Genomic DNA, 68,436 nt, shown 5'->3' on the forward strand with positions numbered 1-68,436 from the left:
ACCCCCCATCGCTGCCTGGGGCGGGCGTGCCCGGCAGCTGCGGTGCCCAGCCACCCTGAGGTGCGTGGGGACACAGCATGACGCTGTGGTCAGGGCCTGGGGAGGAGGGGTGCCCAGCACTGTGGGCCATGGGTGCCTCCCCCCCCCCCCCCCCCCCCCCCCCCCCCCCCCGTCTCCTCCGAGTGGCCTCTGCATCCACCCCTCCCTCTGCCTGAGACAAGGCCTCTGTCCTGTGTGTGGCCCGACCCCTGGGGGCAAAGAGCCCCGGAGCTCTCAGAAGGCGTTTGGGTTTAACCGCATGGCCCCAAACACAGCAGGGACCGCATGGCTGGCAGTGCTGGGTCCCCAGCCTCGCCAAGGCCATCCCTAACGCTCTGTGCTCAGTCCTCCGCAGTCCAGGGCTGTAGGGCAGGGGATGCAGCGTCCAGGCGGGATGGGAAGGCATGTGCCAGGGGGGCCTGGGCAGGGCACCACCTCTGTCCCTCGGCCACTCCAGCAGGGCCTTGACGGGCAGCCGATGGGGCCGCCAGCCGGTGGGCCATGTGGAGAGATGGCGGGCTGCGGGACAGAGAGCCAGTCCCTACAGGGAGGCCACAGGCCAGCTGCTGCCAGCTGCTGCCAGGAGGGGGAAGGCCTAGGGTTCCAGAGCTCGGGCTCCAGAAGGGGGTCCGGATTTGTGCCAGATGTTCCCAAACCGGAAGCCCCGCAGCCACCCAGGAGACACATCCTGGGGTTGAACCCAGCCCGTGGCCCCATTACACCCCCTGTACACAGGTCAGTGTGGAAAGAGAGGCAGGTTTCAGGGTGACCCTGCTCGAGCTCTGAGAAGGTCCCGTGGGGTGGGGGGCACAGGGAGCTGGCAGAGCTTACACCTCTGCTCCCACACGGGGGCGGGGGGGGGGGGAGTGTTCGCTTCCGCACGCTCCGTCCTCAGGTGGCTGAAGCTGGCCTGCCTCTTCAGACCAGATCCGCGTAATGAAGCTGATTTGAAGCTAGACTCTCCCTAAAGTGAGGTATCCGATTGCTCCGTCTGCAAATCCTCTGGGAAGCCCACATGCGGAAAGTGGACCTGAACTGGAACTTTCCTCACCTCCCAGGAAGTGGAGCTGCTGCTAGTTGTGAATTGTTGCACCGAAGGCCGCTCTGCAGGGAGCCGGACCTGTGCCCAAACCCTCTCACGGCCTCCTGCCAGCTGGGGGCCCGGGGTGAGCGCCCTCACCTGCCTCACTCATCAAATGGACTTAATAATAGTTCTGACTCAGTCAAATGATGTGAGACCTGTGTGAACCCTTCGTGTGGCACTAGCACCCAGTAGGCACTCAGTGTGGCGCTAGCACCCAGTAGGCACTCAGTTAGTGTGGCGCTAGCACCCAGTAGGCACTCAGTTAGTGTGGTGCCAGCACGCAGTAGGCACTCAGTGTGACGCTAGCACCCAGTAGGCACTCAGTGTGGCGCCAGCACCCAGTAGGCACTCAGTGTGACGCCAGCACCCAGTAGGCACTCAGTGTGATGCCAGCAACCAGTAGGCACTCAGTTAGTGTGATGCCAGCACCCAGTAGGCACTCAGTGTGGTGCTAGCACCCAGTAGGCACTCAGTGTGACTCCAGCACCCAGTAGGCACTCAGTTAGTGTGACGCCAGCACCCAGTAGGCACTCAGTGTGGTGCCAGCAACCAGTAGGCACTCAGTGTGACGCCAGCACCCAGTAGGCACTCAGTGTGACGCTAGCACCCAGTAGGCACTCAGTGTGACGCTAGCACCCAGTAGGCACTCAGTGTGACGCCAGCACCCAGTAGGCACTCAGTTAGTGTGACGCCAGCACCCAGTAGGCACCCAGTGTGACGCCAGCACCCAGTAGGCACTCAATGAATGCTGGCTGCTGCTGGTTTCCCGTAATCTAGGTGGGCTGAGGCTCCTCTAACACGTCACCTGCTTCTGGGGCAGCTCAGGACTTTCTCCCTCTCATCTCAGGTCATTTCAGTTGCTGGCCTCTCCCCACTTTTGTGTTTCTTTTCTTCTCCTAAAAGAAACTGTCACTGCCCCTCCCCGCCCCAGGTTCTCCGAAGTCCCTTTCCGCTCAGAGACGGTGGCTTCTGCACAGTGCTCCCGGGGGGCCCTGCCGTCTCTGCTGAGTGTCCCCAGAGACGAGGAGCTCACCCCCTCTCTGGCGGCACGGCTGCAGAAGCTGAAGGAGGAAGCCCCCGGGTGTGCCCAGGTCTCGCTGGTGGGAGCAGATCTGGGGCACACAGGTCCCCTCTGAGGCTGCAGCATCTAGTTTACTGAGGACGCCACCCGCCTGGTAAGAAGGTCCCAAGCGCTGGGTGAGGCGCTGATTTCAGGCTCCAGGGAAAGTGCTGTGGGTGGCCGAGGCGTGCTTTTCCAGAGCAGGCCCCTGTCCCGTGCTCGCCGGCAGCCCACGTAGCCAGGAGGAGAGAGGGACTCGGAGTGGGAGATCAGACACCTACTACCACCAGCTGCGCTGCGTTTGGGACACTGGGGAGCAAGGCCGCGGCCTATGGAGCCTGGGCCTCTGGGCTGGACCCGCTACGGATGTGCAGGGCCCCCTGCGAAGTAGGAATTCGGAACCTTTTTGGTTCTTAATCAAAAATGATCAAGAATTTCAGGAGGGCCGAAATCGGTTTGGCTCAGTGGATAGAGCGTCGGCCTGCGGACTGAAGCGTCCCAGGTTCGATTCCGGTCAAGGGCATGTACCTGGGTTGCGGGCACATCCCCAGTGGGAGATGTGCAGGAGGCGGCTGATCGATGTTCCTCTCTCATCGATGTTTCTAACTCTCTATCTCTCTCCCTTCCTGTCTGTAAAAAATCAATAAAATATATATAAAAAAAAAAAGAAAGAAAGAATTTCAGGAGGGTCCCAGCAAAGCGCTGAACCCCGCTGGGCGCTCTGAGTGCAGGGACGTTCTGCGCGCAGGCCCGCGTGGCTGCAGGTCACGGAGGCCCCCCCCCCCGCCCCCCCGCAGGCCCTGCCCTCGCACGTGTTCCCGCCGCGTGCGGCCCGGAGCACCACAGGCAGCTGCTCTGAGGACGCGTGACTCTGCTTCCCAAGGATTCTCCCCATCGCTGATGTCACCTGCTAATTTTAGAACATTTTCAATCCTCATAAAAGAAGGAAGAAAGTTTTCAGTCACCTGTGTCACCTCCCTCAGAAATCGCCGGTGCCAACATTTCCCTCTGCTTCTAGGAAGAGCACGATTTGAAACAAAATGAGCATCTTAGCATCTTATTATATGCATCATTCTATCTTCTGCTGGTCCCACTAAATGCTGTATTACGGCTCATTCCCTAAGTCCGAAGAGCCTGTCCTGTGAGTCGATTTGTAATGACTATTTAGTATTCCACTGGATGGACTTCCGTAACTATCTCCCTACGATGGGACGTGGCTCCTTCCAGCGACTTCCGGTCCTCCCTGTTATAAGCAGCACTGGCAAGAACGTGTGTGTGCACGTTTCTGCTGATTTCCTCCGGGAGGGAAGGCTGATAGGGAGACCTATGGTTCCGGAGGCTTCCGGGTTGGTTCCGAATTCCACCTGGGCCAGGAGCTCAGCCCCGCCTGGCATCCTTTCAGTTTTGGAGAAAAAACCAACCCTCCCCCGAGCTGACAGAACTGGGAAGTAGCGAGTGCGAACCACGTAGGCACCTCCCGCTAGCCACGCTCACAGCCACCCCGTGTGGGGTGCTCCCCAGGCCCTTTACCCACCAGGAGCAGAGGCCCTGGCCCGAGGACCTCCGGCCGGTCCTGCTGGGGGCGGACGCTAGCCCCGCGTCCCACCAAACGATGGCAGGATTTGGGGACCTGGCTGCCTCGGCCTGTCAGGCTGCGGATGGAATGAGGTCAGCTTAGCTCAGTGCCACTCATGGGGACGCGCAGTAGTGGTGGCGAGGAGAAGGGGGAGGAGGGGAGGGAGGAAGAGGAGGGGCAGCTGGGGGGTGAGGTCAGGATTGGTCCCCTTGGGAGAGGTGGGCGTGGCAGGGCATCTGGCCACCTGACCGCAGGCTCCCGAGGGCAGGGATGAGGGCTGCTGACCCCAGCTCAGTGCCACCCACTGCGGGCGAGCAGCACAGCCCCCCTTGGAGGCCTCCACAGGCTGGGGCTGGGGCTGAGGCTGGGCAGGGCAGGCGGGGTGCTGGTTTGCAGCTGTTACCTTAAAGTCCACCGATTTCGTGCCTCAAAGGTGTGAGCTGAGGAGCATGCGTTCACCGAGGTTGGGCGTCTGCAGTGTCTTGTGGCTAAAATCAAGGTGTTGGCCAATTGCTTCTGGAGGCTCTGGGGTGGAACCCGCTTCCTGGCCTTTTCCAGTGTCTGGAGGCGCCTGTATTCCTTGGCTCATGGCCCCTTCCTCCATCCTCAGACAGGTGTCTCCTCCTCTGACCACAGCTGGGAAAGGTTCTCCACTTTTAAAGACGCGTGTGATTCGATTGGATCCACCTGCATCACCCCGGCTGCTCTCGCAGCTCCAGGCCCTTAACTTCATCCCCCGGCAAAACCAAGGACTGTTTCTGAGGAACTTCCTGCCAGAGGCCCCCAGGGCCCACCCTCCGCTCATCTTAAGGGCAGGGGTTCTGGGAACTCAGGCAGGTTCTCTGCTCAACCAGGAGCTGCTCTTCCTCACCTCAACCCCACGGAGTAGGCACGGTGGGCGCCGTTATCCCCATTTCACAGGTGGGCAAATGGAGGCCCAGAAAGGCCGGGTAATTTGCTCAAGGCCACGCGGCTGGCAGGGGGCAGGGCTGAGCCTTGGTGACAGCTGGACCCTAAATCTAGGGCTCCATGGTGCCACTGCCTGCCTCTAGCAGTACCAGAGTCCCTGGCTCTCCCTGGGCCCCAGCCCTTGGTTCTTTCCAGAAGGGTGGCAGGCCTTCCCGCCCTGTTCCCAGAGCAGGCCGCGATCTCAGGGCAGAGGGCGTGGGCAGCCCTGGGTGGGGGCTGGCTTAATGGGGAGGGTCTGGGAGCCTCCCCGGGGCAGGGCCTCCCTGCAGCTGCACACGGGGGGTGAGGGTGAGGGTGCAAGGCCAGTCTGTGCCCGCGCGGGAGCGGCCGTGGGTCTCCTCGGTCCAGCCCCCCAGCAGGAACTTTGGGGCGTCTCTCCCAGCCCCGGCCCAGCCCCGGTGCAGCACCCTCGAGCCTCTGAATGAGAAACAAGGATGCTAGTGTACGTGGGGCAGCATTTGAAGCTGGGGTGGCACTCGATACACGAAGGCGGGTGAAGGTGTGCACCCCGAGGCTGGGGGCAGGGTTAGTGCTCCCCCCAGCGGCCCCCTGCAGCCCCACTCCCGCCCGGCAGGGGAGGAGTTAAGCTGCGCGGGCACCTTGGCACAGCCCGCTGCCCAGAACGCCCGGCTCCCACCCCCACCGCGTCTCTTCCTTTTTGCCTTTTTCCTCCTTAATTAATCCTACGCTGCTGCCCCATTTACATATGGAAATGCGCGGCCGGAGACACGCTGGCCCTGCGCGGCGGCTGTCCGGCTCCGGGGTGGGGGCACCGTGGCATCGCCGCCTCCCTTCTGTGTGTGTGAAATTACGTGCACAAAGGCGGCCGCTGATCTGAGTGTGTGAACTAAATAAATAAATAAATAAGGGCTTTTGTTGGGGCTCCGGCTCGGGCACATGACTGTTTTCGCTAAACCGCCCATGCTGTCTGTGTCTTTATGGGACTCAGGAGACGGAGGAGGCCCCGTGGGCCGGCCGGGCATCTGGGCCTCTCCCTCCCCTGGCACCGCCGCACCCCTCCCTCCTGCCCGGGCTGGGCTCCCAGGCAGCCTGGCATGGTGCCAGGCTCGCCGCGCGGGCAGCAGGGTGGGGCAAGCGGCGGCAGCGGAGGACGTGGCCGGGCGCCCTGGGCTCAAGCAGCACCCCAGCCGGGAGGCCGGGGCCCAGAAGGTGAGGGCACCCGGGTGGGCACAGGGTGGGAGCCGGGCGGGCAGCAGGCAGTGAGGCGGGCTGGGCCGGCCTGCAGGGGGAGAGCGCTGGGAGGGCTGGGCACAAAGCAGGTCAGTGCCAGGCCGGGCTGCTCTCTCCCGGCCGTCCTCCCTCCCTCCCGCCCTCCCTCTGGGCCCCCCGGGGCCAAGGGGAGGCCAGCGAGCTCACATGGGGCCCAGGCAGGAGGGCGCGGAGCTGTGGCCGCGGGCAGGCCCTGCGAGGCGGGGCCCAGGGCTGTCAAGGAGAAAAACATCCCAAGGCCTGCAAATTGCTGCTCTCAGCTTTTTTTTTTTTTTTTTTTTTTTTTTTAAACTCCTCCTGCTTGGGAGGAAAAAAAAAAGCAGCGCTTCCTCTGGAGGCGGATGCAAAAAGGATGCAGAATTTTAACCATCTCCTGCACCGGGCTTCCCCAGCGGCCGGCCCGGGCCTGGCCTGGTGGCACAGGGAGGCACTGGCCTGAGGCCTCTCTCTGGGACATGCTGCAAAGCCAGGCCCACCCACGGCCCGTCCAGAGGCAGGGCCGCTGCAGGGGCGTGAGGACCAGGGTCGGGTGCCCAGGCCTGCACAGAGCTGCCACGCGGTGGGCCCCCAGGCGTTGTCACGGTCACCTCTGGCGTCACCTTCAGGCGTGCTGGACCGTGTGGTCTTTTGGTGTTGACCGCGGTGCCTGGGCATCTGGTTGGGGACCCCAGCGCTGTGCTTGGGGGGTCCTGGTGCCTGCTGACTTGGAGCCTCGGCCACGCTGGGATCCTGGGCCTTTCTCGTGACCGGTTCTGGTGTTTCAAAAATCATGTGGAAAGTGTTTTGGTGGCCGGTGGAGGCTCCACACACTGTGTATTCAGGGCAGAGCTTACGGGATAAGTTCCAGGGAGAGGGAGGCCATCAGGTCACCGGAGAAAAGATGGATGAGCCCCAAGTACAGAAGTGGGGGCGGGCCTCCCTGGGTTAGGGTGCAGAGCAGCGGGCGTGTGGGCACTGGCAGGTCGGTCCAGGGAGGCTCAGTGCCCCGGGCTCACAAATATGTTTTCATTTTAATGTCTCTTCAAGTCAGAAGAAAAAACTGACTGTGATCATAATGAACACATAATGGTGAATTCTGCCTGGATTACACCCATCTGTCCACCAGTGCAGCCGTAGGTGTTGTTAGTCTAGTGGAGGCAGGGCCCGGAATGTGTAAATGCTGAGTCTACAAAAGTCGTGATGGGGTCTCGGGCTGGTCCGGTCTGTCCCGGGACCAGGGGTCAGATCTGGGGGCCATCTGGGGGCCCTGTGCATGTGGCTTCTCCGAAGGCCAGCCAGGACAGGCGGACACAGGGCCCTCTCCCGTGCGTGTTTCTGTGCACACACGTTTTCCAAAGCTCCCCAGACACGTGTGTGCGAGACCCAATTCCCGAGAGAGGGCTGTGGGCTGCGTGGCCGCCAGGGCCCAGGACGCCTGGCCCTGGGTGAGGGTTGTCACTGAGTGCGGAGACAGGGTGACACCGTCCAGCTCCTGTCCCCTGGGAGAGAGCAGGCTGCAAGGCCCGTCCCCACCCCCGCACCCACATCCAGCACAGCTCCCAGAGAAGCAACGTGAGCCGCAAACACAGCCGCGGCCGAATTTCACATGTGCCAGATGCTGCGTTTTTTCAACAGTAGAAATAGGTGAAATTCACGACCCAAATACCATGTATTTAATCTAATTCACATCCAAAATAGCATATTTCCGGATGTAATTAATACCAAATTATTGAGGAGACAGTTTACATTTTTTTTTTTCATGTCACGTCTTTGAGACCCGGGGTGTGTTTTACACACGCATCACGGTTCCCCGCGGACTCCGCATGCGAAGGCCCCGCGGCCTGGTGCTGTGGGCGAGGCTGCGCGCTGGGCAGTGCAGGTCCAGCCGGTGCCCACGGCCCCCGAGTTGGGAGACTGCTTTCTCTGTTTTTTTTTTTTTTTTTTTTTTGTGCTGGTGGCCTTTCGGGGCCAGGATAGAGGATGCCCTCCCTGGCGTGTGCGCCTGGCCCCCCTCAGCCGAACGGGTGGGTGTTGAGGCTGCAAGTCTCCAGGGCGAGGGGGGCTGCTGCAGAGGGTTCTTTGCGGGGCTCCCAGACGCCAGGGGGACGGGCACAAAGGGCTGGCTTCAGGGCACAATGGTGGGGCGGTTAGTCACAGTGCGGCGGCGGCCAGGCACACAGAGCTCCCTGTGTCTGCGCCCGGCCCGCCGGGCCCTGCGCCGCTGCCCCAGCGGCCGCTCCTCCCGGGCTGCGGCCTTTTGTCTGCACCCTCCCCGCTGGCCCATTAACCCCCTGCTGCCCACGGCCTACCTGGCCCGCGGGCTGGGGCACCCTTCCGGGGCTCGGTTCCCCTTGGCCACGCCGGCCGGCGGCGGGCGAGAGAGAGGCAGGCTCCCGGGCGGGAGAAGCCGGGCTCGGGCCTGCAGGCTGTCCCTGGCCTCGGGGGAAGGAGGCTCTGGGGCCGGGTCGCCCCTCGCTATCTGTGCGGCTCCGGGAAGGGTTTTCGGATGAGCGCCAGCCGAGCGCCGGGCTCCGCGCACCATCTCCCGGGCGCCTGCGAGCGATCGCCATGCGCGGGCCCAGCGCGTCTGGAAACAATGAAAAGCCCAAACTGTGAAGGCGAAGGAGGGGCCTGAAGAGGTGCCCGCGCTCGTGTTTTAAAGTGAACAGACTGATATAAATATTTGAATCCTGTGCCTGGATAGACGGAGGAGAGAAAATGAATTAGTCATGTCCCAGGCCCGTCTGGGGACACTGGGAAAGCAGCTTCTGCCCCCTTTGCTAGTGAGCAGCCACAATTAAAACCTCCGCGTCCGGGCTGCCGGCCTGGAGTCTCAGAGACGGAATTAGCTGTTTGTTGTGATTTGACAGTTAAATTATTAACACGTGGAGACGGTAACTGCCCCCGCCCCCCCCCGCAAAAGGTAGAAAACACACGAACAGTCTCCTTAATTTAAAAATGATCTGTGCCGAGATTCCGCACTTGGGCCAGCCTCTGCTAAATGAAAGTGACATGTGTTTTTATTTTAGGAGGCAGGCATGGTTTGCTGTGCCCTGTGTGAGGGGGCAAGTAACACAGAGGGTTGTTTTTTTTTTTTTTTAAATGTGACCATCTACTTAACGGCTTAAAAATTCCAAATGCCAGACATTTTTTCTTGGAGGAAATTAATGTCTCCTATTTATCCGTCTTACCTGCTGATTACATTCTATCATTCTTTAGTTTATAATTTAATCCTTGTTTAAAACCGAGGATGTCTTTGGAATCTAAAAAGCGTAGGTCTGTTTGCTCCGGGGACCTCGGTGCCTCCCTGCTCAGAATCCCAGCCCCGAGCCCGGGGCCTGTCCCCTCGCCCGCCCGAGGCAGGCGGAGCGGAGCGGGTCTGTCGGCAGCAGCCACCGCTGTCTGCAGACGGCGCGTGATGGGAGGCATATGCTCAGCTCACGCCGTTTTGCTCTGATTTATTTTAAACCAGTTACGATGATTTTAGCACAAAGAGGGGTGTATCTGACTTGCATTCTGCGAGGCCTGGGATTTTCAGTCTGAAGACAATTCTTTTTTTTCTTCCCCCAAACCCAAATTTAGAAATTGCCTTTTAGAGTCGAAAACAGCGCCCTGGCTCGCCTGGTAACTCACTTTAAAAGAAAGAGGCTTGGGATCAAATGCATTTGATTTGTTGATTTCTTCCCATCTGTTGTTCTCCTGGGGCTGTAAATGGCCCACTTAAAAAAATAAGATAAGGCAAGCATGTTCGCTCCAGGCCACCCGGTCCTGCTGGGGACGTGGGCCCCAGAGGCCCGCATGAGTCACCGTCCTCTGCACGCCTGGCATTCGGCTCTCCTGTCTGCGTGGAAAAAAGACAGACCCTGCCTGGCTGAGGTACCCTCACACCTCTGCCCGGCCACTTTCCCGGGCTGCCAAACTTGGGGCATACGTCCCGTATGTGAAACCTGGGCCCTGTGTAAACAGCATTATTTTAAAGCAAACCCTACAAAATCTTCACTAATTGTAATTCCACCCTGGCTGCAGGCACCACCTCCAGGAATGGGGGAAAAACCCCTGGAATGCAGGAAACACACTTGCTCCCCCGGGGAAATTGTCTGCCCTGCAGGAAGGTGCCTGGACTGGAGGTCTAGAAGCTGCCCCGGGGACCGAAGACGCCAAGCCTTCGGTTAGGTCCTGGGCTCGTGAGACCCCCAGATCTCAAACGAGGAGGAAAGGGTCTGCCCCGGCCCCACATCGGGGCTGCAGCAGGAATACCGCAGCGGCAGGCGGCCAATGTTTGCACAGCAGAGCTGCCCAGTTTCGTTTTCTGTCTGAAAGTGTTTCTCTAAAGAGGGGAAAGCGCTAGAGACACGCAAACTCCTGTAATCATCTTTATAACTTTCCTGGCAACACAGGATTGTAATTATTTATGTAAACTCATTAGCAGCAATTCACTTTATTCGCAGAATGGATTCTATCTATTTGACGTCTAAGAAATACAGTTGTATCAGCAATACGATCGTTTTCTAATTATAAAAGCAATGTGGGCTCCTTGTAGGAAATTTGGACAAGGCAGAAAAAGGCATGGAAGGGGGAATTGTTCCTCCTCCTCCTCCCAGGAAAGTTCTGGTCACATTTGCGCGAATCGCCTCCCCTCTGCCCTGGATTCCCTCGGCCTCTGGTTTCGGATGCCTCCACGGTGCACTGGGCTGGGCCCGCTACCCTCCTGGTGCTTCCGTTCTTTCCTGCCAACTGCTCCTCTCCGGCCCTCAACCGCCTTCCTCGGTCCGGGGTTGGTGGGGGGGGGGGGACCAGGCACACTGCAGCATGGCCCTGAGGCAGGACCCAGCCCTCGGGCCGATCAGGGCGTGGACGGGAAGGGCGCGCTGCACATGGCAGACTCCAAGCATGGAGATGGAGGGTACGGCGAGGCCTTCTCCACGCAGGACAGAGCGGAAGGGGTTGGGGGGGACGACAGAGTGACAGTCGGGCCTGAGGTTTTAAGTCTCAGCAAAGAAAGAGGCTTGGGCCAAATCCCAAGTACCGCTTCTCAGGCGAGCAAAGTCTCACCCGCACCGCACCGCGGAGATAATGTTTCCCAGGTGCTGGGCCTGGGCCTGACCTCCACCCACCCAGCGCTGCCGGGGTTGGTGCCAAGCGGCTCGGAGGCAGGGAGGCAGGGAGGCAGGGAGGCAGAGACGGGCCAGCACTGATTCCCAAATGCGCACTGCAATCAGGCCTGTGCCTGGGCTGGTCCCACAAATCTGTCAGGCGAAAGTTCCCGGCCTCTGGGAGGGGGGTGGGGGGGGTTGGGAGGGAAGCAAGCTGATTTCCATACGGCTTCCTGGACTAAGTGTGATCCGAAGGGAATTCTAGAATTTCCAAGTTCATTCTTGGTCGGATTAGTGGAGCCTACAGGGATCTGCCTTATCCCCCTTGGAATAACGCAATGGCTCCAGCATCCTAGCAACAGATAGCACTGCAGACAAAGTTTACGGGCAAAACTGTGGTTGTCATGTTAGTTATAGCGGGAAAAATACTTCCGCGAAATGAAAGCTGGAAGAACAGGGAAAGCCTGGCTAAATTTCATGTAACAAAAGAATGGAATAATATTGTGCCACTGTTAAAATGCTATTGACAAAGCATTTGTAACAACATGGGGACACAAAACTTTGCAAACTGTAAATGCAGGTGTGAATTATGTAATTGAATGCCCAGGTCAACTGTGGGGAAGGAATTACAATAGAATATTATTTCTGGATAATGGCACGTAGGTGGATTTTTCTTTTTCCATGTATTTTATACTTGAATTATTTATATTTTACACTTACTACTTAAATGGTCTCTATCTTAAATAGCTATCTTTATATTTTACTCCGAAATTACTTATACTTTAGATTTAGCTATGCCTTCTCTAAACACATGGTGTTTTTATAAGTGGGGGGAAAATCCTCTTTCAAGGCTTGTGAGTGGAAATATAGACAAATGGCATATTTTCCTTCAGAAGTTGCAGATAGATGGCACTGAGCAGAAATATTCATTAGGCCCACAAATAGGTAGAGTAAGTAAATATCATACGTTCCCTTAAAAAAGATTTGCATATAGGTGGCTTATTCATCAAACAGGACATGGATTCCCTAACCAAACATACGTGTTTGCACAACCATAGCATAAAAATTCTCAAGACGTTTTGTGAACTTAAGGAGAAATATGTTTGTCCCCCAAACAATAGCATTGAGAAAGGAAAAAAAAAGAAAGAAAGAAAACGGCACTCCGCTTCTTGGCTCCGTGGTTAGACTTTGCTTGAATGCGAGTTTGTACTTTCCGTGTGACTGCTTGTTTTTTAGGGGCCATTTAAAAGTTCCTGTCGGAGAAGTATATAGAATGTGAATTCATGAAGCCAGATGAAAAACTGTAGTCTTTAGGCGGAAATTGTAGTGGTTTATTTATATATTCATCATTTGTTTTCTTGAAAGAAAGAAAGAAAGAAAGAAAGAAAGAAAGAAAGAAAGAAAGAAAGAAAGAAAGAAAAGAAAATAATTTTTCCCCAGCAGCACTTCTCAGGACTTTTGTATCACAAAATATTATTCCGCACCCTGAAGTCACTCGCTGACTCACAGGGTGCCTGGCCGTGTCAAGACAAAAGGTGGACATTAAAAAAAACAACAACCAAAAAGCAACAACCCATAACGCTACAGGATTCTGTGAAATGGAAAAATCTGTTTCCGTGTAAAATATCCGCCTTCAAGCAAATGGCCTTTGCTTCCCTGGAAAACGAACGCCCAGGACCGGCGGTGCTGGGAAAGTGCAACCTTTAAAAAATGAGGAGTCAGCAGATACCATACTGTCCCGCGGCTGCAAAGGCCCGGCAGCGGGGATGCTCTGAGCTGCCCGCTCGGCCGCCGGGCGGCGCAGGTGAGCGGTGCCGGGGCCCCGGGCGGCCCCCCAGTTTCCCCGCGGCCCCGGGGCACGGGGTCTGCACCGGCAGGCCAGCCCGCCTGGGCGGCGCCAGGCTGGGAGGTCCCTCGGCCTCCGGGGCGCGACCCTCTAATCCGCTTTAGTCACTATATTGTGCGCTTCGTTCGGCAAAGTAAACAACACGGCGAACAAAGCGGCGGGCGCGGGCCCCCGACTCCCTGACCCTGGGTCGTGCCCTTTGTTCGCCCTCAATGCGGCCGCCCGCCCGCAGCTAATTGGGGCGCGTGCTGCCTCCGAGGACTGGGACCTGGACACGGACTGGGGTCCGACACGGGCTCGGACTCGGACTCGAAGGCGGAGCGCGGCTCGGACCGCGGCGCTGCCTCGGACACGGACACGGACACGGACACGGACACGGACACGGACCCCAACCCCAACCACGGACACGGATTCGGGCTCAGACCCCAAGCTCGGTCGGCGGGTAATTGCGGCGCGTGCCGCGGACGCGGAGGCGGACTCGGAGGCGGACCCGGAGGCGGAGGCGGACCCGGAGACGGGGACGGGGACGGACAGCGGCCTCCACCGAGGCGCTACCTGGGAAGCGGACCTGGACTCGGACACAGACCGCAGCCCCGGGCTCGGAGGTGGACACGGTGTCAGACACTGGTCCGAGCTCTGACCCCAAGCGTAGTCGGCGGCTAATGCGGCGCAGACACGGACTTGGACGCGGATACAGACCGCGGCTCCGACCGAGGCTCGCCCCGGGACAAGCACGTGAACTCGGATACTGGCGGACGCGGATGTGGACGCGGACTCGGGCCCGGACCCAACCACGGGCTCGGACGCGGAGGCGGACCCCAACCACGGACGCGGACCCCAACTCCGGGCTCGAGCAGGGACTCTGAGCCTAGAATGCGGCTCATCGCGGCGCGCGCCCTGCCGCTGCCGACGCGGACTCGGAGACAGACAGCGGCTCCGACCGCGGGTCTGCCTGGACACAGACGCGGACTTGGAGACAGACGGACTCGGACCTCACTCCCGGACTCGAACGCGGACCCCAACCCCGGACTTGGGCACGGACCTCAACTCCGGACTCAGACGCGGACCCCAACCCCGGGCTCAGACGCGGACCCCAACCCCCGGCTCTGACGCGGACCCAACCCCGGACTCGGACGCGGACCCCAACCCCGGACTCGGGCACGGACCTCAACTCCGGGCTCAGACGCGGACCCCAACCCCGGGCTCAGACGCGGACCCCAACCCCGGACTTGGGCACGGACCTCAACTCCGGACTCAGACGCGGACCCCAACCCCGGGCTCAGACGCGGACCCCAACCCCCGGCTCTGACGCGGACCCAACCCCGGACTCGGATCTCAACTCCGGGCTCAGACGCGGACCTCAACCCCGGACTCGGACTCAGACGTGGACCCTAACCCCCGGCTTTGACGCGGACCCCAACCCCGGACTCGGATATGGACCCCCAACCCCAGGCTGAGACGCAAACCCCGGCCTCGGGCACGGACCCGAAAGCTCGGATTGCGACTAATTGCAGCATGCGCGCCCGCCGCTGCAGACGCGGACTCGGACTGGGACTGAAGCTCTACCCGGGACACGGACACGGACTCAGACACAGAACCCAGATCTGGACTCGGACGCGGACCCAGGGTCGGACAAGGACCGAACCACAGACACGGATCCGAGCTCGGACTGTGGCTGTGGTGCGCATGCGCGCGCGCCCCCGCCTCTGCAGACGCGGTCTCGGGCTCGGATACGGAGAGCCGCTCCGACCGAGGCTCTACCCCGGACACGGATGTGGACTCGTATACAGACCCCAAATCCGGCCTCGGACGTGGACCCCAACCACGGACACGCCCACGGACACGCCCACAGGCACGGACTTAAAACTCGACCTGCGGGTAATCGCAGCGCGCGCGCCCGCCGCCGCTGCAGACGCGGACTCGGATACGGGCTCGGGCAGCGGCTCCGACCGAGGCTCCACCCGGGACAGAGACGCGGACTCGGATACAGACCCCAAACCCGGACTCGGACGCGGACACAATCTCTGACAGGGACAGGGACACGGATCCCAACCACGTTCACGGACTCGGCACGGACCCCAAGCCGGGACTGCGCTCCTGGCGGTGTGTTCCGCTGCCGCCGCCGGCGGACTCGGGCGCGGATACTAACAGCGGCTCAGACCGCAACTCTGCCCGGAACGCGGACATGGACTTGGACGCGGCACGGCGTCGGGTCCCGGACCTCGGGTCTGCCCCGGACACGGAATCAAACTTGGACTCCGACACGGACCATAACCTCGGACCGCGATCTCAGCTTTAGTTCCGGGATACGTCAGACCCCAAGACCACGGCTCCGACCGCGGCTAATCGGAGCGCATGCCGCGGCCGCCGCCACTGCTGCCGCAGACTCCGACGCGGACTTGGCCTCGGACCTGGACTTGCACGCGAACCCCAACCGCTGCCTCGGACACGACTCGGGCACGGACCGCAAGCCCAGGCTGCGGCCAATTGGGGGCGCGCGCTGCTGCCGTTTTGATTTCGGATGCCGGCTCTACCCCGGACACCTTGTCGAACCCCGTGACCACGTCAGACCGTGGCTAATTGGGGCGCGTGCCGCTGCCGCCGCTGCCTCCACAGACTCGGACTCCAACGCGGACCGCGGCTTGGGCTGGGTTCTGCTCTGCCCGGAACACGGACTCGGACACTGATCCAGACGCGGACTCGCTCCGAGCCTGGCCCCGGGCTCGGCTCAGGATTCGGACTCGGGTCCCGGCTGGGAACCGCGATCGCTGACTGACGCGCCCCAGCCTCAGACTCTCCACCTCTGTTTGCACTCGGGCCCCTCCCGGCTGCGCGGCAGACCCGACTCCCGACGCGTCGGACTTGGACCCGGGCCGCCTCTTACCCCAGAGCCCGGCTCTGCCCTGGGCTCGGACTCGGACTCGGACTCGGACTCGGATCCCCAACCCGGACCCCGGCTCTACCTCGGATTCGGACAGGGATGTGGACTCGGACGCGGAGCGGAACCTCAACCCCGTCCCGCTGCGCAGAGCCTGACGCGGGTGCGGACGCATGCGGACCCTGCCCCGGGCTCGCCTCGGGATCGGATTCGGACTCGGCCCCCGCCTGGCCCCCGCGCCGGACACGACACCGACACGGTTACACGGGGGGTCGAGCCACACGCTCGCGCGGCAGGCCACGCCCCCCGCAAGCCCCGGACTCCAGGCCTGACGGCCACCCGGACCGCCCTGGTCTCCGCGTCCGCCGGCCCCGCGGGCTCAGCCCGCCGGCCTGCACGCGAGCCCGGGGCTGCCTGGAGGAGGCGCGCGGAGGCCGCTCGCCTGCAGAGCTGGAGCGAACCCGTCCCGTCTGCAGCCCCGGCGGAGGCGCAGAGAGAACAGGTTTGCTGTGCCTCGTGTCTCTCTCTCTGGGAAGTCAAGGTCTTTATTTCTGCCGGAAACCCTGCAAACGACGAAGGAGAGCCGATGCAGCCCCGCAGACGCCACGGACCCTGTGCGGAAACCAGGGCCCCCAGACCCTCTGCAGCGGCTGTCTCCCCGCGACGCTTCTCTTCCCGAAGCACCGTCTTCCCGGGACCCGCGTGCTGGGCGCCCCCACGCCCAGGTGTGTGAGGCCGTGGGCCCCGAGTTCCGGCCGGGACCAATCTGTGCCCTGTGTGCTTCGCTTTTGCCTCAGACGCTGGACAAAGTTATGCGTTTTATCCCCAGAAGCTTTTGAGACTTAGCTTGTGTAACTTTTAATTTACTTGAAAGGTTTTGTCTGTTTTTTAGAAAGCTTTTGAGACTTAGCTTTTGTAACTTTTTTTTAATTTTAAAGGTTTTTGTCTTTTTTAGAAAGCTTTTGAGACTTAGCTTTTGTAACTTTAAAAAAAAAATTTTAAAGGTTTTTGTCTGTTTTTTTTTTTTTTCGAAAGCACTTTCTCATATAATTAGGCTCAAAAAAGAAGCCAGAGAAAAGAGCCTGGGAGGCCGCGGCCTTGGACGGCGGAACAGAGCGGCGCCCGCGTCCTTGGCCACGCCAGCCGGGCCCCTGCTCCGCGGCCCGCGTCTTTCATAGTTTTGTCCGCCTCCTTTTCCAGGGAGACTTTTTAAAATGTTAAGTTTGTTTCTGAGCTCGTCCTTTGTGGAGCGGACTATTCTGACGCGGGGTCCGGCCTGGGGAAGACGCGGTGTTCTGTGGGGCCAGGCCCTGCAGTAATGAGGCTGGAGCTGGAGTGGGGGCCCGCGCAGAGGGGGCTGGGCGCGGGGGGCGCAGACCTTTGCTGCGAGGGGCAGCTGTGGAGCTCTGCTCTGAACTGTTTCCCAAGTGACCGAGTTCCCTCTCTCCTCACGTCCTTCCTCCCGTCCTTCCTCCAGCGGCTGCAAGCACCCACCTCCCCCCTTTCTTGAGGTGATCAGCACACGGTTGCCCCTGCAGAATGCTGGTGCCCAGGCCCCCTCCAGGAGAGAACCCGCTTAGCGAGCCTCTCCCGGGGAGGCGGGCACGTCCTGGCTGATGGGAGACTGAGGTTTTTCAGGCCATTTTGGTAACCCGCTGGCCGTCTGTATGGAGACCACAGACAGGGGCCACCAGGTTCCCGGGACCTCAAGCAGCAGGGCGGCTCTGAGCGCCTGCCCGCTTGGCCGGGCAGCCCTGGTGCAGGGTGCTGGCTGGGCGGGAAGGGCGGTGGCCCCGGGCACTGGTGACCCCTCCGCTCAGGTGAGGCGGCTTTGTGGGGAGGCCCCGGCAGGCCCCGTGGGAGCTGTGTCTGCGATTTCACACCGGAGGTCCATTCTTCCCGGCAGCGGGAGGGGGTGATCAGGATGCACCTGGCAGGGAAGGGTGGACGCCTCGGATGACCGAAGCCGGCTGTGGGGGAGGGAGGTCACAGGAGCTGGCCGGCGCTCCGCGTTCTGGGGCCCAGATTTCAATGAGGCTCTGTTTTTCTTGGGAACTGCTCTTACCTATAAAATACGCCTATGTGTGAGGGAGCACGAAGAGGGGGGTGGTGATGTTTTTCTTTAAAAAAAAAGCAAATATAAAAAATAACAGTGCTGTGTGCGCCTGCGGCGGCTGGAGGCCCCAGGTCTGTGCAATCTTGGCCAAGTCACTACTCCATCCCCGCGCCTCCTCTCCCTGGTCTTTAGGAAGGAATGCACTTACGGTGACAGGCTGTTCCATCTTCGTCTCAGGCTGTGGGATCCGGGGAGGGGCGGGGCGGGGCGGGGGAGAAGCCCTCAATGCACGCACAAGGTGTCTGCTGACAACCTGGGACCCCCCCTGCCCCCGCGGCTGTTTTCTGACTCAGACTCAGCAACTCCTGGGGTACCTGGCACCTCTTGGACACGTGGGGTGTTTTTGCTGAGCTGCACTGTGTCGAAACCCCTGCAGGGGCTGTGAGGAGGGCGTGGGCCACGCCTGGTGAGAAACTGGGCAAGAGAGAGGGCCCCAGGCCTTTGAACAAGACAAGATGGCCTCTCGGGTGGGATCTTGGATTTGAGGGTTTGGAGGCCCTCGCCGGAGCGCCCAGGGTCCCAGGCCCGACTCTGTGCAGCGGGCCCAGCTGGCTGGGGTCAGGATCTGTGGGACCCGAACCCCAGCCCAGGGCACCCGATTGGCTGTCCCTCCCGAGGGAGCGGAGCTGCGGGGTGGAGAGGCCTCAGCCCCTGGCCTCACTCCCCTCTGGCCTGGCTGCTTTTGTCCTAATGATGGGGCATGAGGTCAGCGTTGGCCACGCAGAAAACACCATTTTTTTTTGTCCTGCGGGGAATGGTTTGCTCTATCTGAGAACGGATCTTGTTATCTCCAGCAGGTCCCCTGTTTGCTGGCTTGGGACCTTTGCCTGTGTGGGATGGAAAAGGGGGTGACCCCAAGAGCACAGGTAGGGCCTGCCCTGCCCCTGGCTTGGGGCTCCCCAGCGCCTCAAGTCGGTCCCACACCAGAAGGGCAGCAAAAACTTTTATTTCTACACACACACAGGCGCGTGTGTACATACACAGCACACATGCCTGCATGCACATACATGTGCACACACATATTTTCAAGTGCACACACACCCACACACACACCCCGGGATGTTTCCCGTGCTGCTAACATTTAATGCTCTAATATTAAAGTTGGAGGCACCGAGGGGCTGTCTTGAAAGGCTCATTCAGCCTGTCTGCCCCAAGCGGTTTTATTTATGTCTTCTTGTCACGCACGTCAAAGAGCCCTGTGTTCCGCGCAGACTGTTCGGGTGGCTGAGTGTTTTGCTTTTTGGCTACAGCTGGTTAATTTTTCCGAGTTTGTAGATCCAGGTGTGCGCTGCGAAGTTTTTTCCCAGCATGAGGAGCTCCCCAGTGAGGCTCAGAGGCCTCCTAGAAATTTCCGGCGTCCTACGTGCGAGAGACGGCTGATTTCAGAGAAGTTATGAGTGTGGGGGACAGAGGCGCCGGTTTCTGGTCCACAGCCTCCCCCTGGACGAGGGGGCTGGGAAGGGCCGCCCTGGAGCCGGATATTTAGAAGGCAGAGTTGAAAAACTGGTTACCAGATAAGATATCAGCAAAAGCACAAACGCTTGATGATAGTTTAAAAAATTCCTGCCTGTGAGCATCCTCCCAGCGAGCCCAGGAGGGAAAGTGCCGGCCAAGTTGCTCGGGGTTTTGAAAAACATTTAAAAAATACATGTTCATCCTGTTTTTATTTTCTGCTCATTAGGTTACGTCTTATTTTCAAAGTTCACGGCACCCCTCATCAGAGTCAGATTGTTTAGATTATCATCGTCTTTTGGTTGGAAAAAAAAACCCCCACAAAACTTCAAGTTTTTTCACAATTAGGAATTACACCAAAAGTTGCTCTATGCACACAGCAAGGAGCAAGACAGAACAAAAGCACTGCTTTCTTTTTTAGTATTTTTTTTTTTGCAGCCATTAATAGGATCTTGTCTCGCAGCCATAAATTTAGTTAAGACATTCTTCACTTTTTGTGGAAAGGGAATGTATGAAAAATCTGGCCTTAACCTTGCCTTTTTGTTAGCGACCTAAAAGCCGCGCTGTTTAGACCGAGTCTGGAAAATGAAACTCATTATGTAGAAAGCAAAGTACTTACCTGTGCTGTCTGGAAATTGTATTAGATTAAAAAAAAATAAAATGGGAGTATTTAAATAAATAAGACCAGTGTGGTCAAATTTCAAACAAGTGATCCTCGGCGCCCCCATCCCTCATTCCGCATGTGTCCGTCCCGCAGGCAGCGAGGCTGCTGCAATCATTCTAAAGAAGTGATCTGTGAAGCCTGGTTTTTTTTTTTTAAGTTCTTGCTGTCCCTTGCAATTTAACAATGCACCGTTTGAGTTTCAACTCTGGGTTTATTTTCTTTCCTGGCCCCCCCCCTTTTTTTCTCCTAAAGAGCTCATACTTTACCTAGATCTCCGAAGAGCCGAGCGGCTAAGAAAGGATCCTAAAATTCTCATTCCATTTGTGGGGAAGGGGGAAAAAAAATGTAACTGACTTTCACAAGCCTTTCAGCATTGTTTAAAAATTTTTAAGTAAACATTTGACAGTTTTTAAAGTTTAAAATTGCTTTAAGTTTTTAATAGCTAAATTCTCCTTAGATGTGATTTAAAAAGCATATGTGGTCATTAAAATAACGACTCTTTCAGACCCCTATAAAGGATTAATAAGATCTAAAAATACTTCAAATAAATCAAGGCTTTCGGCTGCGAGAGGAAGGCATTCCTTAGACATTTGGGGAGTGAAATTCCTTTCACATTTTCTGATGTCCTTTCACTTTTGTGGAAATCCGTACCTTCTCCCAGAAACAAACTCCGCGCTCTAACTTATCTTTAATTGCTCATAAAAATTGGCTGTAAGTGGCACAATGAATTCTTTAGAAGAATGTTAATTTCCCAATTTGTGATGACTCCATTTTAGAAATTGCAGGACTGGGAGACTAACATACACCCAGCGCCCACTTCTCTTTGAAAGGTAACTTTGAGTTTTCAAACATGCTTTTTGCTCTCTCCGGTACAAATCCGAGGCGCTGGCGCGGCCTTGGAGATGCAGGCGCATGTGTACCTGAGGCCGGCCCGGCACCCCCAATTCCTGTTTTCTGGTCTGCGCTGTTGCCGCGTTGGAATGCAGATATTAATTGCAGCTCCTCATCTGCCAGGGAGGACTTTCACACTGGCATCTGTGTTTCATCTACGGCCTGTTCCCACATTTATACATGTGTATGATTGAACACACATTTATGGAGACTCCTAGTTGTTTTATGTTCTTTTATTTGAAAAATAATAATTAACTTCTTAGGAATGCTTCCAGGGTTGTTAGACTTTTTTTTATATACACACGTAGGTAACACATCGTGGAAAGCGAGTGCGTGGACTTTCCAAGGTGTGTGGACGACGATAAAACAGCTGCTCGCGGAAGGTTTCTGAACAAACACGGGCTGCGCGGGGTGTGGAGTGGCCGCTGTCAGTCGCGGGAGCGGAGGACGTGCGGCTGATCGCTGTCAGCTGCGGGCCGCAAAGTCTGTTCTTCAGATATGTTTTTTTTAAATGAAAGGACACCCAGAAACGGCCTGGGGCGCGGGGGGTGGGGGTGGGGGGCTGCCGAAGCAGAGCCCCGCTCTGCGCTGTGTCCCCCAAACATGCTCGCTCCACAGCCGGGGCCTCATTTCTGTTGCTGGTTGTCACGCCAAGTTTGACATAACACTGAGTGAGCGAAAGCAAAAGGTTTTGAAAATTGCTTCATTATGCTCAGACGGACAGACCCTTCCGACGGCGCGCGCTCACCTCTCCTTCCTCGGAGACCGGAGACCGCGCGCAGGGCCGGCTCGCTCGGGTTTTGCTTCTAGCTAAACTAGCAGGCGCCGCCCGCCGCCTCCCTCCGCGGAGAACGCCCGCCCCGGGCCACCGCCATCGGTGCTCATCGGCGAGTGTGTAAATCACCGGGAGTCCACATGAAGCTTCCACCACGCGGGGCAAGTTATTACAAAACCGGCCGGTGGGAAGGGAACCCCCGGCCTGCAAAGGACTCCGACAAAGACGGGAGAGCAGCATCCCGCGGCCGGGGGTGCTCTCTCCGCAGCCCCCCCGGCTCCTCCCGAGGACACGGGGGTCACGGAGGAAGCGGCGTCTTACCCAGAGGCCGCGGCCCGCTCCCAGCCTGGAGTGGACGGGGCCGGCCGGAAAGTCCGCATTTTTCTGGGGTGTGCGGGCTGCATGTTCCAAACCCCAGTGACAAATGTAAGTTTCCACTGACACTCGCCCCGCCGCCTGAATTAGATTAAAGGCATCTGTTCGCTGACTCCGAGGACGCCTCGGACACAGAAAACATTCAACTGGTGAGCATCCCGGCCCGGCGTGGGGCGAAGGGAAACTAAACCGAAGCGCGGGACCTGCCCGGGCCGAGCCGGGACCCTGGGGCCGAGAGCGCGGGCGGGCGGACGGACGGGCGGGCGAGCAGGAAGTCGCCGCTGCATTCCCAACAGACAGATCTTGGGAGAAATCAGGAAAAAATAACCGTATGAGGCCGATCCTATAAACATCCTGGTCTGGCGAGAGCTCCGTGTGACTGAGTTTTCACATAGCTGACCTCGGGTCCGCGTGGGCCACGGCCCGGCCGGCTCCGCGGGAAACCCGGCCGTCATAACACAGAACACTTGTCGGCAAAGCAAATATTCGCCTTCTCCTCTCAGACCATTTACCTCGAATCATGTGGGGTGATAGTGAGTTAGGAAAAGACTTTAAAAAGCAACCCAAACCGCCCCCAACGGCATCACCCAAGTGCTGGTGTTTGATTTCCCAGTTTGCAGCCACGTTCTCTCTCAGTCCACGCCAGGTAAGAGGGGATTTTTAAAAAGAGTGTGTGTTCACGACTATTGCTCTGACTCACCCAGTTCCTTGTTTTACCAAATAATAATTGGGAGGAGAGAAACAGCATTAAGTTAACTTACGACTGTGTAAGCGTGAGAAAAAAAATGAGCTAATAAAAAGGTTAGCTGGCGGCCTGATTATACCATGATTTCAGGTGAAAATTACCAAGCTAATATCCTGGCATCTAGTCGCTGCCTTCTGTAATGACACAGTTGTCAGATGTGTATTTGTACCCACGGAGCAAAAGTTGGAAGTGGCATAATGGAAGATAATCTCTTTTTCTTTGTGGCTTTTTTAATTCAATGTTTTAATCCACCCATTTAATCACAAAACATATATCACATTAGTTATAATATTTCGAGTGCTTAGCAAAGTGATTATAAATAGATTACAGTGTGGTTGTTGGGTGTGGAGTGTGTGTGCGCGCACGCACGTGCTAAGCAGCATTTCTCGGCTCTGCGTTTGGGGATGGTTTTACGTGAGAATAGGAACCATATATTTATTTCCAAAATCCCCATTCAGTTGTTACCCAGCTTGCTCATTATTTCAGAAAAACAAGATTTGGTATTAAAAGGGCCTGCACCTACGATGTTTTCACTTCTGCGTTCAGTCTAGTCCCGTGGTGGGCAAACTGCGGCTCGGGAGCCACATGCGGCTCTTTGGCCCCTTGAGGGTGGCTCTTCCTAAGCCTTAGGAGCACCCTAATTAAGTTAATAACAATGTGCCTACCTATAGAGTTTAAGTTTAAAAAATTTGGCTCTCAAAAGAAATTTCAATCGTTGTCCTGTTGATGTTTGGCTCTGGTGACGAATGAGTTTGCTGACCACTGGAAACTTTTTTTTTTTTTTTTTGGTGGCTCTGCAGCCCCCAAAGTTGCTGAACCACAAATGTCTTTAATCTGTTTTTTTAAAGTAGTTGAACCATCCAGGAGAACGATGGGGCGGAGGGGGTTTATAAGGGTGTCAGGGTGAGGCTCTTCTTGGCGTGGCTGGCACAGGAGGGGACACACAGGGACTTGTGGCTGTGGAACTGCCCGACACGCTGGTCTCACGGGGACGTGTTTCCTTACGGCACACACCGTGTCCAGCGGGGGCTTAGGGCAGCGAAGACGATGATAAAGGCCTGGGCCGGACAAGAGGTCGTGTGTCCCCGCGGTGCTGCTAGGACGGGGGCAGCATTCCGAGTCTGGGCTGCCGAGAGCCAGCCTTCTCGGAGGAAGGGGCGCAGGATGCCTGCACTTCCAGCTCCCGACCCTGGCCCTTGACTGGGCGCCAGAGACCCCCCTCCGTCCTCCGCAGGGGGAGGGGCGCACACCCCTCGGTGAAGTCACCCGCTCTGCTGGTTGTCAGCAGCATGGAAAGTGAAAGTCGGTCAGGATTTCGATGAAAAGATGAACTGGGAAACGTGTCTGTTCCATTTTCTAAGGCTGCATGTCCTCTCAGGAAAAAGAAAAAATCCATCCCTGGAAAGAAGAGGCTACAGTGCCATTCTCACCCGGGAAGCACCCTCAGGAGGCTTCTGCATGTGGCCTGGTGTCCTCTCCGCCCTCCCTCCCCCAGCACGTGTGTGTCACAGAGTGGGGGCAGCACAACTCAAGGCCAAGGCCATGGGGGTCTAGGGAGCCTCCAAGGTGGTCAGTGGGCAGCAGAGGTCCTTGGGGAGCTGCTCCAGCGGCCCCCGCCCAGCCTTGGCCAGGGCGGCCTGTTCCCCCTTTCCTGGGCAGTCCAACCCAACCTGGATGGAGTTTCCTGGGAGGAGGGCACGCAAGGAACTTTTGAATTTACCAATAGCATAAAAAGTATATATATATTTATGACAGCAGGCAAGTTTCCATTGGTTCACAGAAATGGCGAGATGTGACGTCAAGGGACACTGTAGTGAGAATGCCAAGGCCGGTGGGGGGGGGGGGCAGAGCCATTGGGATGGGGCCCAGGGGCCCCCCTTCTTCGGGGCAGTCTTCATGGGTGCTTGAGGACAGCCAGGCCCATCTGGCTCTGAGCGGGGCAGGGCCTGGCAGGAAGATGGGGTTATGAGCACAGTGAACCCTGTCAGGGTCTTCTAGTGCCATAAGCTCAAGCTGACCCCTCTGGGGGTGGGGGGACACTCAGGCGCCCCCGCAGAGCCGGCAACAAAAGCTGCTGTGGCCTCGCAGGATTCTGACCCTGCCTGGACCCTGGAGCCTGGCCAGGAGCGACCCCCTGCAGGGGCGGGAAGGAGCCGGGGCAGCAGTGCAGTCCTCAGGCTCGGAGAGCAAGGCTGCGGCCTGTAACTTCTCCCGCAGCTTCTGCGCCCTGGGCCCGGGGAGCAGGAAGTTGTTTCTTTGAGGAAGGAAGAGAGCAAGCTCGGAGCTGGGCAGCGGCTCGGGCACGGTGCCCACGCCCATCCCACGCCTCCCCGGGGCACTGTGAAGATTCTCTCACCTCTGCCAGGCACGTTTGACACCCCCTCCATCTCTGGGCACAGGGCGCTTCTCCCCTCCACTTCACCAGACCCCGAGCGCCCCACCCCCTACCCCGCTGCGCAAGGCGCCCCTCGCTCCGCCAGCCCGCGGCGGTGTCTGGGAAGACCCCATGGAGTCCCACTGGCACCGCCTTGCCCTGGAGAAAGCCGTTCACCACCGATGACCCTGAACTCTGTGCTGGAGCCTAGTCTAGAGCTCCATGGGGCTCACTGGCCCCCGCAAGGACCAGCCCGGCGACCCCGGCTGCGGCCCCCCGCTGCGGCCCCCGGCGCGCACAGGGCCGTGGTCAGACCGGGGGCTGTCGGTCCGCCGGGGGTCCCCAAGCTGGGCCCGAGCGTGCGCGCGCGCCTCACTGCCCGCAATCATGGCAGCCGGGACCTCGAGCGCAGCCGCCGAGCGCGCTCCAGCAGCCGCCTTAGTGCCAGGGCGGCGGGGCGGGCTGGGCTATTGCTTGCTGCCCACCCCCCACCCCCCCGCCCCTTGGGTGCGCGGGCTCCAGGGCTCAAAGCAAAAAGCGGCTGGGTTCCCGCAGCGCGGTACCCCCTGCCTGGCGCGCGCAGGCGGGCGAGGCTGCGGGCGGGGGCGCGCGGGCGGGGAGCGCCCAGGGCGGCGAGCCCGCGGGGGCGCGCACGCGGGGCTGCGGGGCGAGGCGCGGGGCCCGGGCGGCGAATCCGCTGCTCGCGCCGCCGGCCCCGCCCGCGCGCTCGGGCCCTGGGAGGAGGGTGCATGGCGGAGGGGGGAGGCGGGAGGGGCCGCGCCCTGTCCTCGCCTGCAGTGGGCATGGCGGGGGCCCCGGGAGGCCTCGTTGGTATTCTGGGCACAGCCGAAGCTCTGACCTCTCTGCGGAACGGGGGCGTCGGGCTCGCGGGCACGGCCGTCGCCCCCAGGCGTTCTCTCGGGGCTGCGGGGCCCTGGGCGCCTGGCTTCCCCCCACCCTCCTTCCCCTCCTCCCCGGTCCCCCCCTCCCCCCTCCCCCGCCCCGATCCGGCGGCGAAGGGGTGGGCAGGGAAACGCGCTCTCTGGGACAGGTGCCAACTCCGAGACAAAAGACATAAAATAGGCGGCAACGGGGGAAGCGCGGCTGGCGCGCTCAGGCGGGGACGGAGGAGCCGAGGGGGCCTCAGCCTCGGTGCCGACCGGGCAAAGTTTGGGAAGTCGCCGGGCGGCCTCGCGGCGGCGGGGGAAGCGCGGGCCGGGCCGCCCTCCGCGCCGCGCTCGTTCTCTCCGAGCCGCTGCTGAATAATTCATGGCGCGGCCGCCGGCCATTAGCATGCACCGGGCGCGCGGCGCGTCTGTGCCCAGCCGCCGCCACCGCATTCGGCGCCCGGGCCGCGCCAGACGAGCGGCCGCGCAGAAGCCAGGCCCGTGCTGTCCCCGCGCCCGCCCGGCGGCGCCCATTGTGCCTCGGGCCCGCGCCGCCGGCCGCCCCCCGCCCGCCCGAGAGAAAGCCGCCGCGCGCCCGGTGGCCCGGCGCTGCAAGTTCGGGCCCTCGGCGCCCGCCCGCCCGCCTGGGGATGCACGTGAACTTGGAGAAAGTCGCGAGGCGAGCGGGCCGGGACCTCCGCGGCAGGGCGTGGGCGCCCCTGGCCCGGCGCGCTTTCGTTTTCGGCCAGGACAAAGGTCCCTCGTGGCGCGGGGCGCGGGCGCGAGGAGACCGGGTCCCGCGGACCCTCTTCGGCGAGGGTCGGGGTTGCAGAATAGCGAAGCCGAAGCCGGGAGGGAGCGCCGCGCAGCCCGCGGGGCCGGGGAAGTGCGGCCTGGCCGTGCGCTCCGCCGGAGCCGACCTGCGGGGGAGTTTGGGGAGAGGGCACCGCTTGGCTCTCTGCGGTTGGGGGCGGCGCGGGGGGAAGGGAAGCGTCTGGAGCCCTGAACTCGGGCCGGCGGCCCAGGGCCTTGCAGCCGCGGGCAGGACCGCGCCGCGCGGGCCGCGTCCGGCGGTCTCCGGCAAGGGCAAGGCTGCCGACCTGCGCGCCGCGGGTCGCCGCGGGGTTCAGGGCGACTCCTGAGGACGGTAAGTGCCTTTCTCACTTTTGCTAGTTAGTGAATAATTAAATATTAATGAAGAGATTTCTAGGAAGAGCCCTTCTCCAGGACAGGCCTTCCGCAGAGGGGCGCTGGGAGGAGGTCTGCTCGTGAATCTGCAGCCTCCGCGGCTGGCCAGGACTCGGGACCTTCGCTAAACATTCTGGGCTTGGAATTTGGGACGCACGGCTCCCAGGCTCAGGTGTGCGGGCCATTTGCCCGGAGAGAAAGGCACCGAATCCGTAAAATAGCGCCAGCGCATCTCCGCCAGAGTAGGCGGGAAGGAGGAAGCGCCTTCTGAAAGGTTAGATGTGCTGGGGAGCGGGATTCGGGAGCCACCACCCTTTCTTAAAACGTGTTCCCCGGCGTCCTGCACCAGCGGCTGCCTGTTTTCCCCGCCGGCCCTGCACTGACGGAGAGTGGATTGGGGGGCCCTGGTCCCGCCGGGCCGAGTCGGGCCGGCCGCGTGAAAGGCGCTGGTGGGAGCTGTTGTTTATGGTGGCATAAAATGAAAAACAACTCATAACTCTGCGTAATAAATCCCCCTTTATAGTGGCTCACACGCGGGCCTGTCCCCGGCTCTGGCCAGTGTGTGGGGAGCAGGAAAGGGGTGCAGAAATGCGGGTTTGCCGTCACGACGGGGCTGGAAGGTAACGCTGGAATTCATTTCTGTAAAAGTGGGGTTTCAGAAGCCAGCCAGGCCCTCATTGCATTTTAGTTCGCTGGCCCCCCGCCGTTCGGGACTTTAAAAAAATGCGTGTTGGGACTTGTGCGTGCCTTCCCTGTGACAGTGAAACCCGTACCTGTGGGGACGAAGCTGCGTTTTATTAGGGTCACATCCCGGGTGCGACTTCCCCGCACTCCCCCCCCAGCGTGTGATGTGGTTGGGGTAACCTTACGGGGTGCTGAGACCACAGCACACTGGGGAGGGGCGGCCCGTTTCCGTCACACCCCGACTCGTGAGCTGGCACTTGGAGGCCTGTTTCCGGGAACTTGGGCAGAGGCCCGAGGAGCCCCGGTCTGCCTGTGCCTCCCTCTCCCGGGGCCGCCTGGCTCCCGATCCCGATCCCGGGAAGGACCTGACGAAGGAGGGCGGTTCAGTGAGGTCTGGCCCACCTGGCCGTGAGGCTCTAAGTTTGCTTGGCTGCAGGCGACCTGGCCCGCTGTTTGGCTAGGCCGTTGCCCCCCTCCCATCCCCCACCTCTCATTTTGAATTTTTATTTATGACTGTATCCGAGGCAGTTAGCAGACACGAAACCTGGGGTGGAACATTCGGGAGTGATCTCAGAATGGGGTGCCGCCACCGAGAGCGTGTGCTCCGCCTGGGAGCTGTGCTCGGCGTGGTGATGGCGGTGACGAGGTTGGTAATCATAGGAAGCTCAAGTGCTGGGGGTTGCGGGCAGGAGGGGGGGGGGGCTGGGGCTCCCCTGCAGAATGTGGGAGGCTTTTTCTCTGGGTCCACGGATGACCCGTAACAGTGCCTGATGGGTGGGAATGGGTGGCATTGTGCTGAGGCCATTGGGCGTCCCCCAGGATTAAAACATCCCCCCTCACGGGGCACCCTCTGCTCCCCCAAGGCCTGCGGGCCAGACACGAGGGACAGGGACAGGTCTGAGCACCCCAGGACGCACCCCCCCCCCGGGCCACTTTGTGGGGGGTTGCTATTTGGCAAAGCCCCAGAGGCCCATCTCCTGCCCTGGAGTGTGCCCCCGGCATGTGGGCCGTGACAAAGTTGAGTCCCCGGGAGACCACGGGGCTGCCTGCAGGCCCTGCCTTTGTCCTCGTTCCCTCGGGCAGCTCCTTCCAGAGCAGGCTCGCCCGCCGGGCCCGTGCCGAGCTGGCATAGCCCATCCAAGCACAGTTTTATTTTTGACGGCGTGCACACAAAGACAAGGACCCGAAAACGAAACTGCGCCTGTCTTCTTCTTTTTTTTTTAAATCACTTCTGGATTCAATAGACTGTGCTAGGCAAGGGGTAGGTTCTCCCGGCTGGCGGGCTGCTGGGAAGATGGCCCCGGTGGTCTTGGTTGTTTTTTTTTTATTAAACCAGGGCGGCTCCTCGCCTGCACTGCGGCCCCGCCATGCCCAGCCTCTGGCCACTTGTGGTCCCAGATCCTGGGTGAGGGGTCTCCGGGGATGCTGGGGGGGCGGGGGTGGGAGCGGCTGCTCACGGGGGCGGGAGGGGGGGGGGAGTGAGGAGCCTCCACCATGCCCGGCCTTGAGCATGCCACGTGGGCAGGCACACACAGCGTTTGCTTTGCTCAGCCGGAAAGTGGGGAGCTTTGCAGTAGGGTTACTTCTGGGTCCGCGTGGTTCACTCCCGTCTCACGTGCTCCCACCCTCAGAAGGCTCAGGGCCTGTTCCATTCCGCCCTGAACCAGGACGGACTCCAAGGCAGCCCGTGGGGGCCAGGAGGAGCTGGAGGGCCTTGCCCACCCTGGCAGGCACCCCGTGTCTGGGGAAACCTCTTGGAAGACCCCAGCGTGTGCCCCCACTGAGGGCCCATGTTCTGGACGACAGGGAAGCCCTTCCAGGCCAGGCGGGAAAACATCTGGGAACCCCCAAGCTTGGCCATTGTGTTGGGCTTGGGGATAGAGTTGCACGTTTAGGGAAAAGGGAGAATTCTCTTGTAGAAGTCCTGTTAAGCAGGGGTGGGGGGCTCGGGCGGGGGAGGGGGGGAGCCTAGCTCACATTGGGGCACCTCCAACCTGGCCTCTGGCTCAGCGTGTGACCCTAGACAAGTCACATCACCCCCCAGGGCCCGGGCCCCGAGCTTGAGAGCAGGACTAGGAATGCTGACCCCAGAGGGTCGCTCTGAGGGCTGGGGCGGCTTCAGTCGCACAAAGCCCAGGTCCTGGCACGTGGCAGGGGCGCCGTAAATGGCTGCCCCTGTTGTAATTGTTATTGTTGTAAATGGTAATCACCGTTTCTGTTGCCAGTTATTTTATTTTTGAGTTTGTGAGAAACAGGGAGCCTAGTTTTGGTTTTACTAGAAAGGGCCCCTGGAGTGCACCCCCCCATCCTCACCCCCACCCCACAGGTGGCAGGATAGTGAGCCCCAGCGATGTTTTCAAGGGGTGTTTTCAAGGGAGCCCGTCCTGCGCTGGCAAAGTCTGGGCTCTCCTTGTCACGGGGACTCGGCGGGAGGCACTGGGCACCCCAGGTGCGCCCAAGTCCCCTGGGGGTCCCGGGGTGTGCCCACAGAAGCGGTACCCCTTCCTTTGAGCACCACGCCTGCCTGGCTGGCCAGGCGGGTGGCAATGTGGTGGGAGGAATTCAGGACGGGCGAGCTCATTCTTCCTGGGCCCGATCCGCGGACCAGACGCCGGCCTCTGCCGCGGGAGGAATTTGTCTCTGAGGGTCTGGGAGACCCAGCGAGATCGCCCCCCTCTGCAGGTCTTGTTGGGACAAGGACGAGCCCTAAAAGGCACCGGCCATGCTTTCTGATGTTCTGGGGCCAAAGAGGAAGAAAAAGCAACAATTGTCTCCGCGCGAAGACAATGGACCTTCTATGTGAAATATTTATTTTCAGGGCCGACCCGGGTCCCGTCGGCTGGGACCTCGGCGCTCGAGTGTCTGGGTAGCGCAGGCCCTAGGAGCTCAGTCAGGGACAGAGATTTATAGAAAAGGAAGAAAGATGGTCCCCCGACCTGTGGCTGGGGGAAGTTTCGGTGGGAACGCCTGGCTTTCTTTGTTCGGTGGAGTTTAAACTTTCACAAGTTTATTTTGTTTTCTTCTGTGGCTTTTCTCCTGAAAGGCCGCAGGGGCACGGAGCAGCGGCAAGGTAGCCAGGGTTGGGGTCGTGGCCCGGAGGGGGCCTCCCTCTCCCCAGGCCCTGCTGGCCTTTGTCTGCTGGGGGGGGTGGGGGGGAGGTGTCGCCCAGTGGACGTGAGGAAAACAGGGACTGGAGGAGAAAGGGTCTGTTCCCGGGTTGGGGGTGGCCGCAGAGAGCGGGCTTTGGACAGTATTTGTGATTCTCTGGTATTCTCTACTCCTCCCCCAATCCCATTCTCTGATGAACTTGGGAGTGGCCTGCAGGTCCCGGAGAGTTTAGCCTGACCCGTGAAGCCACACGCAGCCCTCAGACCCGCTGCCCTGCTGGAGAGGCTGTGTAACCCCGGAGGAGCCTGGCCAGAGTTAGCGCTGGACGGAAGTTTGCCGCATTCATAGAATGAACAGAATTTCCTCTGAGGCTGCCGGCCGGCCGGCCGGCCACCTCCCCACTCCTGGCTTGGCCCCTGGGGACGGTGCCGAAGCAGCTCGGCCAGGTTCCCGCTAAATCCACAGCCTCCACTCAGCAGGGAAGGTGCCCTGGGGAGGGGGGCCGGGACCCCAGGCTCAGGTTAGGGCCTCTGGCAGGAATTCATCCAGATGGGGCTTGTAACGAGAGCATGGTGGCGGGGCGCGGGGGGGGGCGGGGGGGGGAGGCCACAGTGGACAATGGGACTAGACCCCGGCCAGCTTAGAGGGGCCTCAGTGTGGACGTCCCTGCCAGGCGGGTGGAGGGCAGGAGAGGGCGTGAGCCTGATGGGACGGGGGTCAGAGTCACCTCCCTGCCAAGACTCTTTCTTGCCCCAAAAGATTTTGTTGGCAAATGCTAATATTTGTCTTCAAAAACGAGGTTTTATTTTTTAAAAAAACTTCAGTTGCATCTTTAAAAAAAAAAAATCCTGGAACCTCTCAGCTGCAATGTGTTCCCCCTTCTGCATTGCCCCCCCCCACCCCCACACACTGTGAAGAGAGCTGTCTTTTGTGGGGGCGGCCACTGCAGCCTCAGGCCGGGGTAGGACCAGTCAGCTGGAAATGGGGCGACTGAAATGTTGTGACACGGGACAGAGGGACCCTAAAACATAAGCTTTTATTCACCTTTTATGGGGGGGGGGTGTAGTTCAAAAGTAAAATTCAAAGTTTGGGTTGGAGACTTGTTTGAGTCGGGGTCCAGGAGCCTGGCCTGCCGGGACGGCTCAGAAACCCGCGTGGACGACACAGCTGCAGACGGGGCCTCCGTTTGTTTAATCAGCGGCCGGAGAGGCTTTCTGGGCTGAGCCGTGACCCGCGGGCAGCGGCGGCTGCTCTTACGGTCAGCGGGGCTGGTCGCTGTGGTCAGAAAACATGTGCCTGAGATGGTCGGACGGAGCAAAGAGGCCATTTTTTCCCCCCCAGGAGGAACAGATTTCCCCCTTCAGGTTCATCAAGGAATGCGGCTGGCTCCCGTGCGGGCTGGCTTCCCGGGAAGGGCCCGCGCAGGTCTGGGATTCCAGGGGGCGGGAGGGCATTAGCTGAAATCTTTACCTGCTGATTTGGGCTCTTAAGTCTACATTTGCCTTCCACGTGTTTCAGGGCGATTTGTCCCTTCAGATCAGCCGTTTGTAATTACATTTTAAATGATAACAAGACGACGGGGCCGGGCTGCAGCCTGCGCGTGGTTTGACGGTAAGAGAAGCTGCAGCACATGGCACAGGGGTTGCACATCCGTCATCCAGACTCGCCTGGGCTCCGGGCCGGCACTGGACTTGCAGGTTCGGGCCTGCGGGGACACACGTGTGTCCTGAATATGTCAGGGTCTGTGCGTGTCGTCTGTGGAGCCCCCCCTGCCCTGAGACGGTTGAGGGGGATTCTGTGCCCGGCACCGCGGCGGCACTGCCAAAGCTCTCGGCACATGGCCCATCAGAGAGGGACCCGATGCGGGCCCGGCTGCTGGGCCTCGTCCTGAGCCCCACATCTGGCCACCGTCGTCTGTGCGGCCTGCAGGGCACCGCGGCCGTGTGTGTGTCGTGGGGGTGCCAGCTCCTCCTGCAGCGGCAACCCTGGCCCTGAGACGGCCACCTGGTTTGCAGTGGCTCCCCCGGCGGAGCACGGGGACCCTCTCCTCCCGGGGCCAGGCTGTTGGCAGCCCTGCCAAGCTCTGGCTGGAATGGCATTCCCGGCGTTCCTGGCGGGGTGCGTGGCATTGGAATCCTACCTGCTTTGTCTCTGTCATCAGCTGGTGAGCTGGTCACGTGGCTGTGCGGGAGGCCAGAGTCCTCGCTCCCTCCCTCTCTCCCCACCACTCGCACTCTGGGCATGACCGGCCCTGCCCGGGCATAAGGCGTATGAAAGCATTCCCCTGGTAGCCTGGCCTGAGGTATCCGAGCTGTCCCTCCCTCCATTAGTCACTGACGGGGAGGCAGGCGCAGCCACGGCCCCTCCACGCCATCCCCTCTACCCTGCACAGAGCCAGCCCGTGGTCACCGCCTCAGCTCCCGGCCACATAAAGGGCCAGAGGAGAGATGGGGGCCAACGGGTTGGCCCTGAGGGTGCAGTTCCAGGGTCCACGTCTGATGAATCTCCAATAGGAGTGCCCACAATGAAACCCCAGTTCACGGACCCGGGTCCGAGGGCCGGAGCACAGCGGCCACCTTTCCGCGCTGTGGCGGCCGGTGTTGGTCTTGGTGAAACGGAAGGATTGGTGTCTGTGAGAGGCTGTGGTGAGCGCCTGGGCCCCGGACGGCCTCCTGGCCACCTTTGCGGCCCTCCTGGGCGTGGGGTCCAGCTATTGAGCGCCTGCGTGCCTTGTTCGTTCTGTCGTCACAGCGGCCCTGGTCTTCACACGGGGAAACCGAGGCTAGGACAGGCGGTGTGGCTCGCCCAGACATGGGTGGCTGATGGGACACAAGGCCAGAATCAAACTGGTGGTCACCGCCTCCCCAGCGTTGGCTAGGGGGGCCCCCTTGGAGGGCCGGGGGCGGCTGGGGTGGGCTGGGGTGCCCCGTCCCAGGAGCACCCCGGTGGTCGGCCCCGGCTGCTCTGCAGGGCCACGCGTGGGAACAAAGCGGCCTCTATTCCCCGGCAGCCGGCTGCCTGGACTCCCAGGGCAGCCTGGCCCCGAGGCCGCCCTAACATGGCGCGAGCCTGGCCACGGGGAGGGCTGGGCCGGGCCGGGCCGGGCCGGGCTCCCGGCGTCCTCCTCGGTGGCCGCTGAGTGGCCAGACGCTGCAGCTTTCTCCTCCCGCCCCCCCCCCCGGCCAGCCCCCCCCAGCCCCCGCCTCGTTTGGGGGTCCGGCCCACCCGCCTCTGCCACGTCTGCCTCTGACACCCATGAGCATCTTTCAAAAATTCCCGGTGGGCGGGGCCGAGCGCGCCCGGCCCCCTCCCCGCAGCCAGTGCCAGACGAGAGCGAGCGCAGGAGACAAAAGTAGCATTTTCTCCTCCCGGGCTGCCAGCCGGGCTCCCAGCGCCACTCGCTCCTGGCAGCCCTGCCTCCGGTGGCCGAGGCCCAGGCCACGCCAGCCAGGAGCGGGGACGGACAGACGACGGTGGCCGGAGACCAGGACACCCGAGGGCCCGTCTGACCGGGGCTGGCACCTGGGCCTGGCCTGGCCAGCGGGACCCGTGCTCAGCGGCCGCCGCCGTGACCAGCGGGCATGACGGTTCACGTCCTCACTCTGGAGAGAGAGCTCCTCGTTCCCCGGCGCCTGGGTAAGTCGCCTCTGGCTTCTCTTCTGGAGCCGAGCCGAGGCTCTGCCATCTTGTGTTCGTGCCGTTCCGTTCCCTCCCTCTAATTGGTTCTCCGGAATTCAAATTCTATCTCAGAGCTCCCCCCGCCCCCCCCCCCCCCCCCGCCCCCAGCTTTAGTGAAGTCAGTCCTTCCAGAAACTGCAGGGAAAATGTGGAAGCCGAGCCCATTTTTTTCTAAGACCCGCAGCTTTAGTGATCACAATGAAAAGGGACGTTTTGCACAGCAGCCGCGCTCAGTCATCTGAGCGAGCGTTCCGGGAGGCATGAAAGGCACGGCCTGCTCTTCCGTGTTCGCGGTGTCCGCGCGCCTCCGGACCGTTATCGCTGGTGTTTTCATCTCTGGCAGCGTCAGGAGTGGCACAGGGACAGACACCGGAGGCGCCCACGCCCCTCCCGGCGGCCTGGCTGGCACTCCGAGGTGGCCGCGCCTGGGGAACAGAGGCCCTTTATGTGGTCCGGCCTCTTCACTGCTGCCGTGTCCACAGCGTGGGGATCCAGTTCTCCTTCCCTTTCGTTGTATTTTATTTTTTGAAAAAAGAAAGAAAAGAAAGCTGTTTCGGACTCTCAGCTCAGGGTGGGAGGATCTGTTAGGTTTGGGGGCTTTTCATTTTTTAAGCCCTCGTTTAAGCACTAGCAGTGCTGGGCCGGCTCCTAGCCGCCCTGCCCACCGCCTGCATGCGGGGGGCACATGGGCTTGTCCACTGGACAGACCCTGGGGGGCCCTGCGTGGCCCCAACCCCGTGCTGGTGCCGACCAGCAGAGCAGTGGCCGGCGGGGGTGGGAGTCCCTTACGGACCTCCCGCCGTGTCCCCGGGGCCCCGCCAGGGCTCGCGGAGGGCTGGGGCCGGGGCTGCCTGAGTTTCTTTGTTGGTCCCTGACCCTTCGGAGTGGCTGGACCTTTTCCCTTAAAAGGTGGGCTTTGCAAAGTGCAGCTGCGAGCTCACCTCCGCCCTCGGGCGGGCTGACGGAGCGTGGCCTGCAGACGCAGCCGGCTTCCCCGCGTTTCAGGGCAGCCCAGGTCTTGATTTATGCAAAATAGCACGCTCGGTCCAGAAAGTTCTAGCTTGCAGCTCACAGGCAAATTCTCGTGTGCATGTACCTTTGTTTTTCTAATTCGGAGCCGTGGGGGCCGAGCAGCTCAGCCCACACGAGGGAAAATCGGCGGCTGCTTTGTTCTGAGACCAGACAGCAGTCCATCCTGGAGGACGTGGGCTGCGGAGACGGGCGCACGCAGCGGCGGGAATTAAAACATTTCCGCGGTGTGACAGCCATGTCCCGCTGCTGCAGGCGGCAGGCGTGTGCCACCCAAATATTTAGCAAGCCCCCCATGAAACACCGGTGACAAAATAAAAGTCAGAGAAAGAAACGGGGTGTCATACACTTTAAAGGCAAGTGAGCAAGAGTAGAGAGAGGCATTTGGAGATTGGGGGGCGGGTGTTAATCATTTTTAAAAGCACTTCATACTTTTAATAGCTGCCCACTGCTCATCTCTTTTAATTTGACTTTTTTTGGTGTAATTAACGCAGGTGAAAGAGATTTTTAATCCTAAATCCTGGAATGATAGGTAGGTAGTCACATTTTCTGAGTATTAACTCATCTTCTTTTTGGACAAGGTGGGGCAAGTAGCATAAAATCCATTAATTTCCATAAATGAGCGTTTTCGTTCTGAATTAGTATTTTGCACCGAGATGAGGCCCGCCTCATGGTTTTAGTGTTTGTAGCTACCACTCTACCCAGCAGGAACAGTTAACTTGCAGAGGTCCGTGACCATCGTAGTTCTCAACTTGGGTGAAATCAGTGAAATATACCTCTTCCCCAAATCAGTGAAAAATTCCGTAGGCTTTTTGTTTTTTTGTTTTTGTAAATCAGGCAGAACCTCAGCATTCTCCATGGCACCCGCTACTTTTCAGCAGGGTTTTTTTTTTTGTTTGTTTGTTTTTTAAAGAAGCAGCACGCATAGCAGTTTTCACATCGTCGCTTCTGTATAAACTCTGCTGTGGACTGAAGTGGCCCGTCCTCACAGCACAGATGGGCTGGTCTGTCGGGCTCCCGGCCTCGGCCACACGGCGTAGTTCGGTGGTGGAGCCGACGGTTTGGGGGATCGGAGGTCAAAACAAACAAGTTGCCTCCGAGTCGAGGAGCAGCCTGACCCAGTGACCCTCCCGCTCCCGAAAAATTCCGTCGGGGAACACGATCCCCTTCATTAGATTTTAATTTAAATTTTGGTCTTTATCTCTGCCTTCTGAGACAGCACATGACCTCGGCCAAAGGACCTGCCGTGTCTTAATGAGTTACCAGCTTTTATCTTGTTCTGCAGCGTGGGCCACGCTGACCCTGGGTTGGAACTCAGCGTCGTGGGGTGTGGGCAGGGTTACACTGTGCTATCTTCACGGTGTTCAGGACGGACATTGACTGTCTGGGTGTTGTATGTACAGCCTTCCATAAAGTCATTTTGAGACTTTTATAAAAAAACAGCTGGTTAAATATTTGGCACGGTCTAAAGGTACTTTAAAATCCAAACTAAAAAAAAAAAATAAATAATAATCAACAGGTAACTACAAAGAGTAGCCATAAACTTTAAAAAAATTTATCTTGCCAAGATAAAGTGCACCCTATATCGGTCCCTATCGCCACCCAGGCGGGCAGAGCACTTTTACAGCCTCAATCTTTGGCAAACGCTGGCGACTGTTTATTTTGTGAATTTGCTCACATTACGGTGTTGTAATCAGCTCCGAGGGCTCCTCTCCCCCCTCCTCCTCGTTTTTAAGTGTTTGCTGCTGCATCTCTAAGTTCTGGATTCCTTTCCTGTCCCCAGCCCCCAGCCCCGAGGCCCCTTCCCGGGGTGGCGGACAGCAGCTGTCCGTGCCTCCAGCGGGCTGGCTGGGCTGCGTCCTGCAGAGTAAGTCCGAGGTGGGCTGCGGCTTTTTTTGAGGCTTGTTTTAGGGACGTACCTGTTGGTGGAGATGCTGGGGAATGGAAGGAACAGTTAATGGCATTTGCCAGCCCCGTTGGGGAGCCAATTTCCCAGATTTTTAAAAACCCTTTCGTCCTTTCCGACAGGGGGTCCTTTTAGCCTGTGGTCGACCCTGTCTCGGCATCTGAGTTGTATTTCTCGTCAGTGTCGGGGCTCTGGCCCTGGCCCGGGTCCGGGGGCTCTAGAAGATTCGGGTCAGTCTCAGCGATGGGGGCCTCTCCTCCCTGGTCTGGGGCGAGCTTCACCTCGCCGCGCCTCCTTCCCCGTCTGTGCAACGGGCCAGCATGTGTCCCGGCCTCACGGTGACACGCAGACAGCACTTAGCACACGCCTCGCTCACACAGAGCCCCTCAGAAACGCCTGGACGCAAGGGCTGTCCTCAGGGCCATTCCTGGGGGGTGGGGGGGCACCAAGCTCAGGCGAGTGAGTTCCCCAGAATCAACCCGCTGCTGAGGGCTGGCACGGGGTTCGCACGCGGGCCTGCGTCCTCCAGAACCCGTACTCATGCTGCGTTCACTGAGCGCGAACACGGGTGTCCACGTGGCGGCCGGATGCGGATGGCTTGCTCTCTGCACCGTGGCCCGTGCGTGGAGCACGTGTGCATGGACACACAGGTGTCCTGTACTCCGGGGTACGTGGAGGAACTTGGGTGCAAGAAAAACTTGGTGGGTTTGAACCATCACAGCTTCCAGAGGTGGACGGGCGATTGGTGGCCATGTGTCTGCCTGGGGTTGGCCGTGGGCAACCCTGGGGCCGCCAAACAGCCAGTGGGTGGACAGCCACCCCCGTGCGGGGCTGCTGGTGGGGGAGGGAGGGGCCCTTGCCCAGCCGCTGCACTCTGGGCTCTGGCCAGGCAGGGCCCTGTCCCCTCGGGGCCAGGCGGTGCCGGGGGCGGCCATTTGCAGACTGAAGTGAGGCTGGGGCCCGGGAGAGGAAATGGCGGCTGGGCAGGCGGGTGGGAGCGGCCAGAGCCTGGGTGGGCAGGCCGTGTGCATGTGTGCACGTGCGCCTACGTGCCGGGCCCCTGGAGAGGGGGAGGGGGAGGGGGAGAGGGGGACGTGGTGGTGGGGGGAGGGCTGATGAGCCAGCGCGATTGCCCAGCCCGGCCTTGGACAGGAGGCCTGATAAGAACCATTCGCCCGCACGTAGGCTCACGTCTCTGCCGTTGACATGGGGGCAATGGTATTGGCCTGGGGGAAGGGCCCCGTCCTGGGGAGGCCTGTTGGAGGCCCGGTTGGGTTTCCCTCCCTGTGGCCTCCTAGGGAGAGGCCTGGGCTGGCAGTTGACCTACCTGGGCTCCCCATCTGGAGAGGGAGGGGTAGATGGCAGCCACGGGTTTCGGGGAACTACATGTGGCCCCACATGGGACCGTGTGGGTGGGCTGGGGAGAAGGGCCTCGACCTCTGGCCTCTGGGACTTTGGCCTCTGAGTGCAGGGTCTGGATGGGAGGTGGGGGCAGGGCTTGCAAACCCCCAGGAGGCTTGGGGGTGGGGCCACCTCTGGCCCAGTTTCCTGGGAGCCCAGCCCAGCCCCGAGATTCCTGCGATGGGTGTGCCCAACTTCCGGCCTGGTGTGGGCGGGCACAGGGCTCCAGGAGGCAAAAAGGCCGTTCCCGCCCTTCCCGCCGTCAGAGCCTGCTGGTGTGCGCCACGGTGAACTTGCTGGGACGAGGACTCCCTCCCAGCGCCATGTGCGAGGTCCAGGTGAGCAGCTCTGCCCAGCAGCTGGGCCCAGAGGGGAGCCGGGTCCTGGAGAGGTGCCCACAGCCGGAGCCTTTTTTGTGCACAAAGAGTGAGCCGTCCGGTGCCAACCCGCACAGGCTCCCGGCCTGGATGGATGGGCCCCCGGGCCTCGGGCCTCAGTCCCGGGTGCTCCGGCACCAGAGGAGAGCTCTGCCCCCCAGAGGGAGTCACACCCGGACGGACGGCGACCCACCGGGCTCCCTGGCCTTCGGGACCCATGTGGAAGCAGCCTTCATCCGGGCGCTCCACCACGGCCCACACCAGGGGGAAAGGTGTGGCCGCCAGGGTCCGGGTCCGCAGCCCGCTGCCGGGGGAGGGGGAGCGGGACCAGTGGGGGCAGAGCCTGCTGCCTGGGCTGAGGAAACCCAGGGGCCCTGCAGAGCTGAGGGCTGCAGGCCTGTGGCTCTGAGTGCCTGCGGCGGGACCATGGACAGCGCATAGTGTGGCAGCAGCGGCGGGAACTCGGTGCTCCCATGGGAGGCCAGGGGGATGTTGGAGGTTGTGCCCAGCTGCTCTCAGAAGCTCTGCAGAGAGCCCGCCTTCCCGTCAGGGAGAGTGAAACTCCGGGAGGCTCGGGGCACTGAGCAGGGACCTCTCGGCAGCCGTCTCAGAGTCTCAGAGCGGCCGCGAAGGACAGAGCCTGCGGGCGGGGGAGGGGGGGTCTCCTAGATCCTTCCTGTGGGGTCTCAGGTCTCCTTGCAGACGTCCACCGCCCCCCCCCTTGGAGGCACTTATCTGGGGGAAAGGCGGGGGGGGGGGGTCATGCCTGGGCCCGAAGCTGGTCCTTGTGCTGCAGATGCCTGGGTCTCAGTGTGCGGGCTCCTTCAGATCAGGGCAGCAGGAGGTGCCTGGTGGCCATGGCCACGGCCAGGCTCAGCTCCTGCGAAACCAGCCCTCCTGGGCAGTCAGGAGCCCTGCTGGTCCCCATGAGACCGCTGTGGGGCTCCTGGCCCTGATCCCCCGAGATCCCGGTGCCTCAGAGGAGCTCAGTGCTCTCGGGGTCCCCGGGGGGGGGCCTCTGGGGAGGCGGGGGACCCCCTCCGGGCAGGCCTGGCCGGGGGGCAGGAGGAGAGCGCAGGAACTGGACCCAGCAGACCTGTGGGGCCGGGGCCGGGGCTGCAGGGCCGGAGGCAGGACGGTTGGACTGCCCCACACTCAGGGGCGGAGGGGCCTCCCTCTGCAAACACGGGGCCTCAAGGAGGCTCAGGCCAAGATGGCGCCCGCGGGGCTGGGCCAGCACGTGGGGAGCAGATATGTAGCCTGGAGCAGTCCGAGGCCGGACCTGGGGAACTTCCTGGAGGGGGGACCTGCTCCTGCCTCCAGCCCCAGCCCTGCCACGTCCCAGCAAGGGCGCGGCACCGCCCCTCCCCCTCCCCCCGCCTCCTCCTCCCGCCTCCCCCCACCCCCACCCCCACCCCACCCCCACGCCAGCCCTGCACAGGCCACATCTGCTGGCCTCGCCAGAGCTCTGCCTCCAGCCCCGTCCCCATGGAAACCATGGGGGCCCCCTGCTGCTGTGGCCGCGGACTGGTTTCCATCGGAGCCAGCCCGCTTTCCCTGAGCCCTGCCCCCCAGGTTCGAGCCCCCCAACCCCGGGTCTCTTCTCATTTGCAGAGCAGCAGCCTTCTGTGCCGGGACCCAGCGGCCGCTGCCCACCCCGGCCGGCACCCTCGGTGCCCTGTCCCCGGGCGAGCCTTCCCTGGTCTGGGCTCCAGGCTCAGCCCCGTCCTTCCTCGACGACCAGCAGCCGCTGCGGCTCCAGCGCTGGACAGAGGCAGCCCGGCGCCCACACCTGCAGGCGAGCGGCTCTCTCGACCTCAGTTTACCACCTGCAGAGCGAGAGCGGGGAGCGCCTCCCGTTTGGCCACAGTGCCCAGAAAGGAGGAAGCCAGGAGGGGGAGGAGGGCGCCGTCGCCCGGATTCTCCCTTCGGGGGTTTTTGTGTTTTCAAGGAGGGCTTTTCTTTCCATTTTCTTTTCCTTTTCTTTTTTTTTGGTGAGGAAAGGGGTCATAGAATTTGACCAGAGATGCTGGTTGCCGAGGCCGAGCCCGTTGGAGTACGCAGCCCCACGGCTCAACTGTGGGCAGCGGTGCCCACCAGGCTCTGCTGGGCATCCGGGCTGTGACCGCGGCGAGCGGAGCCATGGGACGTGCCGTGAGAGCCCACAGGGCCCTGAGCCCCCGAGAGGCCCCGGAGGGCAGGAATGCGGGCAGACAGTGTAAGGGTCCCCCCCCCCGCCCCCCGGGGGCTGGGCGTTGGCTGCTGCTCCTGGGAGGTGTCGCCTCCCCTCCCCCCAGTGAGGAGCCTGGCCCTGGGACTTTACGTCCCACCTGCCAAGCGGTGATTTGGCTCCTCCCCATGGAAGCTCGGCTCCCGCTCGCTTATTGCGAAACGTCCCAGATGCCACAGCCTGGCTTCTGCCGCGGGGCGGGGCCTGCAGCAGCTTCAGACCCGAGCGACACGTGGTCGGGGCAGGCAGCTTTCCTCCTGGGCCTCAGTCTCCTCATCTGTAAAGTGGGGTGGAAACGCCGGGTGTGAGTGAGAACTAGAGGGGCAGCGGGTCAGGGCTGGGTACGTGGTAGGTGGCGGCGTCAGAGCGGTGCCCACCCCGCTCTCTCATCACAGACCCACCGTGGGCCTGGCATCACCAGGCCCGACCCAGGGGCAGGCTAGGGGCGCAGCCGCCCCCCACTCAGCTTGGAGCTGCCCCCCGTCCCAGGCCCCTCCGCAGATCCCAGGCGGAGAGGCAGGTGGAGGACCTGGGCACATGGTCGCCGCAGCCCAAGGAGAGGTGAGGTGGCACCTGAGTTTTCTGTCCCGGGCAGGAGAGACCTGGGCGGGTGTGAGCCATCGCCTGCGGGTACCCACCACCCCTGCACCCGGCCCCCCTCCCAGGTTGGCGAGGGAGTGAGCTGGGAGGAGCGGGCAGCGTGGTCGGGGTTGATTTAGACGTTCGGGGAGAGGGGATAATGTAGGAAATGAAGGAAATTTCCCCAGGGGGAGAGAGAAGAAAGAGGAGCTTAAGTGCCCAGATAATTACACCGCCGGGCGGTGATTTACGGCGGCGGCTCCTCCGCTGCCTCCCGTGCCCTCCCGGCTCAGCCCCGCGTGAGACCTGCCGGTGGGGGTGGCAGCGGGCGGGCCACGCCCAGACCCCCCCACCCCGAGTCCCGCCAGCTCTGATGTCTCTTAGCATGTCCCCCCCTTTGATCGGCCCCTGGGTGGTGCCCATGTCGCCCACCCTGCAGGGTGCCAGCCAGGTCCCCTTCCTGGGACTCTGGGAGCCTGAGCCCCTCGGGCAGGGCAGGCTCTTGGGGGACATTTCATGACTGAACGGAACGAGTCCGGCGACTGAAAGGGGAGACAAGACAGCCTCGCTGTGCTCCGTGCGGGCGCTGTGAGGAGCTCCGAGGCTCCAGCAGACAATTTTCCCACCAAGTCCCGTCCCCGTGAGGCCCAGGCAGGGCTCCGAGACCAGCAGCCGGCCGGGCACTGACCCTGCCGGAGAGGGCGGGCGTCGCTGTGCTGAGGCGGCTGCAGGCCTGGGAAGAGCAGCTGGGAGAGGGGCCCGTCGAGGACTGGGGCCCGTCCTTCCGGGGTGCTGGGGTGTCCGGAGAAGGGGAAGACGTAGACAGAGAGAGGGGCGCCCACCAAGTGCTCCTTATGGTGCGAGGACCTGGAAGCAGCCCACCTTCTGGGGGTTCAGTGGTCGTGACCAGTTCCCCGATGGGGTGCCAGGGGCTCAGGCTGTGGGGGGCGCTCCAGGCCAGGTGGGCACGGTTCCGTGAGGCCTGAGCCTCCGGACGGTTACACGTGTTGGCTCCCTTTCTCCGTTTCCCAAACTCTGGCTTCATGAGGATCTGTTTCTTCAGCAATGACAGGAAAATGTCATTTAATTTCAGAACCAACCACGTGGCGAGAGTGAAACTGACCTGCCCGCCAGACCATCCCTGCCTGTTCCCCCAAAAGCCGGCCGTCCACAGAGGGTGGGAGTCGTGGTGGGGGTGGCCAGGGCATCTCATCACCATCAAGCACGATGGCCGTGGCTTTGCTGGTGCAGATCCTGCCGTTCGTGACCAGCCTGGCCCAGCGGAGCCCGAGGTGGGTGTGCGACATGCGGCGGCGGCCTGCTTTTCGGGGGGTAAGTCAGCAGTTAGCGTGGTGCCCGCAGAGCCCCTGGGGTTTCCCGTTTGCTCGTTTTCTCTGATGTCAGCTCCGTATGGTGGGTGTAAGTGGCTCCTTTTTAAGAGACCAGACGGGGGTCATGTGGCGGGGAGGTTCTGGCAGCTCTGCCCGATGCCTGTCCTTGGGGACTCGAGCTCGCCCGTGCCCTGACCACACCGGCTGCTGGGGGAGCCATCGGCCCCCCAAGTCCCCGCTGGAGCCATTCGGGCCCCGGCGACACAGCCTGGTCTGTGTGTCTGGCCAACTCCGGCCGCAGGGTGTGGCCGCCCACAAGCTCATTGTCCGGCTCCCGCCCTCGGGCCCCTATGGCCTGGGGTGCCCGCATGGGGCCCGGCCAGGCGTCCGCCCCGCCCCTGGCATTCCTCGCCAGTCAGGAGCCTGCTCTGTGCGGGCTGCGGGCGGTGGCGGGAAGGGTGACCTTGGAGCAGGGCCACGTGGCATTCCAAGGACAAGTGCGGGCAGGTCGGGGCTGAGCTGGGGACTGGAGTTCCTCCCAGGGCTCAGCTCCCGCCCATCCTGCCCCAGGGGGTGTCCACCCCGGCCCCAGGCGAGTTGTCAGGCTGGAGGCTGGGAGGAGTCTCCCGGCCGGGGGCCCAGGCGTGTTCCCGCCCTCGTGAATCTGGGAGCTGGGCTCTGTGCCCCCAGACTCCAGGCGAGGAGACTGAGGCCCCCAGAGGAGGAGGTGCTTGTCCAGGGCCACAGCGGGCAGAGCTGAGAAGGGAACCCAGCAGCCTTGGGTCCCCCTGCAGGTGGACACAGGAACGTTCTGGATGCTCATGGGCAGGGCAAGCAGTTCTGGGGGCTTGAGCACATCCTCGAAGCCGCCAACGGCCCCCCTCAGCCTGAGGGCCTGACCAGTCGCAGGAAACCCAGTGCTGGGGCCGGAGAGAGGAGAGTGGGGGGCGCACATGGTGACCCCGGCCCTGCGGCTGGCACAGCGCTCCACCCGCCCACCCGCCCTCCTGAGGGTTATGCCCAAGGGAGCCACACACCTGGGCCTGGGCATGACGGGACCTGGGTGGGCACAGAGGTCTTGGGAGGAGGGACCGACACCTGGGGGCCCGGTGCCCAGCCTCCGCCGCCTCCTGGTCACTCACGCTTGGCCTGGGCAGAGTCCGAGAAAGAGCTGGTCCCTCACCCCAGCCCAGATGGGGCCGAGGCCCAGCTGTGCGGGTCTGGCCTGGTGGGGTTTGTGGGTGTGTCCCCCTGAGCCACCCCTGCGTTGGGAGGCTGTGCCCAGCTGCACGCCTGAGCCTGAGGCTCGCGTCCTCGTCCAGTGGGTCCCAGGGGTCCCCTCCCTCGCTCGCTCGGGGGAGACCTAATCCCAGGTCCCGGGCCTTGTTCCGAGAGTGAGTGGGGTACTTCCTCTCATCCTGGGTGCGCCCCGAGCCCCCCAGCCCCTCCTGCGGGCACTGGAGATGGCGGGCGGGGCTGCAGGGAGCGGGCGGGGGGTTGGGATGTTCAAGTGAAGTTCCTGACCTCAGGCTGGGCCACCTGCAGGTGGCTGTGGGGTCCCTGAGAGACTCGGGGGCACACCGCTGACTCCTTGGTCACCTTGTGTCTTGCAGGATGTGGCTCATCCCAAAGCCCCCCAGAAAGGGGGACCCGTCACGGCCTGCGGGAGGCCCCGCTGCACTGCCCGGCCCAGGTGAGAAGGACTTTGGGAGGCGGGTGGCCTGGCCGGGGATGGGTGGGGTGGGGAGTGTGGGCTCGTCTGTCAGGGACCCCAACACCAGGCCCCCTCGCAGCCTGCAGCCGAGCCCAGGGTACCCGAGGGCCCTCCTGGCCCCTCTCTCGCCAGGGCAGGTGGCTGCTTGCAGAGTGGACACTGCTCCCTGCAGCTGGGGAAGCCGCGAAATGGCCGCCTCAGCCCCGCGCCATTTTGTGTCTGGGTGGCGGCCGGTGAGGAGGGGGCACCATTGCCCGCCTACCCCGGTGGCAGGGCCAAGCCAGCGCCGTCCCCGCCCGCCCGCCTTGGCCCGGCCGCTCTGGGCTTGGCACCGGCCAGCGTGTTGGAGGGCGGCCCAGAGCCAGCCCTTCACCCAGCCCTGCCCAGCCTTGTGCACCCCAGAACCCCCGTGCCCAGCACACGGGTGCTGCCACCCAGGGCCGCAGAGCTGGGATTGAAACCCTGCTCCTGGGGGTCCTTGGCCACCTCGAGCCCCCTGGCTGCTCACTCCCTTCACCTGCCAGGAGCCCGCGTCCTCAGGGGGCAGGGCGGGGGGCTCCCTGGAGGAGGTGAGTGCCACGTGGACAGGGCACTGGTCTCCATGGGGCTGCAGAGCAGGAGGGAGGTCCCTGTGGGACAGCGGCTGGCCGAGCACGGAGGCACCAGGTGGTCAGGGCATGTAGCGACCAGGCTGTGTGTCCCACCCGCCAGGCTGGCCCAGAGCCTCCTCGGGGGCAGGAAAGGTACCCCACAGGGAGCCGTGCCCAGGAGGGCCGCCCCGGGGCAGGTTCCACCGGCTTTTTTATGATGCCCCCCCCCCCACACACACACACACACACACTGCCTTGTGACCCAGACCATGGCCTGCTTGGAGAATATTTTCAGATAAAGACATGCCTCTGAGGTTAGAACCGTTGCCTGATGGTCGGATGCCCGCAGGAGGTGCCCATGGGGCGGCCGCGTGCTTGCCTCCCCTTTGGACTCCAGGCAGGCCTGACCTTTGCCCCGGGCGTGCAGGCAGCTGCTCCCTCGCTGCCACCTCTCTGGGCACATGCTGCCCGCAAGCTTCCTCCGGGCGGCTGCGGGCAGCAGAGGCCACGGGGCAGAGTGACTTGCCGAGGTCCATGGCTCGTTGGCCAGACGAGAGGCCACACCTTGGCCTGGCCGTCCCTGGAACCAGCTCTCCGCGCCCCCCGGCCCCTGTCCGCCGCCCCCACCCCCCAATGTGGGTAGTCGTGTCTGCAGACAGGACCCCCAGTTTCTCAGATGCTACTCCTGTTCGCTCCCAAACTCGGCACCCGCCGGCCCTGCTCTGGCCAAGGGGCGTCTGCCCCTGCCCGGAGCTCCCAGAGGTGGGGAGCGGCCAGGACGGGGCACCAACTCCCACCAAGGGGACACCCGGCCGGACCGCCGGGCATCCCCTCAGGACCCGCACGGGGAGGGGCATCAGGAAGGGCGTCAGGATGGGCCCGAGAAGGAAGGGGGGCCTGGGTCTGTCCCTGAGTCACAGCTGGACTCTGCCCGTGTCCCCAGGGTGTGGTCTTGGGGCGACGAGCCCCTGGGGCTCTGCACTCGCCCAGCGGCGGGCGCCTGAGGCACAGGAGGAGCCGCGACCACGGTCCACCCGGCCTTTAAGGCTGACTTCGCATTAGTTAATTTTTAAAATTTCTCCTTAGTTTCGATACTGACTCGGCTCCATACACCGAGTGCCTGGCTGGCCTCCCCTGGCCCGCCGGCCCCGCCCGGCCCCGCGGCCACGCATGTCTCTCTCCTGCACGGCGGTGCTGGCGGGGACCTGCCCCACTGCCGCCCCCGTGTCCTTTTCCCGACTCCATTGTTGGCCTGACGAGCAGGAACACTGGCTGCTTTATGGGGAGAAACCTAATCGGGGTGACAGTGGTGGGGCCCAGCTCCCGGTGGCCCCACGCCAAGCCCGAGGTGACTGCGGGGTGACGCCGTCTGTCTGCCTCGCTCACTCCAGACATCCGCCTGCCTCTGAAAGCGCCACCTGCCCACCCAGCCTCCCACACACCTGTCCCCAGCGCCTGGCTCCTCCCCCTGGGCCTGCCCAGCCCCCACCCCTGCGGCCGGGGCCGGGCAGGGCCTCCCCGCAGCTGGCAGATGGCAGGAGTCCCCTTCACCCGTGCGGGCTGCCTGGGGAGGGGCTCTGGGACAGCCCCATGCTGCCTGGAGGAGGCGGCTGGGAGGGGGTCGGAGGGGTTTGGGGGGAGCTCGCGCTCTGCCCTCTCACCAGGCAGGACGGTCTGACCTGAGGCCACCATCGGCTGTGGCCTCGTGAAGGTCATGTGACCTGGCCTGCCGCCTCCCCTGGAAGATGGGTGGGCAGCGGTACTTGCCTCCCAGCTCCTCTCCCGCCCCAGAAGCCGGTGGCTGTTGTGACGCTTGTCTGTCGAGGCTGATTTTGTCCCCTCGGCGCTGAGTGCAGAGCCCTCGGAGGGGCCAGCCTGCCCTGGGACAGGCCCTGTCCCTCTGTCCCTGTAGAGCCTGCGGTTCTGGCCCAGACAAAGCAGAGTCAGTGGGGAGGGAGGGAGGGAGGGAGGCGCCTATCCACCAGGTGAGTAGGCGCGAGGCTCACATAGTTTCTTGATTTCTAGAGAGAGGAAGGGAGAAAGAAACATCGACCGGCCGCCTCCTGCACGCCCTGCGGTGGATGGAGCCCGAAACCTGGGCATTGCCCTGACGGACGGAACCAGCGACCTGCTGCATAGAGCACGCCCGCCGCCCCAGCCGCACGCACGCACGCCTTTTGCCGCGTGTTGGCCTCCCTGTCCTGATGGGGTGACCCAGTGCCTAGATGAGTTTCCCAAACACCACTCTGCACTCTCCCTCCCTCAGTCCAACCCCCCTACCGTCCTCTCCCTTCTTCCCTCACCCCTCTCCCCCCCTCAGCTCCCCCCTCCCTTCCCCATCTCTCCCCCTCCCCCCTCCCCTTTCCTCTCCCCCTCCCCTTTCCTCTCCCCCCCTCACCTCCCCCCTCCCTTCCCCATCTCTCCCCCTCCCTCTCCCTCTCCTTCCCTTCCCCCTCCCCTTTCCTCTCCCCCCCTCACCTCCCCCCTCCCTTCCCCCTCTCCTCTGCCCCCTCTGGTAGGTGGTTTTCTCCTTGGGCTCCTCCCTGTGGAGGTGCTGCTCCCAGGAGCTGCCCCAGCAGCCAGAATCCTGAGCCCTCGCACTGTGGGCCTGGCCCCCGGCGGCCCCCTGCCCTGCCCCCCGGCCCCCCAGGAAGAAGCTCTGAAGTTCTCGCCGAGACTGACAGCCCTTTGGGGTGAGGTAGTAGGTTGTATAGTTTGGGGCTCGGCCCTGGTGTGGGATAACTATACAACCTACTGTCTTTCCTGAAGCGGCTGTGATTTCGCCGGTGGACAGCGCCCAGGAGCCGGGCTGGGGCTCGAGGGGCAGCCTCGCAGGGTGGGGGGACGAGAGGGGACGCGGGGGGAGGGGGTCTTCCCCCCTCCACTGTGGGCGGGCAGCGTGGGCTGCACCGCCCGCACGTTTCTCCTGCCCTGCGCCGCCCAGCCTTCCGCTCAGCCCAGGGCCACGGCCACGGCCACGGGCAGGGGCGAGCTGGCGTGGGGCGGCGGGGCGGCGGGCCCTCCGCACCCAGGGAGCCGGCGGGGTGAGGTAGTAGGTTGTGTGGTTTCAGGGCAGTGATGTTGCCCCTGGGAAGATAACTATACAACCTACTGCCTTCCCTGAGGCCCCCAGAGACCAGCCGCGGAGGGCCCGCCCCCCGGGACTCAGCCGCGGGAAGGGTGGGGGGACTGGCGGGTGAGGCTGCGGGCGGCCTGTGCACTTCTCAATAAAAGCTGTTCTGCTGAGACTCTGGAATTGGCCCCTTTCATTCTGGAAGCCCAGGGCTGGGTGATGGGGGGCATGGGAGCGAGCTCAGGGCGCGTCTGGGGGGGGGGGCGTGTGCGTGGCCGGAGCGGAAGCCGTGTCCAGCTGTGGGAGTCACCAGGCTCACCCGTCTGTGCCCTGGACCCCAGCCCGTTCTCCCCCACTTGTGCCGCCTCTGAGCACAGTGTCCCTGAGCCCCCGGAGCCGAGACCCGGTCAGCAGCTCCAGGCCGGGCCCTGCTGCCCAGCACACGTTGCCTGACCAGGACCAGAAGTCCATCTTCACAGCCAGCCCCCAGGACGGTTCCTGGGCAGCCTGTTGGGGTCCGGCCTCGGGCTGACCGCCCCCCACACGCTCACCATGTTTCTCCTCGCGCCCTCGTGCTGGCGGCTGCCGGCCTGTCCCTGGCACCTTAGCCCAGCATCAGAAGAGCCCGCTCATGCCTGGCCAGGTGCCTGAGAGCGCCCTCAGGTGCACACACCCCAGTGCCCGTGGTGCCTGGCACAGACCCTGTAAGACACCCCCATGGGCAGGAGGCCATGGTTCCATTCCTGGTCAGGGCCCAGGCCCAGGTTGCTGGCTCCACCCCCAGTGTGGGGCGTGCAGGAGGCAGCCAATCCATGATTCTCATCGTTGATGTCTCTCTCTCTGAAAACAATAAAAAAATATTTTTAAAAAGACACCCCCTTTCCCAGCCCAGGGCCTGCCCCCAGGTTACCCCACCGCCCCCTACGGAAGACATTGGGCAAGTCCAGGCTGCTTTGCCAACCTCATGGGCATGAGCCAGACACACTGCACCTCCCAGTGCCCCGGCCCCACAGGAGGACGGACGGGACACAGTCCTCAGATGTGACCTGGGGTAGGGGCCCTGTGACAGGGACCAGAGGGGCTCCTGACCCAGGCAGAGGGGCTCCATGAGGAAGGGCCAGCTGAGCAGGAGCCTGAGGCCTTGGCCGCCCTCCTCTCAGCTCCTCAGCCTCTCCCACCGCCATGAGGACTGTCCCTGAGCCACCATCTTAGAGCGGCTGCGGGAAGGGCTTCTCGGTCGGGCCATGCAAGCTGGGTCCTGGCGGTTGTGTAGGAGTTTGCAGCTGGAGAAACACAGGAGAGGCCTGACAGTGGAGTCCCTCGTCCCCTCGCCCAGAGTGGGGCCAGACTCGGGCACCGTCCACCGCCCCTTCACTCGCCCCGCAGTCAGGGGCAGCGTGGCCCCTTCATCCCCTGAACCTCATTGCTGTCCCTCCCCTCACTCCACCCTGGCTCCGTCGCCAGATCCTCTCCGAGCGGCCCCTCTGCCCTTCCTCCGGGCACACACCCCCTGCCCCGTAGGCAGCCCTGCGCACACCGGTGCCCCCCTCCCCAAACCCTCCCTGTGCCGCCCCCTCATCTGGGCCCTGATGCACAGCCCCACCTTCTTAGGGCTGTGGCTCGGGCGCTGCCTTTGATCAGGGTAGCTCCTGTCTGCCTGAGCCGTGTCCGTGTCAGCCGTGTCCGTGTCTGACTGTGAACTCCCCGAGGAGTCAGTCCAGCCTTTCCTCCTGGCACCTCTGCAGTGCCTGCCCTGCAATCAACACCAGGCTCTGCCCTGCGGAGCTCATGGCCCAGCGGGGCAGCAGGGACGCACAGCAGCCACCATGTGGTCGGCACCGTGGCGGGGACAGGCAGGGACTCACTGGGCGCCTGGACCAGCCCTGCAGTCAGGAGGGCTTCCTGGAGGGGGTGGCACCTGGCTCACTTGTGTCCATTCCTACTGTCCAGCCACCCAGTTCCAGGCTCTCCACGGCCAATCGTTGGTGCCTAGAGATGGGGATTATAAACGCTCCCCAAAGGTGGGCGAGTGGGGTGTGGGGGGCAGGGGCTCCCCACCATCTGGTCATCAGCAAGTTCAGTCCTGAAGCAATCTGGATGGAGCCCTCAGTGTGGCCAAAGCAGCTCGTTGCGTCCCCTCCCCCGCTCTGGGAGGCCGGAGGGTGGAGGGCCGAGCTGCTGGGCCAGAGGCCAAGGGCAGCCGCTCCACTCCCTGAGCCTGTTTCCCCACCCGACTCTGTGAATGCTGTGGGGGTGCCCGGAGACGCCAGCCAGAGCTTAGTCCGCTCGGGGTGGGGTGCGGGGTGGGAACAGGAAAAAGGCAGGGACCCAGGCGGCCCAAGCCCCATCCCCAGCTGGAGGCCTGGCGCCACCTGCTGCCGGATTCGGGGAGCGGCTCCTGGCTGGGCTCAGGCTGCAGGCCCTGCTCCTCCTGGGAGACTGGACAGGCTTCTGGGGTGTCCCGCGGGCCCTACGGTCTACAAGAGCCACCTCTGACCTCGGACCCCCTCCAGAGCTGGCCTGGAAGTCAGACCTGCGCCCACAGCTGAGCCAGGGCCATGCGGCACCACGGGTCCCGGCTGTCACCCAGGCCAGGACCCGGGTGGGTGGCCAAGGCCAGCATCTCAGGGGGCCCTCACTCTCGGGGACCCACGGCAGGACCGGCCTGTCCATCAACACGATGGGCACAGAGCCCAGGGCCACACACTGTTTGGGTCCACGGAGAGCTTTCACTTAAATCCCCTTTAAAACCCAGAGGGCAGCCCCGGCCAGTGCGGCTCAGCCGGCTGCTCACCGTCCCTGCTGGAAAGGTGGCCGGTTCCGGGTCTGCGCCCAGGTCGCAGGTTCGATCCCCGGGCGCGACGCATCGGGAGGCACCGATCGTTGTTTCTCTCTCCCAGCGATGCTGCTCCCTCTCCCTTCCTCGCTCTCTAAATAAAACAGCTACGAACACCCCAAAGGAAAGTGCACATAGGGACGGTGCACCTGGGAGGCAATGGCTGTGTATGGAGCAGCCGATCTGCAGCGAGTGTGCGTCCTCACGGAGGAGGGATGTGTCCTTAGCAGTGACGCATTCCGCGGGGGGGGGGGGGGGGTGCTCTTTGTCTCACCCAATCACAGCATCTGTGTGTGATCTGCTTTAAGGAGGAGAGACCCGCTGCCCACCACCCCGAACCCGAGAGGGTGCCCGGCCGGCCCCGCTCTCACAACCCGCCCCCCCCCCCCCCCCCCCAGCCCCCATCTCCGCCAGCCGGAGCATTGGATGGTGCACTTCCCGACAGCGACGCCAGGTGGCGGCAGGAGGCGGTGGCAGCCTTAAGCTGTGAGCTGCCCAGCCCGGGCACCTCTCCATGGGGGACTCTGAGCCGCTGGGCAAGCCCAGGCCAGCAGAGCTGACATGCATCAGGTCCGCCCCCGGCCTGTGGCTGTCCGCCTCCCCTGGCTGCCCGGGTGGGGGTGTGGGGCTGCAGAAGGGGGCCAGGTGGAGTCTGGGGTCCCTTTCCTGTGGCCAAGGAAGCAGCCAGGCCCAAGGCCTCCTGGGTGCCCGGGCCGCCTGCTCTGCGCCTGAGGGTCCGCCTCAGAGAGAGAAACGCCGCCGCCACAGGGCTGGCCCTTCCCCCAGGAGGGAGTGACCGGGCTGGGCTCAGAGGTGGGGGTCTGTCCCTGGTGGCCTGGACCCCAACCCTCAACCTCCTCCTGGGCATCAGAGCAGTGGGGAGACCAGGTGCAAGGGGGGCGGTCAGTTCCAGGAACGAGGAAACCCACGTCCACAGAGATCCCCGTGGGGCCCACCACCTTCCTGGCAGAGGGAGCTGTGGCTTCGTGCAGCCCTCCGCAGGCCCCTGTGGGCTAGGGGTGGGAGGGAGCTATCCGGCAGGTGGCCTGTGGGCACCCCCAGATGGAGGCACCCCAGGGGCCTGTGGCACAGGCAGCCAGCACTCAGGTAGGCCCTCTGGTTCCTGGGTACCATTCCAGCAGCTCCTGAAAGGCCATGGAGGGGCCCTGGGGGTGGCGTGGGGGGGCAGTGGGAACACAGGGTCAGGAGACCACCCAGTAGGAAGGGGCTGTGTGGCCTGGGGCACCCCCTGGCCCTCTTTGAGCCCATCGCCTCCCACGCTGCGGACGAGAAGATGGGCTCCCCGGGTACTGTGGGCCCCTGGGCGGCACAGCTGGCAGGGCAGACAGACTGGGCAAGGGCTGGTGACTGGGACAAAGCCCCACGCTGCCCTTCGGGACACACCCACAGCCGCCTACGGAGCAGGAGCCTCAGCAACCGTGACCCCACAGCCCCACCCGACCCGCAGCGCTGCATTCCATGACAGCCACGAGGGGAGACAGTGCCCTGGCCGGTGTGGCTCAGTGGACAGAGCGTCGGTTTCAGACTGAAGTGTCCTGGGTTCAATTCCCGATCAGGGCACATGCCCGAGTTGCAGGCTCGATCCCCAGTGTGGGGCGTGCAGGAGGCAGCCGATCCATGATTCTCTCTCATCATTGGTGTTTCTATCTCTCTCTCCCTCTCCCTTCCTCTTTCAAATCAATAAAAATATATTTTTAAAAAAGACGAAGGGAGGCAGCCCCATGGAGGAGAGAGCCTGAGAGGCAATGGCCATGGCTTGGGCCAAAGTGGCCAAAGTGGACGTACCTGGACACGGTGTGAGCAAGGGGGGCAGTGACGGGGTCGGTTTGAGAATACTGGGAGGTAACACTGAAGGACGGGGATTGGCCAGAGCAGAGGTGGGGTGGTGGGGGAGCCCAGGCCTCGCGGGGTGGCTGGTGGACAGCCCCTGAAGCAGGGGAGCCAGGGGGCTGAGCTTGGGGGCCACGATGGCCTGGAGTCTGGGCCTTTGTCCCCAGAGGAGCCACTTGGGCCCGCTGTGTAGGGAGCCAGCCCCACCACCATGTCCCCCCTTCCTGCCACTCTGCCCGTGGGACACCCAGGACACCCCGGGCTGCCCTGCCCGTGCCCTGCCCCGGGGCCTGGCGTGGGAGCACTCCAGCACCTGGGTGCGAGGCAGGCGTCGGAGCCAGCAGGGCCTCGGGGGCAGAGCGCGGCTCTGGTAGGAGTCCGGTCCCCGTGACTCCGGGTCAGGGAGAGGGGCCGTCTCCCGCGGGGTCTCGGCAGCTCTGAGCCAGGTTTGGGGACAGCACGGCTGGGCTGGGTCCCCACGCCCTCAGCCACGTGAGTGGGGCCTCCCAGCCAGAGCCCTGAGCACAACCCGAGAGGAAACGGGCTGCCCAGCCCGGTCGGTTCAGGCCCTGCCTCCCTGAGGGACATGGAGCTGCTTCCCCCTCTGTGTGCCTCCGTTTCCATCAGGGCGCAAGGTGGGGGATCCGAAGGGGAGGGACCACTTTCAACTGCTGGCTCAGGGCACCCCAGCTCTGGAGCAGCCTCTGCAGCGAGGCCGGGAGTGGCCACCAGATGGCGCCTGGCGCTTGCTAAAAGGGCAGCAGCGGCTGGACCGCAGGGCCCTCCATCCCTCACAGCACCTCTGGGTGGGGACCGTGCTTTAGTGGCCGTGGGGGAGGGGTGCCGGGGGACGTGGGCATCCCCCCTTCTAGCCACCAAGGAAGCCCGCCAGCCCTTGTCCCTGCCACTGGTCATTCGGTCCCTCCTGTCCGCACTGGCCCCCACTGCGGCATTTGATCACATGACCCCTTCTCCCTGAGCCTCAGTTTCTCCATCTGTAAAACAGAAAATACCCCAGGGGCAGCTGGGCAGGTGCCACCCCTGACAGCTGACGAGAGCCGGGTACACGTAGGCGTGGGAGCCACTGCCTGCTGGCCGGCGCCCCAGTGAGGGGCAGGCCACCCGGCGGGTGAGATTGCCCCATTGCAGTGGGTGGGGGCGGCTGCCAGCAGCTCTGAGGCAGCCAGTGGGCGTGTGGGGAGCGGTGGGCGCGGCTGCTCCAGGGGCCCGGCGGCAGGCCAGGGCCCAGTGGGGCAGTGTGTCTGAGAGGCCCGGGCCTGCAGGTCCCCTGGGCTTGAGCAAGGCCGCTGTCCTGCCAGCCCGGGCCCGGCCCTGGCAGGGTCCACCGCCCAGGGCGACCGGGCCAGGTGCCCCTTGGTCCCTTCACCTGTTCACAGCCTCGACTGCATCTCCCCCAGCTCCAGGGTCACTTGCAGCCACTGGAGGTCACGCCCACCCCCACCCCCACCCCCCGAGCATGTGGCACCCAGCCTCTGCTGGGCCCTCCTGCTGCCCCTCTCCCCGTCCCCTCCACCAGGCCTGACACTGGCCGCACCCAGCTCCTGTGAGCCGCCGTGTGGGCGCGTCATGCCACGAACCCTCCCGTGGGGTCACTTTGTTGTCCATCTTAATGAGAGAACCTGCCCAAGGCCCCACAGCCCGGAGGAGCCCGTCGGGAGCGCCCGGGGCCCCGGCCCTTGCACAAACGCGGCGCCCGGCCCCGCCTCCTTCCTGCGCGGTCCTTCCTCTCTGCCCCCACACTGTCCTGGACCTTCCCGAGCCCTGGCCTCGGGCGCTATGGCATCGGGCTGGTGTGGAGGGGGCAGCGCGCAGTCCTGAGCAGCCTTAACTGCAGACCGGCCCCGGACAGGGTGGCCAGCACCGTGGGGTCGGCTGGACACACGCAGCATCAGAACTCTTCATCCTCGCACGCGCTCCAGCTGGAGGCAGGGCCCGAGGGCAATGACGGTGCCGTAGGGTTTGGGGCGGGCTGCCTGGGCCTGGAGGCAGAGGTCAGGAGAGAGGGAACCCTCGCAGCAGGGTGGTGTGGGGAGGAGTTCATGGAGAGCTTCATGGGACAAGCCCTGAGTTGGGTTTTGTAGGATGAGTAGGAGTTTGCCAGCTACGGAGTCAGAAGAGGAATGAGGCGCTCCCACATTCCCACTCTGTGATGTATGTGTGTATGAGTTGGGGGCGCCGTGGGGGTTGCTATATGGGCTGGGAGGGCAAGAGGCCCTGTGTGGCCACCAGGGACCACTGACGCCTAAAAGGGCAGGCCGATCCCAGAGTCAGTCTCAGGATGAGCTGGGAAGCTTTGCGGCAGGTGACAGAAACCTAAGCCAAACCCGCGGAGGCCCTGAAGGGAATTTATCGGCTTATGTAACAAAAACAAAAAACCCCAGGACTTGGACCAGTGTCAGGCATGGCTGGGTCAAAGGTGTCCTCTGGACTCTGCCCCCCATTTCTGCTGACTGCTCTCCTCTGTGACCCCCCGGCGCCCCCAGCTCAGGCTGGCTCCCCCGATGCCGCGGACACGGGCGCATCTCCCTCCCGCGCCCTCACGCGGCAGGAGGCTCGCCCCTCCCCCACTGGTCCTAGCAAGGCTGACAGTTGCCTCTGCGCCAGGCTGAGCCGTGGCTGTGGGCGCACACTGTGACCCAGCGCAGGGCAGCCCGGGTGGGAGCTGGACTGGCCAGCAGGACGGAGCTGCCGGGGTGTGACCTGGGCCCGGGCCTGCCGGTTCCTGCCCCTGCCCCCTCCTCAGCCCCTCCCGGGATGGGGACACCTTGCCCGGTGCCCATCCCAGGGCCAAAGGGCAGCAGGATACCAGCTCCACGCGGTCCGTGTCGGGAACGAGGCGCCTCGCCCTTCCCCACCAGGCCGAGTGCCAGGCCGCTGGCTCAACCCGGAGGAGCCGCAGGCTGTGCACCCTGGACCCCCACAGCGGCCAGGCGGGTGCGGCGGCCTCAGCCTGCACACCTCCCAGCAGGGTGCTCGCTGCTGCCCCCACTGAGCTCTGACGCCCCATCTGGCAGGGGCTGAGGCAGATGTGGGGCCCTGCCCCACCCCGCAGGCTAGAGGAAGTGTGCGTCTCCTGGGTCCAGAGCACCCTGGGCCGCCGCCCCAGGAGAAAGGTCAGGAGGTGCCCGGAGCCCCGCCCACACCTTCAGACGCGGCCTCTCAGTGCTGCCACGCTGAGCGCCACACCCAGCGCGTCCAGGAGAGCCCCGGCCAGCGTGAGACCCGCACTGTACAGGGGACAGTCACGTGGCAGCTGCAGGAGGAGGTGCCGCCGGGGGCACAGCCTGGAGCCCTGGGGCTTTGTGCCCTGTGCCCAGCGCAGAGCTGGTGCTCTGAGCCTCTGTCAGACTGACAAGTGAGGTAATGTGTGAACGGGGCTTTGAAGGGTGAATAGGAGTTCATCAGGGGAAGCAGAGAGGCACATCCCCAGTGGCGGACACAGTGTGAGCCGTGGCTCGGAGGTGGGCGAAGACCCTGTGTTTCCTGCAGCAGACCCCTTAGTCAGAGGGAACAGGTGGACCCTGGCCCGCCAGGAGCCCATGTCCGCTGTCCCCTGTCCCCGGCCTTGCTGGTGCCCGAGTCTTCTTCAGCCCCTGAGCCTGCCCCATGTCCCCTCCCAGCACCAGCCCCTCCTCCAGAGCCTCCCCTGACCACCCCAAGCGCTGGCTGTCAGGACTTCCTGCCCCTCCCCCTGGCCAGTCCATGGACAGCACCCACTGGGCAGATGAGACACTGAGGCCAAGGAGGGTGCCAGGGTGACCCAGAGTGACACAGCTGGGGTGGGTCCAGCCGGGCTCCCCTGCCCCAAACCTGAGACCAATGCTGACAACAAGACGCGGGGCCATTCAGGCGGGTGCTGCCACGGGGCCAGGCTGGCCCTGCATCGTCACAGGAGGAGGAGGCGCCCTCCGCTCTAAACGCTGCAGTTCCAGGGCTCACTGCAGACACACGCCCGGCCCAGCGCCGCGTTCGGTCGGGCCAGCTCCCAGGCCAGCTCAGTCGCCTGCCGTGGGGCCGCAGAGGAGGGTCAGCTCAGGAAGCTGGTGACCTTCTCAAGGGCGGACAGCCTGGCGAGGGCCGGAGGCGCGTCCCCTGGCCCCTGGGGCTGCACCGTGGACCAGCCTCCTGACTGGATGCCAGGCTGCCTGGGCGCTCGGGGGCGTGGGCCCCTCCTGTAGGCAGAGTGTCCCAGGCAGTGCCGCCCCTGGAGCCACCAGGCCGAGGGCCACGCTCGGTGGCTGTGTGACGTGGCCAAGAGTCGGAAGGCTGGGCCAAGGTCACACCACGGCCAGGACCCGCCGGGGCCGGAGCCAGGTCCCTGCTCCGCCTGAGCCTCTGCCCGCGGCAGCCACGCTGTCCACCACCAGGCCTGGCCGGGTGTGGAGTGGCTCCTGAGGGGAGCCCGTGGCCACCCCAGCTCCACCACCCTAGCTGTGCGGTCGCTCTGCCTCCGTTTCCTTGCCTGCAGAGTGGGGTCACTGGCACCTGCAGGGCAGGGGAGGGTGGGACGAGCTGCTTCTTACGAAGCCTGCTCCGGGCTCCTCCCAGCCCTGCCTGGGTCTTTGCTGGCGAGACCGGCCTCTGCCACTTCGTGGCTTTGGGTGTCCCTGCCCGCTCCACCCTGCCCCGCCCCACCCCGCCCCGCCCCACCCCGCCCCGCCCCACCCCGCCCGCAGTCCCACCGCCCACAGGACCCCAGAGTCTGCTCCTCTTGTCCCCACAGGGCCTTCCCCACCCCCACCTTCCACAGAGTGACCCTCCCTGGCCCCCAGCACCCACCCCTGGCCTGGCTCTCCTCGGGGTCAGGGCCACGGTCCGCCACCTCCCTCCTCCCTGGGCGCTCGGCGACCTCCAGTTCCCCTGCGGGGGCGTGGGAGACCCTCAGGACCAGAGACCTCCTCCCGCAGCGCGTGGAGGCTCCGGAGGCGCCTGCAGAGGCAGGTGGGGGCTGGGGCGCAGCTGCTGGGGAGCAGGTGGTGACTGCCATCCTCACAGGCACAGCGAGCAGGTGGCAGCACAAGGGGGCCGGGGGCGGGGCTCTCGGAGGTGACGGGTGTGGAGGGCAATGGGAGGGTGTCAAGGTCAACTCCCATGTCCAGCGTGGACAGAAGTGGCTGGCAGGTGGCACCGCTGCCGAGATGGAGAGCCTGGGGGGCATCAGGGCAGTTTGGGGGTTCCTGTGAGGCGGCAGCTGCACGCAGGCCGAAGGCATTGCCTTCTGTGGGGTTCGTGGAGCCAGACAGGGGAGGGGCCACAGGAGTTGGAGCACCAGGAGCAGAGTGGGGAGCACAGGGGACAGCGCTGAAGGCCGGACAGAGGCCACCCCCAGCGAGGAGGCGGCGGGAGAGGGCGGTGTCCAGAGTGAAGAGCAGAGGCCGAGGGCACCGTCTCGGCATCGAGGGACCGAACAGACACCCCGGAGGCACCTCGGGGTCAGCAGGAGCCTTGCGAGCGGTGCTGACCGGCCACCAACGCCGCCTGCCCAGCCCTCCGAGGCCGCCTCCGACCCCCGCAGCCCAGGCCTGTGAGCGGGCGGGGGGAGGGAGGAATCGCTCCTCTGTGCCCCTTGCGGGGCCGGGTTCTCACGGGTACAATCCTGCCTTTGTTCCCCGCGAAGCAAGTGACCGAGGAACCGGCGCCGCTCCCACCGCGGCCGGGCGAGGAAGGAGTCTGGGGCCTGGCAGCAGGGCCAGGCGCAGTGGCCATGTTGGGGCAGCAGGACGGGGGCCCGAGGCCGGCCTGGGGCAGGCCACACGGTCACCCTCGGGTGGGGACGTGTCCGTGAGACAAGCTCCCGCTGCGGGCGCTGCCGCAGGCTCTCAGGTCTGAGATCGGGCTCTGCGCCATCACGTGGCAAGACGCCCTGCAGGGGGAAAGGCTGGAGGCCAGCAGGGGAAAGGTCACAGGTGCTGGCAGGCATCGGGAAGCGCCAGCCTGCTGACCTTGACCTTGCGGAGTGCAGGGTCCCAGGGCCTTGGGCGTCGGAGCAGACTGGGTGGGAAGAGGGCAGGTCCGGCCGGCACTGCTTCCCTCTCTCCTGCTGCCTCAAGTCCCCACGGCCTCCGGGCTGCCAAGGACTGAACAAACTCATGTGTGTGCGTGCACACAGATCACATTTTTACACACAGAGACAGGAGTGCATGCTCACACGGGCACACAGACATGCATGCACATACAAACACACGTATGTGTGCACATGCATTATGAACATGCAGCTGTGCATGCACACGGGCATGCCTGCACACACTGACTCTGGTGACAGAAATGTGCACGTGCACACAGTCACATGCATGCACACAGGTGTACCTGCTCGTGCACACGCATGCACAGCATACACACACACACACGCACACTGAAAGCCAGGGACGCGTCCTCCACTCCCCGTGCGATGGGCTGTTGGCACCCGGGGCTCCCACAGTCCTGCCTCTGGGTGAGGAAGCAGAGCCACGGGTGGCGGCCCCCAGCTTATCGTGCGCTCGAAGGCCGGACCTGCAGCGGGGGACTAGGTCTGGGCAGCGCCCGAGGCGGGGCACAGGCTGAGCCCTGGCAGCGGCCGCCCCCCACCCTGGCGCTGGCTGTGCCCACCCTCACCCGTGGGCGTGACTCGCTCAAGGTCACAGCCTCTGAGACGTTCTCTTTCTGTTTGAGATGAATGCCGCTCACAAGGTCTGTTGGCAAAGAGCGACGGAGAAGCTGTGGTCCTGTCTCTGCTCCGTGGCCAGCCATTGGGTGACTCGTTGTCCCACGAGGGTGCATTCAGGCCCGCCACGCCCCTGTGACGTGGGAGGGCTCAGCGCTGAAGGAAACCCTGTCTTGTAAACCGGTTAAATCAAGAGAAAGCCTTGTGCGGCCGAGGGGCGTGGGCCACCTCATGCCCTCCCACGCCCACTCCCAGGCTGTGCCGGGCGTTCTCCGAGTGGGCGGGCACCCAGGAAGGAAGACAGGCAGACGGCTGGTGTCCAGCCACTGATCTAAGCGGTCAGTCCCTCCCCAGCTCCGTTGGCCACGGCCAGGGGAGGTTCCTGAAGCATCGCCACTGCCCACAGCTCTCGGCCGGGGCCAGAAGGTGCTGCGGAGATTGCAGTGAGCCGGGGGCAGCAGCGGGAGCAGCTGGGCCAGCAGGGCTGGTCCTCTCCGGCCTCCGTCCTCCCTGCGCAGTGGACTCCTCCCTGGAGATGGCGGTCTTGGTGCCGCCCCAGGAGCCTCCCGGGACCCCAGGAAGCCCCTGCAGGTTGGGGTGGGAGATCGTGGCTGGGCCCACGCCCGCAGGGATGGAGCAGCCGGGCCGGTGTGGAGAGGGCCTCCGTGACGGAGAGATGGGCCGAAGAGGGTGACGGGCCCTTTAAGAGGGTGACTTTTATCTCACGTGAGCACACGGCAATAACACGTATGTTCAAGAAGGAAGGGAGCACCCAGCTGCTGGATTCGGGGGCCTTGACCGAAACCACTCTTGAATCCCCCCTCCCCCTCTGCGAGAGGCTCAATTGTCTCCGCGGACACGGAGGGAAAGGATTGGCCGTAGAAGCAGACGCACGACTCCAACAGCCCGCTAGCAAACCTGACACGGGAGAGATTTCACACGAATGTTTTTAAACACTGAGGGGGCTTTGCACACTAAGCGCATTTGCACACCTGTGACCTGTGCTGGCGTCTGAAGGCTGACGACTGCGGTTTCTATAGGAACAGACAAGTACTGACATCGGCCAAGTTCCCTGCAGAGCCGGGGTCGGAGCTGTGGGGCCGGGAGCCCACGCGGCCTCCGGGGTCTTCATGGCGGGGCCTGTGCCTGCCCCTGGGGCCCAGAGAGGACCCCACAGGCCCTGCCCTTCAGAACCCCCAGCCCAGAAAGTTCCGGTTGGACCTCAGGTCCTGCCGGGACCAGAAGTGCCGACGCCAGGAGGCCCCGTTTCGACTGGGAGCCTTCTGCCTCCCGAGCCTCTCGGTGCTCGAGTGGAGGCCGCGGGCAGCCAGCCCGGGTTCCGTGGATCTGTCTCCCTCAGACGGGTGGGCAGATCTCTCACCTCCGCTGGCTTCCAGCGAGAGGCCGAGGTATTTTTAGAGCAGAGCCGTGGGTGGGACCGGGAAGGCCTGGGAGAGCCGGCGGGAGGGCGGGAAGGCAGGCTCGTCTCCCCCGCAGACGCCGGGCCATCTGCCTGCTGCACGCGCAGAGGCCCTGGTGGGTGACCTTCAGCTGACCTGCGTGGCCTGGGAGGCCCAGCCAGAGGGAGCCGATGCCCAGAGGCCGCGAGCTGGGAGGCGATGCCAGGCCCGCCGCACCCCCAGCGCCGGAGCACGGGACGCGAGCGTCACTCACTAGAGCTCAGCGGGAGTCACGTGTCTGTGCCCAGCAAGGCCGAGAGCCGCCTCCCGGGCCCTGGCAGCGGCTCTGGGGCATGTCACAGGCACACCCCCGGCACAACTCAGAGTCCGAGCTGGCAGGGGGACGCCGGAGACCAGCCAGCCCGCCTCTCAGCTTACAGTCGGAAAGGACACAGGGCGGTCGGGACGGCCCAAGGTCGCAGAGCCCGGGAGGAACGGTGGACACCGTGCAGAAAGGGCGGACGCCTGAGCCGGGCCGTCGGGCACCGGGCCTGGGCCTGTGGCTCCCGGTATGCGGCCCAGCGCCACGGGCCAGCCTCCAGCCTCAGTTTCCACAGCCGGGAGCAGGGAGAGGGGCGCTGCCTGCAGGCTGCCTGGGGCTGAACAGTGCCCACACAGCGCCCGGCACAGCCAGCCACGCCAGCGGGAGCTCCAGGCACCGACCCTCTGCCCAGGAAGCGGGCAGGGACCTCTTTCCTCTCCCTTAAAGGGGGGGGTGTGGGGGGCTGTGCTCCAAAATCCCTGTGCCAGGCGAGGGGGCACCCTCGGAGTAGGAGGGACAATGGGTCAAGACTCTGAGCTGCTTAACATCTGAACCTGGACATAAGTCAGTGCGTGGAGAGTGACTACACCAGTGAGTGGACAGCAGGCCCGGCGCCCGCCCAGCAGTGCCGGCCTGGTCATCTGGACCGACTCTCTCTCCAAACAAGTGCACTTTGGGATTTGAAAATCATTAAAATCATGTTCAAGCCCGAAGAGTCGCCAGGGTTGTGGGGAACCTGTGGGCCTGGTTCCCATGGGGTGGCAGGAGCCCGTGTCTGCCCTGAGGGTCTTTGCCTCTCTAGGCCTTTACCTGGAGGTGGGGAGCGGGGCGGGGGTGGGGGGGTGGAGAGGCTTGGGAGGACAGAAGCCAAGGTCTGAGGCCTTTATGGGGGACTCTGCTTCTTATTAGGTGGGAGGCCCCGAAGGCCACACCAGGGAGGTGGGAACCGGGGTGCAAAGCCTGCCTTGCAGTCCTGGGCGAGTCAGCGCTGGGCCGTGCAGTGGGGGTCACGCTTGGAAAACACCAGCTCAGTCCTTGGCGCCTACTTAGCCATCACATGATTGGAGATTGTTTTCGGGGGGCGGGGGGAGGTGTTTTAAAGTTAAACTCAGCCCCGCCGGCGTGGCTCAGTGGGTGAGCATTAGCCTTGAACCAGGAGGTCACGGTTCAATTCTCTGTCAGGTTGCGGGCTCAATCCCCAGTGTGAGCGGGGGAGGGGGGGGCGGGGCGTGCAGGAGGCAGCCAATCAACGATTCTCTCTCATGATCAATGTCTCTGTCTCTCCCTTTCTCTTCCTCTCAGAAATCAATAAAAATAAAATTAAACTCATCACTAACTAGATGCAGTGATTTAACCCAGCGGTTCTCAACCTGTGGGTCGCGACCCCTTTGGCAGTCGAACGACCCTTTCACAGGGGTCGCCTAAGACCATCCTGCATATCAGATATTTACATGACAATTCATCACAGTAGCAACTTGACAGTGATGAAGTAGCCACGAAAATAATGTTATGGTTGGGTCACCACATGAGGAACTGTATTTAAAGGGCCAGAAGGTTGAGAATCACTGCTTTAACCTCATGCCTCCCCCTGGGAGAGGGAAGTGACAGGCTCACGGTCCCCCTGCCCGTCTTCCCCACCTGCCATGGAGCAGCCCCGTGTGCTTCTGTCCCAGGTCCCCTTCCGAGGGCACCTGTGTGGATCGCCTTCTCCAGAATCAGCGTGGGCCCCGCCTGCTCCCGCCCCTGCCCACCCCGGCTCCCAGGCCCGGGGAACGTCCTCCCGGGCTAGGCTGTGAGGGGGCCCAGTGGCCCGCGAGCCAGGACCCCGAGTGGGTGTGACCCCTGCGGCCCCCAGGCGGCTCCCTCGATGGACACAGATGAAGATCAGGCCCTCGCTGGGGCAGGACTTGTGCGCCACGTGGCAGGTCTCAACATGAGCCCAGTGCTGCTGGAGAGTAAACAGCGGGAGCAGGACCGGGAGGCAGAGCGGCCGCGGAGCTGGGGCGGCCCGGAGGCCCCGCCACGGCCACGCGCTCAGCAGCCGGGCCGGGCCAGCCGGCGGTGGGCGGTGGCTTTAGAAACAGCGCTGACAAGGGGTCTCCAAGTCGAAGCCCACCAACCCCACAGCTGTCGCCAGCACTTCTGCTGCTGCGGCATTTTTATTCAGAAAAGGCACTTTCGGCAGCAAACGGCGCAGGGGGAGAAAGGCTATTTCTTGAATCGCCTACATGAAGCTCACAGAAAACTCTCCAAGAAGTTCTCGCATCCAACCGGCTGGCTCAGTGGGTGGGCGTCAGCCTGTGAACCAGGAGGTCAGGGTCCAATTCCCGGTCAGGGTGCAGGCCCGGGTTGTGGGCTCGATCCTCAGTAGGGGGCGTGCAGGAGGCAGCCGATCCGTGATTCTCTCTCATCATTGATGTTTCTGCCTCTCCCTCCCTCTCTCTTCCTCTCTGAAATCAATAAAAATATTTTTTAAAAAAGGAAGGGGGGAGTGTGTACGACAGTAGCAGTTGCTGGGCCTGCAGAAGGTTCCAGACCCCGCAGACCTGGAGTGAGCCGGTGGCTTTCCCACAGCCACCCCCGCCTCAGTAATGACTAGCTACCGTGCATCACGTAGGCTTGGCTTAGTCTTTGCTGCGATCTGACGGAGCCACGCCACCCTCCCCGCAGGCCACCCATTGCTGCCTGGCCGGAGCCCTGCCTACCGCCCTCTCTCTGCCCTGGAGCGTGGCCCCTCCCTCAGGCCATAGGCTTCTGCACCTGCTACCCGCTCCCCCTCAGAGGCAGGGCCAAGACTGACCTCAGCACTACACTCCTGGTCTGCCAGAGACCTCGGGGCTCAGGCCGGGACAGGCTGAGCCTCCGGACCAGACGGCGACCCCGGGGGTACCCTGTGGCCAGTGGAAATGGGGGTGGGGGGTTGGACGCCAGGAGTCCAGTCCTGATCCCGCGGAGACACCTCAGGCCACGGCATGACGTGGTTTCCTCGCCTGTAAACTGGGGATAAACCAGCTGCCTTGTGGGACGGCTGTGAGCTCCTTGGAAAGTGATAAGACTTCGTTCCCCGGACCCCCGAGCCCCCGGGCCCCCGCAGGACCAGGATGGCGCCACACACGTGCCCAGGCTCGGCCCCCGGCGAGGTCCGGCGTGGCCAGGGGGCAGCTCTGGACCTGCCCACCGTGCACGGTCCCTTTTCCGCCGTGTCCCCTGCCCCTGTGGACTTCCACCCCCGACCCGAGGGCACACTTCCAGGGAGCAGAGGCCACTGCCCGTCGGTGACCCCGGGGGCACCCCCTCCATTTCAAACAAGCGGCCGGCGGAGGCCTTGGGTCTTCCTGGAACAGGCCTGCCTTGGCCGGGCACACAGACGGCTTCGGGCTCCCAGGCCCCGGAGACACCGCCCCGGAGGCTCGGGGTCAGCAGCCGGTTCACACTCTGAGCACAGGCGGCTGACACCCCCTGCTTGCAGGCTGGGGTCTCCCCTGCTGCCTAGTGTCAAGTGGCAGGCCCCTCCCCTCCCGGGCTCCTCTGAGTATCCCCCCTCTTCCTGATTCTCCCTGGGGGGCGGGGGGTGGCTGGGTAGGACTGGGCAGGTCGGTATGTACAGGGGTGGCTCAGCAGGGCAGGGGCTCCACAGACCTGCCCCCTCCCCTGGCAGCAGGGCCCTCCCCCTCAGCTGTCCTCTGGGAATACGGGCACATGACTCATGGTCTGTGCGAACACCCTCAGGAGTAGAAAACGTGAACTGGGCCCCGCCGGCGTGGCTCAGGGGTTGAGCATCGGCCTAGGAACCAGGAGGTCACGGTTCGATTCCCCGTCAGGGCACATGCCCGGGTTGAGGTCTGGATCCCACTGAGGTGGCCTTGCAGGAGGCAGCCGATCAGTGATCCTCTCTCTCCCTCCCTCTCTGAAATCAAAATATAATAAAAATATATTAAAAGAGAAGAAAGAAATCGTGAAACGGGGCCTGAAACAGCACGGCACGGAGTAAATGGAAGCCGTGGACTCAGGCCCGTGGGCCCAGACGAGCCCAGGACTCACGGAGGCTGGAAAAGGAACAGGTGCTGCACAGACATGCTGTCCAGGGCGCTGATTTTTCCCGGAAGTTATGGGGACACTCGCCCGGTCCCTGCACCGGAGGGCGTCTCTGCTCTGTCGCGTTGCCCGCACCCCATCAACGCTAGGGGAGGTCAGCGGGGGGCGGGGGGGGGGGCGGCCTCCCAGGAGCTGGGGGCAGGGCGGGTGTCCTTTGTGCCACTTGCTCCTGGGCAGACTGTGTGGCAGGTCCGTGTGGCAAACAGGACCCACAGTCCCAGGGCGGCAGGGATGGAGCCGTTTCTGGCCAGGATTCTCCCACGAGAGAAGGCTTGCCCTTCCGTCCACTTTCTACCTGGGGGAGGGGTGGGGGGGAGGCTGAGCATTTATTCAGAAGTGACAAAGTTCAACACATGCACGAACAGCGCGTGTTCACTCCCTGACAGCCAGGGGGGCCCCAGGCACGCGGGAACATCGGCCCTCTGTCTGCTGGGGGCGCCCACCAGCCTGCTGAACCCTGGCCAGCTGGTTCTGCCCGGTGGAACAATGCCCGCCAGGTCTCTCCAGCTGCCGGCTGGACTGGGATCGTGGCCATCGCGGTGCATCTGGGAAAAGGCGCCAACACCCCTGCGTTGGACTCTGGGCCCCACAGCCTGGGGTCTGAGCCTGGGTGTGGCGGCAGCTCCTTGGCGGCTATGTTCGCCCGCCCAGCACCCTGGGCCCCTCCGTGGGTAAATCAGTAACACTGGGGGCCCCCCACCTGCACCAGATCCAGGATGTCATGTCCACAGCTCACTTTGTAAACTCGGAGATTTAATATAAACATTGGCAAGTGCAATAAGCGTTGGGCTTGTCAGTGTGGGCGTGGGTAGGTTCTGTGGGTGTCTGCGGGGGCGGGGCGGGGGGCAAAGTTCACAGGAGGAGTTTCAGGCACCAGGGAAGGGCAGGCGGCCGGCTGGCCAGGGACCCTGCCAGTGCAGGACTTTTTAGAGGGGCGTTTCCCGCCCGAGTCCGTCTTCCCGGGGAGCTGGCCGCTGCAAATAGAACAGCGAGCGGGGAGCGGGAGCAGGTCAGCAGGAGCGAACGTTCCGGATGCGCGGGGGCTCCCGGTCGCTGCGCTGACAAAGCCGCTGTGCACCCCCTCTTCTCCCCCCGGGGGCGGCGGCCGCGACCTCCCCCTGCGCGGCACAGGCCCAGCGCCTCGGCTGGGCAAAGGCAGCCCCCCACCGGACGCCCCGGGGAGCGGGCGCGGCTCTAGTTGACAGCGCGTCCCGCGCCCCAGTCGCCCTGCACCCACCTCGGTCCCTCGCCCACCGCCCGGCACCGCCACCACCTCCACCTGTTGACGCGGGTCCCGGCTCGCTTCCCTTTTTCCTACGTTTTCATCCTGGGGCCCCGGGGACAAGGTCCTTCCCCGCCCGTCCCGCACCCCGCGAACCCCCGAAACTCGAGGGCACGGCGCCTCGGCCCGGGTCTAGAGCGCCCCCCCAGGAAGGTGGGGCCGCGCCAGCCTGGACTCCAGCCCCTCCGGGTGCGCGGGTGGGACGCGCGCTGATGTCCCATCGCGGCGCGTACTCGCCCCCCCACCCCCCCGGTGACCTTGCTGTCCCCCGCCCCCCGCCTCAGTTTCCCCTCCCGGGCAGCCACTAGGGTCAAAGGGGTCGGGGGGCGGGGGGAGAGCCCCCGAGAGCGGCCCCGCCCCCGCCTCGTGGGAGCCAATCGGGCGCCGCCATCCGGGGGGTGTGTCCCGCGGGGCCGCGGTCGGGGGCCCGGGGGCGGGTCCGGAGGGCGGGGGCGGGTCGGGGTCGGAGCGGGGCCGGGGCGGGGCTTCCGGGCCGCCACCCGCGCGAGCCGCCGGCGCTGCGGGCCGGGCCGGGAGGCCGAGGGGCGGCGCGTGCCGCGGGGGCGCGGCTGGCACAGGCGCGGGAGGCGGCGCCGGGCATGGGCTGGGGACGCGGCGGCCCCACGGCGGGGGCGGCGGGCGGCGGGAGCGGAGGCGGCCGCTAGCGCCGGGCCCGGTGCCGCCTCCCTGGCGCGCTCGCCCGCAGACCCGCAGGCGGCGGACCCGGCCCCAGGTGCTCGCGGGTGCACGGGCGCGCGCGGGGTGTGCGCGCCGGGCCTCCCCGACCCGGAGACCCGGAGCGGCGGCGACGGGGGAGGGGCCGGGCCGGCGGCGCATGCGCGGGGCCCGGGGGCGCGGGTTTGTGCGGGGGAGCCCGGGGCCGCCCCCCGCCCCGCCTCCCTCCGGACCCCGGCGTCCAGGGCTCCCCTGGGGCTGGGGGCGCGCGGAGGTCGAGGCCGGGACCCCCGGGACCCCGGTCCTTCGGTGGTTCCCGGAGGGAAGGCCCACCAGGCGGGGCGTCGGGCGCGCTCTCCACTTGGCCCGGTGGAGACTGGGCGTCACCGACGG

General features: G+C 63.2%; 1 protein-coding gene across 4 annotated transcripts; it reads left to right on the forward strand.

Moving 5' to 3' along the window:
- The first annotated feature begins 5,688 nt into the window (after nucleotides 1-5,688).
- Nucleotides 5,689-49,089, forward strand: LOC308513599 (uncharacterized protein). Of its 4 annotated transcripts, none has more exons than XM_081083759.1 (4): nucleotides 5,689-5,898; nucleotides 43,307-43,545; nucleotides 45,158-45,237; nucleotides 47,874-49,089. In XM_081083759.1, exons 2-4 carry the CDS (start codon nucleotides 43,441-43,443, stop codon nucleotides 48,613-48,615), a joined length of 927 nt encoding a protein of 308 aa, XP_080939885.1. In that variant the 5' UTR covers nucleotides 5,689-5,898; nucleotides 43,307-43,440; the 3' UTR covers nucleotides 48,616-49,089. The 4 variants fall into 4 exon arrangements, with proteins under 4 accessions (XP_080939885.1, XP_080939883.1, XP_080939884.1 ...); XM_081083757.1 differs by lacking the exon at nucleotides 5,689-5,898 and adding an exon at nucleotides 28,471-28,551 and having other exon boundaries at nucleotides 43,307-43,505; XM_081083758.1 differs by lacking the exon at nucleotides 5,689-5,898 and adding an exon at nucleotides 34,375-34,649.
- The last annotated feature ends 19,347 nt before the right edge of the window (nucleotides 49,090-68,436 follow it).

Source organism: Myotis nattereri (genome assembly GCF_964212035.1).
Source record: "Myotis nattereri genome assembly, chromosome: 2".
Classification (NCBI taxonomy): Eukaryota; Metazoa; Chordata; class Mammalia; order Chiroptera; family Vespertilionidae; genus Myotis; species Myotis nattereri.

Bases quoted from the DNA above. Each gene is read 5' to 3' on its own strand.
- LOC308513599 (XM_081083757.1), top strand. From the start codon at position 28,481: ATGGGGTGCCGCCACCGAGAGCGTGTGCTCCGCCTGGGAGCTGTGCTC. The intron at 43,506-45,157 runs GTGGGTGTGCGA...TGTGTCTTGCAG, and splicing joins CTGGCCCAGCGGAGCCCGAG to GATGTGGCTCATCCCAAAGC. The intron at 45,238-47,873 runs GTGAGAAGGACT...CTTGATTTCTAG, and splicing joins CGCTGCACTGCCCGGCCCAG to AGAGAGGAAGGGAGAAAGAA.